Below are 71,361 nucleotides of genomic sequence, written 5' to 3' on the forward strand. Positions count from 1 at the left end.
TTGGAGCACATCCAAACATTTTCATACTTACACCCAGGCGCGGCGCGTCCCATTGGGCAAGTCGGGCAGTTGCCCAGGGCCTCGGCCACCAGGGGGCCTCGTCGTATTTATGATTTTTTTCTTTATTTTTCAAATAAATCACTCCTCATGTCCTCCTTCATTCAATATGAACCCAATAGCAAGACAGGCTTCATCGTACTTTCTTTTCAACTTGGTTTTTGAACACTGTGTCTTGTTTGTCACTGACCGGCTGCTTAACAGGAACGAGCTCTGATCTCACTCTGTGTCTCTGAGCGAATGTGAGAGGGCGGAGCCCCGGGGCCTGTTTGTGTGTGATGTCTGGGGACACACACGCACACACTCGCCCGCACAACACTGTACAGCAGACCTGGGCATTGTACGGCCCCCGGGCCGCATCCGGCCCTTTGGCTGTGACCGGCCCACGTGAGGTCAACGGAATATTAGGAATCACATGTAAATAAGTGCTTTAATTATGTTTTTCTTTATTGCTGTAACAAGTGAATTTCCCCATTGTGTGGATAAATAAAGAAATCTAAATCTAAATTCATGCAGACAATACAACAACATTTCTTTTATTTTGAAGGTGCCTTTTTTTAACATTTACCTGACGTACATCCTGAATGCCGCGAGCGGATGACGTGTTGGCGAACGGAGTTAAGAAGAGATTTGAGTTACTAAAGTCCGCAAAAATGTCAGCCCACGTTAAGAGAAGAAAGATAGAGTTTTTAACGAGACACGGACTGCTAAGTATTTATCTACTGAAGTCAATGGGAAAGCCGTGTGCTTAGTTTGTGGAGAAAAGATCGCTGTTTTTAAGGATTGCAATTTGAACCGCCACTACGAGACAAAGCACGGAGAGACTCTTACGGACGAAACGTAACGAGAAGGATCGAGGACATCGGTCATGAAAAACCTGGAAAAGTCATGGAATTGTTAAATGTTTATTTTCCAGTCCTGGAAAAGTGCTTGAAAAAAATCCCAAAAGTTTTGGAGAAGTCATGGAGATTTGTTATATTCATATTTTCATGTCGTTCATTTACGCTGAGTTTTAATTAATTCAAATGCTTTTAAAAGAAATACGCTCAAAATATAAGTAGGCATACTATCTCATACTAATTGAAATGTTCGGTGGGGAAGCAGGTGAGATAATGCACTACGCCAGGGAAGTGTAGATTTAACCATGCTTGGCTACAAATGGAAAAGTACATGCCATGTGTTACAACAGACGTCAATCAAACTATTGTCTCACTCATTTGTGTAATTCAAGGTTTACTGTATGCTTTGAAATTCTCATTGTTAGCTTAAATACTAAATTTAGTCTCTTTTGCATGTATACACTGAGATCTCACAAAATGTTTGGTCATGGAAAGTTGGTTTAAAGATATGGAAAGTCATGGAAAAGTCATGGAAATCCATGGGTTAAAAATGTGTATGAACCCTGTGTATTATACATCAGGAGGTGTTGTGTAAGTCAGTGCTAAAAATGAATCATGTTACTGATGTTGTAACTAAATTAGTTAACTTTATCAGGGCAGGAGCTGAATCACAGACAGTTTGTTGCACTTTTGGAGGAGCATGAGACTGAACATGGGGACATAGGCTACCACACAGCTGTCAGATGGCTCAGTCTGGACAAAGTGCTTAAAACAGTATGGGACCTGAGAGCAAAGATTCAAGAGTTTTGTGAAAAGAAAGTCAAGGACAGCCCAGAGCTCTCAGATGCAGACTGGATGGAAGATGAGGTAAATAGAAAGTTTAATTCTGCGTGGACAGATTAATTTGCTTTCACTGCCAACGATGCAACGATGCAGGTGTATGACAATTCACCATACATTGTCATACACCTGTATGCTTGATATGTGGCGAGGAATTAGCAAACAATATGAAATGTCATGTTGAAAGACATTTCCAGAGCGAGCACACAGCATCTGCTGAAAAGTACCAAGCTGGAGATGAGCAAAAAAAGCAGAGTTCTGTGTTTCATTTAATTCAAAGTAGGCCTACACATGTATTATGTTCTCCTTTTCATAAGAGTTTGGTGTTTTCCTTTTTTGTAACAGGTTAAAATAGCAGTTAAACAGTTTTTTTATTGTCGTTCTATAATTTAATAAATGCAACAAACTATAGTTTTTATATATATTGTATAACTATATATATAACTTTATAACCTGTGTTATCAAATATTTGTTTGGCTCCAGGCAGATTTAATTTGGGGGAAGAGGGGGCAAAATGTCTCTTTCGATAGTAAAGGTTGACTACCCCTGGGTTAGTATGACACAAACACTAACTCACTCACTCACGTCTCCCTTTCTCACACACTTATTTAATCACTTTCTCTCTCTTTCTCTTTCTCTCTCTCTCTCTCACACACATACACACACACATAGTCAAAATAGATTTTTTTTTGGGGGGGGGGGGGCCTCAAAATTGTTCTTTGCCCAGGGCCTCCAATTAGCCAGAACCGCCCCTGCTTACACCTGTCTTCACAACGGTAAGGAGAGCAAATTGATGAGTTCAGTAATCCGGCCCGTCTACTCATGCATGCCGCATGTTCCGACAACACCAATGAAGAACACACCCCTCCGTTTTCGATTTTTGGCTCATTTTACCTTACTGTTAGATTTATTTTTTAATGTCAAAATATTGGTTGGAGATATAGAACGGGTGCCAAAATACGCGCCCGGGAAAAAAATAAAAAATTATAATTGTGTTGTTTTTTTGGGGGGCGCATTATTTGGCGCTCCCCCTCTAGATGGCGCTCCAGGCGGCCGCCTATGCCGCCTGTAGGAAAGGCCGCCACTGCTATCAAAGCAGCAGTCACTTTGCTTTCGGTTTTGGCAGCATGGACGCCCTTCTACTGAAGGAAAGCACTGATGTGTCGGAAATCGATAAAACGGTAAAAAATAAGTGGAGATGGGCTTGGCTATGCGAAGTAGGTGATAATGGCAAGCCATTTAGCTCTTGGTGCAAAAACATGAAAATGCCAGGAGTTTGCTTTTGTGTGGTGTGCCATAAAAAAATAGTGTATGGGAGCAATGGCAAGAAAGTCCTTTCACGCCATCAGTCTGAAGCTAGCCATAAGGCTAATGTTAGAGCTCTTCGGCACACATCATCATTGCTTTTTTTAGAGGTTGACTTAACTGTATAAATGTCAGGTCAAAATAGCTGGGCACGAATAACGTGGCAGCAGTTCTGCAGATCCCGTTACACATTCAGACACTTAAATCAAAGTGCGATAAAAAAAAACCCATCTTTTAGCACAGGACTCAATTCGATTGAGGCAGGCAGTTTGGGATTTTTCCAGATTTTAAGAATTTATCTTGGGCAAAACAAATGAAAATGATAAGAAATCTTGTAAAATTACCTTTCCAGACCACGCTTTGGTCGAAGTGTACCTTTGACTTACCAGCTTGGCAAAGTGTCTCTTATAACCACCATTCTCAAAACAGAAATTATGACGGGCATTAGTATAAATGACAAAATTCAACACATTGAGGGCAAATATTTAAGTCATACAGTGATTCAGACAGTAACATCTAGGAAAATTCAATGCCAGTCAATTTTTTTTTCCTCATCTGCCATCTGACGTAATGAATGGCAATTCCTTCCTCTTGTTTTAGCATCATCATTCTTCTCATTGCAGGTCTGAAAAAGGACAAATTGGACACGAGTCATTACAGAAGAGATTACTTTGCAAATATTACCATTTTTCGCTCCGGTTTCTAGAGAATAACATCACATGGCAGAGATGTTCTTTCACTCCCTGGAACATCTTGAATGGCCAAACTTGAACTGCAGGTTTGAAATAAATCCTCTGTCTAAAGCACCATTACTGTTGGCAAAGGCTACCTGTAAAATTTCTTTCTTCAACTTTCCAATCAATAAAGAAGCTACTTAGTGAATTAGACTGAAAAAACTCATTAGGAAGGCAGAGTCTGTGGTTGGCTCTAAGCTTGTCACCCTGGAGGAGGTGGTGGAGGACAGGATGCTGGCAAAACTGCTGGCAATCATGGACAATCCCTCTCACCCCCTCCACAAAACACTGGACAAGCTAAGGAGCAGCTTCAGCCACAGACTCATTCAACTCCCACTGCTCTAAGGAACGATACAGGAAATGGTTCCTCCCAACCGCAATAAGACTGTACAACTCATCTACCTCTGTCAGAGCCACCATCACAGAACTGCACTAAACATACCTGTCTCCTTGCATTGTGTACCCTGTACAACACTCCGCTCCATATACTGGAACACTTACTTCACATCATATGTGATATGTGTTAATATAAACCATATTGATACTATATATCATTTCATACAATAATATTGTCTTTTGCACACTCTGTCTACATATTCTCACACTCATAGTATATTATATTATCTATTGTATATTCAAATACTTATATTTATACCTCTACTATATATCATATCATATTATATCATACTCTTTGTATATTATTTGTATATAAAAGTCTATATACACATATTTATACATGTGTACATGTTATTATTATTATTATTATTATATTTACTATTATTATTATATATACTGTTGCTGACAATATTATTATTACTATATACTGCTATTATATTGGTATAATTACTATCATATATAAATATATATTATGTTATATTTATATACTATATATACTGTACTATTTTTATATACTGTCTAACAATAACATTACCAGCATATCATCAGTACTATTACCATCATCTTGCCACTGCACCTTATCTACCTATTTATCTTGTGTTTCTGTTTTTATTCTTTCTACCTCAATATTTTTATTTTTATTCTAATGCTATGACGACTTAATTTCCCTTCGGGGATGAATAAAGTAATCTATCTATCTATCTATCTATCTATCTATCTATCTATCTATCTATCTAATACAAACACCAACCTGGATTTCTGTCACAAATGGGTATGGGCTACTTCCAGCAATGATGCAGCACTTCTGGCCCTCTTGTGGCCAAATTGGATATGAGCCAAAAGTGTCTCACTTGTAAAACAGCAAATGTGTACCAAAACACATTTTTGGCCTTTTATGGAAAACATATGATGCTCTTGGCAAAGTGTAAACTGGATGACAACCTAAATTGGCTCATGTGGTAAATGTTGTGTAGGGCCCATATAGCACATAAACAAATGTTGATGACCTTTGGCACTTTTGGTTGACATGCAATATTGCTGTTTACTTGTGGCACAGATCTGGCAAACAGGAGCGGACCGCAAGTGCCATCATTCCATGCAGACCCTGTCCAGATGTGGGTTGTGTGTGATGTGGGCCAAACACGTAAGTTATGTGATTCGCGACTTGTTGGGGCAAACAGAACATTTATCTCTATAAATATAGGCCTGTATGGGGGTAGAAGCCATGACCTTGGCGTTATTACCACCATGCATCTGAGCTAACTGGCCACATGGCTAATGTTCCTAATTTATCTTTCTATCATTCATTTTAGGCAGGATGAAAATAGCTGCAATTAGTGACTGTACCAATAGTTTAAAAACAATATAACAATAATAGTTAGTAATTAGAAATACTTTATCTTACAGTTATAAGCTATCAACATGAGCAAACATTCTATAGTAAACTTTATAAATTATTGAGTAACATTTAGAGTGAGTAATGGATTATTTCAATTAGTGAAACCCTCTTCCCCTTTAGTAATGGCTTACTATAACTATAAGTACGTACAAGATAACGTATATGTATGTGTCTTGAAGTTAAATTAAAAAAAAAAGTGTGACCTGAGATAAGATTTAGAACTAGGGCTTGGTGATATCACCAAAATTATACCAAGACAAAAAAAAATCATAACAATCGATATTGATAACCAAAAGGATAATTGTCAAATTACAATCCATTCTTTTTTCTAAACGATTGTGGTTAAAAACTCTTCTTCATGAGCAGACAATCACAAACACATTACAGCTCCTCACTTTGGTTGCGAAAACTGTTGATATTTTTTTATTGCCTAACTGCGCGCTATGTTCACGGGGCTTTTATTTTGAAAATCTCCCGGCATCCTGGATCTGGGGTCGAGTATTTCAAGGATCGGACACATTTCCGGGAGTGAGAATGCTATTAACTTGGAGTTTTTCGATGTTCATGTGTCTCTTAAAAAGCATAATTTTAGTTTCATATATTAATTATAATATCTTGTTTAAAGAATACAGTCAAATGAATAAATCAAGAACAGCAGTTAGTCCATTGGAGTGACGTAGTGGTCCGCTCCTCCTCTCTGCTGTTTACGTTGAGAAGTTAGTGAAACTCCGAGAAGCTAACGTCACCTAGCCGCGTGCGGTTTCTACTGAACTTACTTCGATCGGACGGTTTTTAAGCGACATTTTGAGCGTGGGGGGTAAAAACTTTGTGCAGAAACAATGCAGCTGTGTTAGTGTCAGGATGAGATGGACGAGGCGAGAAGAAGACCCCCCTCAGATGGGAGAGCCTGTGGAGAAGCATCCGTCTGTTTCCCCTGTTCTCCTACACATGGTAAACACGCACACACATACTCTCACACTCAACACAACACACACACGGCTGATGGCTCCCACCCTCATTGTGTGTAACCACCCCTGTTTTAACTGTGTGACTGTGTTTCAGACTCCTCAGCTGAGCTCTGGCACAGCACCCCCGTCAAGAAGGTCAGTGTCACGTTGATGGAAACATGTCTGTTCTCTTACATTTTCTGTTCTTTGAGTGTTTCTCTTTTGCTCCAGCACCTTTGTCCAGATCTGGGGTCAGATTCAAAACAACGCACACAAGAGAACAGAAGCACACAGTCCACCATGTCTGTTTGTGAAATGCTCAAACCTTAAACACATGATATACTAAAGCAAACCTTTCTCTAAATCATCACAACTTGTGGTCAAACGCTTATATATTCATATTTGTCATTACCACTACACAATTGACAACAAAATACGTATCTGCATGAACCAGTTCAACATTACTGTGATTTGTACCTGTTTCATTTGTTAAATTGTTACTGTTTGTTCCAAAAAGACAAGTAATCACATCACATCACATCACAGCATGAACTGAATTCTATTCTAAGTTGATATAACTAGAGTCATATTCCTGCGTCCATCTGCAGCTGCACTGTTGGAATACAGTCAAAAAGATACCAAGAACTTAAGTGCCCACGAACTGTGTTTGACATGTGAGACCCACAGTCAGCATCTACACATGTGGACAGTAAATATGGTCATTAGGTCATTCTGTGCTTTTTGTACCACTCGCATGCCTCGGACCTCTTTGGTCCGTGTAGGCAAGGAGCACCACAGAGGTCGCACCTTTATAGATTGATTGGAGATTTGTGCAAATGAGCTTCACATTGGTTCATTAGAGATTCAAACAATGTTGAGGAACGCCATATCGCCATATGATGATCCAAAACTGCACCAAAATTGAATGGGTTTTTCCCTGACTCATACATCCCTTAAAGTGTTGGGGTAACCGGCCCAGTAGTTTTTTTGTAACCGACAGACAGACAAATAAGCAAACGCAGACAAAAACTTAACGTCCTTGGCAGAGATAACAACAGAAACTGAACTTTAATGCAGTGCTTAGACGAGATTCAGCTGTGTACCTAATAAACTGGCAATTGAATGTAAATAATTGTATTTTCAGAAAAATGGTGGTGCTCCATTGGATGTCGGGAAAAACTCTGTCCTAACCAGCCTCCAGATGGACGGCACAACAAAACGCTGGACAGAGAGGACCCCTCCTCTCCCAGCAGATGCCCCATGTCCCCGCAACTCTCTGGACTCTGAGGTGAGATTGATCTGGATTGTAAATTGTAAAATTCCGTGTGCACTGGATTATTCAGAGGCAGGATTTCAATGTTTTATAATAATAATATGTTTGCAGTCACCATACAAAACTTACCATTTGGATGGTCACCCAACCATGGCTTGTTTTTCAGTTGACCCTCTGGCGTCAGATATTTGGAAGCTGAATCAGTACATTTTTGCTTAGAAACAATAAAACAAAAAATGTCCAATTATTTCATCAATTATCTTTAGTTCAGTTTCTGTCAATCAACCAATCATCTAACTGACGAATCGGATATATGTAATGACGCTGGCTTTTGGTGTCCCTCTGTGTCTTTTGAAAAAGTCTCCTGTGAACGACCTGAGTGGCTCCACCATCCAGAGGCAGAGGAGGGAGCTGCAGCTGCTGATGGCTGAGCTGAGGGACCGGGACAGGGAGCTGAACACAATGGCTGCCTCCCATCATCAGCAACTTCATGTCTGGGAACAAGACCGCCAGAGGGTGCTGACCTTGGAGCAGAGGTGTTCCCATACGGATGGTGAGGAGGCAGAAGACACAAGGATATGTCTTGATTTTATATACTGTGTATATATATTAGTGATGTGTCCTCCCGTGTCGAGGCTTCGAAGCGTGTGTCGAGTAATCGAGGATGATTTTTATGAAGCGCGTATCGAGGCTTGTGTTGATGACGTATGTGATGACGTTCGAAGCCTCGCGAGCCGGCGGAGCACGTCACTGATTCATGAAAGGGTTCGCGGGTTTGGTGTGCGATTCAAAATAAAAGGGGCCGCGAAACGCAATGGATTCCCCCCCACACTACTTGTCTTGGGACTTTATTGTGCATATATTCTGAGTATTGCAGGGAGAAAAGGAATTTATTTCCTAAGTTGTACAAACTTTCGGTATCTTTTCTTTGTACCCCAGCATCATCTGTGCGCTGTGAAATGATAGTTTCTAAAGCAGGCGAAATTATTTCAAAAAAATTAATCCGCCTGAAACCCAGCACTGTTGAGAAGCTGTTGTTTTTAAATAAAAATAAATTAACTGTTATCCATTTTGTACGTGTACGTGTATTGGCATCACAAACATCATTAATTCGTTTATTCAATTCAAAGCTTCACACACCAAAGCCATGGTTTCATTATAATTACATTACATTTAATGTCCACTTGATGGCGCAGTAGAGCAAATGAAGCACCATGAAGCTTCGGCCCATGAGCGAACCAATTGGATGGAAAGCTTCAAAGCTTCATGAAGCTTCATCTCGCCATCACTAATATATATATATATATATATATATATTTCTAATTTTTTTAAATACAGTTTCTAAATTCTATGTTTTGGAACAAAAATTTTATCAAATGATATTTGATTATTTGTCGGCATCGGACCATCTCCTGTGGAGCTGCAGCTAATAATAATTGTTATAGTCGATTCATCTTTTGATTATTTTCTTGAATAATTGCTTTGTCAAAAATATGGAATATTGCTATTATAATTTAATTTCTTGTTTAATCATTCAAAAATGTACTATCATATAACAGAGAAAGGCTGTAAATCCTCAGACTGGAAAATGTTTCATATTTTACTTAAAAAAAATACAATAATTATTAAGGTATTTTGTTTTCTCTTCTAACTTGTTTCTTTCATGTTAATAATATTATTCTTATCCTTTAACTTATTATAACAATTATTTTCATTATAACAATTATTAATTGCTGCTGTTGTAATGAATCATATTATTATTCTCCTTTCCACCCAACTTCTCGAGGCAGCTCCACAGAAAGGATTTAAGCTATAACTTAATTTAGTATGTCTGCTCCCACATATTCACATGACTGATTTATTTTGGTTTGTACAGATGAGTTGCACAAGCGTAATGAGGTGATCCGGGTCCTGACTAAGCGAGTGTGGGCGGTGGAAACCAGGGAGAGGGAGGTCCAGAAGGAGCTCAGTGCAGCCCAGCAGCAGCTCTGTGAGCTTGAACAGAAACAGCAGCACTCCAGCCTAAAATGCCAAGACTTTGAGGTACCAGTGCTACATCAATACACATTCATGTTGACATCAAGTGGGAATATAGAAGAATATAATGTACTGCTCATAGTCCTGGGATTTTTGATTAACCTTTATTTTATGTAGAATTGTACTTATATATCTTTAGAATTTCGCACCACCACTTCCAGTTTCAGTTTAACTATTGTCTGGTTTCTAGCAAGCGATCAGCAGTTGATGCTGCATTTGTTGGGACTACTTTCAGCGGTGGATCAATCCACATTTGACGTTTTAATCGGTGGGGGAAAGGCTGTGTCAAAATACAGTAAAGTGTGTAAAGTGTTTATTGTATTGAAAGAACACATCTACCCATGTCATAGTGTTTGATAACAGTGACACTCAGTGGTAGAGAAGAATTAGACACGTTGGGTTGGGGATACATACAACACACTGCTCTTATCGCTGGTTTCTGCTTTAAATACATTATTGTTCTGGGAATGTTTGCTTGTGATCACTCTTCATGTACACAGGATAAGAGTTGATGATTAATTGCTTTGTGTTTAAGTGTATTCATTTAATACATTTCATACCGAGAAGTGGTGTCTTTTCACACAGGACGTGTTTATTTTGCCTTTATGTTTAAGTGTCTCTGGTGTCTTTAAGGAGAAGAACCAAAGTCTCAACTCTACGCTCATGGCTCTGTCCACTCAAGTCGGCTCTCTGCAGGTCAGGGAGGAAGAACTGAGTTCCATGCTCAAACTCAAGGTACACCAGCAGCAACATATTATAGATGTAGTTATAAGTATTTTTGAAGGTAAGGATTATAATTGATTTAATTTGTTTCTTGCGTAACATTTTTGTCGTCCATCAGGATAAAGATGTGACTCAGTCCTCGAGTCAAATACTTGATCTCACAGGGCGCCTACGAGACCTGGAGACGTCCCTAACGGAGAGTCGCTCCAGGGAAACCAGGTTCCTGAGAGACTCTGAGGAAAACAAACGGCGTTACAGAGAAGCAAGACATGAGGTCACACACCTTAAAGGTACATGAGTAAACAATCAAAGCCAGATATGTAATTTCAGTGTTTCCTTTTTGTCCACAGAAATGAGACGACCAAACAAACTAAACAAAGTTCTTGTCCAATCAGCAAACAGTGATTGGCCAGAGGTCAAAATAGGCAAAGCAAATTAAAAACCTGGACACCTTGATACATAGCAGATAAATAAGTGTTCTTCTCAAGAAAACCGGTTTCTCTTATCCTCTATCCAGATTAAAGGAACCAGGTCTCCCCACAACTTTGTGCTGGTTGGACAAATCCCAAATGGTTTAGTTTTCTAGCATTGTCTTGTCTATTAATTACAAATGATCATTAGTTCTCAGAGCTCAGGTCTTCAAATGTCTTGTTTTCTGAACAGTTGCCTGTTAATATTCTGTTGATTGACTCGTCTCTTAGTGACTTAGCATTTCATCTCTGCATGTCATCTCCTCTGTGACTTGTCTCTGTTGTAGAGGAGCTACAGCAGCAGATATCACAGAGCAGCACTCAGAGGGAGGAGATCATTCGTCTCAAACAGGAGCTCCAGCTGCTCCACAGAGATCTGGCTTTGTCAGGTACATTAAACTGTGCAAAATCCATTCTCAAAACTGTTCATCTCAGTATATTCTTTTATCATCAGTGTCGTTTTAGGATTTCTTTAAATCCAGTTAATGTATTTCCTTAGAGGTATCTCTACATTCTATAGGCCTGAAGACATGGCCTAAAGGTTATAGATCGAAAAATAATTCATCACCATACGGTAGGAATGATGTCACCATGACATCATTATAAAATCAGATAACTATATATACACGTTATACTGTAGTAATATGTGTAAAGCAGCTGTCATGTAGTAATTAACTTTTGCAACCAATGACATTAGAGACACAGTCTGCATCCTATTTGGATCAACCAGACATTTCTTATCATATGCTATGATGAAGACATGATGACATCATCTTGAAATTACATTGTAACTATGTTCCAAAGTTAGCAATTTCTGATTCTGTATATACAGCACATGTAAAGGCTCGAGATCAGGCCCCCCCTCTTTGAGAGGTCAAGGAAAATGTTATTGAAAGTGGAAAAAAAAGATCGTGCCCCTGAACCGGATCCGCTCCTAATTTATTGGGATCCTCCCTGACTCTTCCAACAAGTTCTGTGTTAATCCATCCAGTTATTTTTGCCTAGTCCTGCTAAATAACAGATAGATCAGACAAACACAGGTGAACAAAATGACCCCCTTGGCGGGTGTAATAGTACTGGGACTGTAATTCCTTATTGATTATGTGACATTATTTTTGTAAAATGCCATAAAGTGATGAAAAATTCCCTTCACCAGTTCTCATGGTGCAAGAAGGGCATCTTCAGATTGTCTGTTTTGACCAATCAACAGAAAACACCCCAAACTGTTACGCACAGAAAAGCAAAACGGTTTCATATTTGAGAAGGTGAAAACAGATAATGCCTGATTATATTTCCAAAGGTGGAAACCGATATTATTTGGCATTATATTCCTGACGGGTGGGGCTCAGATGATTAATTGATTCCCTCACTCGTCATTTCAGCATTAAACTATATCATTTGATTGATAGAGGGAAAAGGCAGTCAGTCGATATAAACTTCCCTTTATATCTCTGCAGTCCACTTTTATTGATTCCAATCTGTGTTGTAACTTGTGACTGATGCCTCCCAACCTGTGGATCATTCACGCTGAGGTAACTGCCGCCTTTGATTTGTTACACCAGGAGAGGGCGACAACTGGAAAGACGAGCTGCTGGAGCTGTCTCGCTCCAAACAGGAACGCTCCATGTCCGAAGTCCGCTGCCTACGACAGGTATGGGGTCTCACAAATCAATGAAACAACAGCCAGCAGAGGTTCCACAATCCACACTATATAGTGTAATAATGCCCCTCCATGGTTGTTCAATCACAGCTGAGGAGATAAGCTCTTCCTCATTCCTCCACCTTGTCATCATCATTGTCGAGGGGTGTTTCTGGTTTGGCAGCATACCTCAGAGTGCAGCTGCAGTGTCTTCACCTGTATGGCTGTGGGTCACTGTCATGTCCAATACTTGTTAACACGGCACAATATACTGATAAAAATTATCACATTTGATTTTTAACGGTTCTACAATCAGTGTTTTATAAGACAAAGTGAACCTTAAAAAAGACAGACAATATTTAATTATATATTATTTATGTTTCCGTAGTTCTACGTTTGTTTCTGTTTTTAGAAATTGAAAATGCACACCGGCTTCAGCAGTGAGTTACTATAGGACAGGCAGAACAACAACTGCAGCCAGTAACTCTTTAAATCTATATATGGGCCTGTAAGCAATAGTATTAAGACGGCATTGAAAATGTAAAGATGGGTTTGTTTTTAATAATAAAACTATTACTTCTGTGTTCCAGGTGTGTGAGAATCAGAGGAATGACATGCAGCTGCTGCAGTTAAACCTTGAAAGTGCCCGTGAAACTCTGCGGGAGAAAACCAGTCAGCAAATACTTGGCAGGTGAACACTGCACACGAATACCGTAACTAGGAAAACTCAAATGTTTTCCTGATATTTTTGCCAGTGTTTTTTTTGTCAGATGTTACTGTGTTGGAGTCAGTGAACATTCAGGGACAAATAGAGAAGAACGACCTTAACGCAGCCATGACAAAAAAGCCAGAGCTTAAAATATAAGAGACCCCAGACCCTATCGAAACAACAAGGAAATGTGGACCAGCTAAATCAGACAGAGCTGACATTCCACTGAAACCAGTGATGAAACGATGACACTAAACCGACATTTAACTCCACAACAACAGAAAATCTCGTCACAGGGGCGGCTGTGGCTGAGGGGTAGAGTGGTCGTCCTCCAACCTGAAGGTCGGTGGTTTGATCCCCAGTCTGACCCATCTGCATGCCGAAGTGTCCTTGGGCAAGATGCTGAACCCCGAATGGCCCCCCACAGAATAACAAAGTGCTGCGGATAGATGCACTGTATGAATGTGTGTGTGAATGGGTGAATGTAGAACTGTACTGTAAAGCGCTTTGAGTGGTCATCAAGACTAGAAAAGCGATATTTTAAATAAAAAAACATTTACCTTTTACATGCAGCCTCTCAGCTCTCATGCATGTTAGTGACAGGTAATTTAAAACAAATACAGATGCATAGTCCAGGAGTTGCTCACCAAACAACAGCAGCTCTGCCTTAATCACACCAAACTGGGGCTGGGATCCGACTTTCACCAGACACAAGGAAGGAAACATCTATATTTGAAAATCTACTTGAATAAAGTTTTGAGTTTATGCTCCTTCAAGACCCCTCCATTCCTCCAAGAAAGGTTGTCTAGATCTGCCACAAAGAAATCAGAGTCCAGACTGTTCTTATTTTGGATTCCAAAAGGAGGCTGCAGCATATCATCCGTTCAGCTGAGAAGGTGATCGGCTGCAATCTGCCATCTCTACAGGACCTGTTTGCCTCGAAGACCCTGAGGCATGCAGGTAACATTGTGGCCGATCCTTCCCACCCGGGACACAAACTCTTTGAGGTTCTTCCCACGGGCAGGAGGCTGCGGTCCATCAGGACCAAAACCGCCCGCCACAAGACCAGCTTCTTCCCGGCTGCAGTTGGCCTTATCAACAAGGCCCGGGACCCCCACCTGACTCTGACTTTTATTCCGCCCCCATACCTCAAGGATGTCTTAAATTAACACATTATATTATATTATATTATACTGCATTACATTGCATATTGCAATTTGACACTGTTCACTGTTTTGCATTTTGCATTTCACTTTTTACTTCACTTTTTATATCTTTTATCTTTTATATATTTTTATTTAGATATGTTTATGTCTAAATAAATGTTACTTTTTATAAATATTAGAAAAAGTGAGTAAATAAGAAGTAAATAGTGAGTAAATATATTTAAAAAAAAAATTGTATTGCTTTTCTTATGTGTATTGTATTTATTGGGTTTTTATGTTTCTATGTTCATTGTATGCACCAATAACCAGAGCAAATTCCTTGTAGGTGTAAGCCTACTTGGAAATAAATACTCTCTGATTCTGATTCTGAAAAGTGAACTAAAAGAGCAGGGGCATTCCTCTCTGGCTTCAAGAACCTCATCTTAACCGTGAGCACCTCCTCCCCCAAAACCAACTCTAACATGACTAACCAGCCCTTATCTCGATGCACTACTTTATCTCCCCTACACCTTGTCTTACTGAGCAGATTTAGAACATAGTCCTATCTTCAAGTTCTTCTTCTGTACTGAAGCAATAGTGTTTTTCTTACCACTTGGAAGACAACCCTTAAAAAGAAAAAAAAAGCCCAGTTAGTAAAAGTAAATCTTAAACACCAGAAATTATTCATGAGCTGTTGTCTGTCTTTGTGTCCCAGCCAGGAGGAGTTGACGTGTAACTGCCTGCTCGGCCAATCACCTTCATCGATCAGAGTGAAGAACTCAGGATACGTACATGATACGTCCACTTTACCAGGAGCCTGTGTTACGACGAGCAACGAGCTGGGAGTCCTCTCAGCACACGGGACAGATGTAAGATGAAAGCACAGCTCCGACAAGTTCTTCTATTGTGTTTAAGATGTTAAAGCACTGATAATCCCAATGTTTCTATCAATTAGTTTTGTTCTTGCCAAGAGTTAAGTTCAGTACCACTCCCATATCTGTATTGTAACTACACATACAGGGGCCACTTTATATGCCACACAAATACAACAGGTCAGCCTTACAAATTCTCACTTTCTAAAAGGATCAAAATGTTTAGTTTTTATCGAGCCGGTCAGAGGATTGTTAATTTCCAATATATGTTTATTATTGGGGTTGGAGTTTGCTCTGCTTTTAATCTGAGTCACATTATGTTGAGAGGTGTTCCTCATGTGTTTACCATGAGGGGACAGAAGAATATTAGAAGCACGTGTTAATATGTCATCGCTAACTACAGACGCAGTAATAAACATTAAGTTAAATTTTAAGTCGACAATTTGAACAGAAACTGAAAATATGAAGATTCGTTATATGGAAGAAAATGTGACAGAGTAGATGTGCCAGATTGCCTTAGATTCTATAGATGAAATAAAATAGCTCAGTGTAAATACTGAAAAGAGGGAAACCTGACTCTGCCTGAATGTTGAACCAGAACCTTTAAAATAGTATAAACTAGTTAAAAGCTAAAGTGTAAAAAACACATTTTCTAATTTTACTGGCGGTTATTTGCCGAACTATTTCTTGACTGGGACTCCTTGAATTCTCTGCTGGCTACTTTTTAACACTATTCTTATAGATTTATGATTGTACAAATAACATATAAATGAATGGTTACATCAAATCAAATCACTGACAAGCTTCTTTTACCAGGCGGGCGATCCTCTGTCCAGCAGTTATCTGCAGCAGCTGGTCGACGAAGCCATGCACAGCAGCTTTAGAACCCACAGCTCAGCACACAACACTGGCCCTGCCTTGAGCTGCAGGACCACTGAACCCTCTCACACCCAGAGGTGCCCGTCACCCCAACATCACCACCACCACCCCCCTACAACCTCGCTACACAAGGTAGAGGAGTTTCATCAGCATCATTGAGCCGCTCGGCCTCTTTTGTATTCACAGGGTGTGGAGTCACAAGTGTAAAAAAGTGTTCAACTGTTCCACCTCTCTGGGCGTGTTAAGAAGACATAACAGCTTTATTTTTCTGTCTTCTCCCAGGCCAGTGAAACTCCACCCAAAGCCTGCCCTCGACACAGCACCAGCCAGCCGTGTGGATGGCTCGACACCGACTGAAGAACTGATTCTGTTTAGTGGAAACCTCACTATTTACCGAAGTGACACCATTGACTAGACATTAAAGCACTGGAGTCAGATACAAAAAAATCAGTATTACTACATTAAAAAGACTCAATCTGAAACAGTGTGTACACAGCCAAAGGTTGAACTGTTATGCCTCTCAGGAAAATTATGAAGTGATTGAAAAATATAGTTTGTCATGACTTTGCAAAACATTTTAAAAATATACTCATTTTTATTGTATTATTTAGTGTTTGTGTTTCACAGTTTATATTTTATACAAATGTGTTGTTTCTTACATGCAGGTATTGTGTATTTTTTAAATCCAGTTAAAGGTTTTTAAGAGCTACAAGGTGAGAAGTAGGTGAGATGTGAAACCAGTCCTACAGGGCTGTTGAGTGGTGTGTCCTTGTATTGTCTTTCCAGTTTCACTGCCTCCAGATTAGTCGGGTGAGTCAGTGGAGAGGTCTGTAGCTGTTCATTGTAACTCAGCCATCGTGTCACTACCTTTTGATAAATTATTTTAACGCAAATTTCCTGCCTGTGGTTATTTTACAGCCTGACATTCTATCAAACGCATCATTTTTGTCTTCATCGCGCGTTTTTACGCATTTGGTGAGACCGTGGTGCGCTTTTACGCACAAGAGAAGCGACTTTATCCGATCTCAGGTTCACTTTGAGAGGAGGGACGTTTTAGATAATATCTGCCGCGCGCATGCGACGCACCTTTTGTTTAAAGTCGGTAATGAGCTGAAACCTGGACGGGGACCATCGGACTTGTAGTGTTTGTGGAGCACAGTGAGCAGGATGAGCAAAACAAAGAATAAAAGCGACAATAAGACGGAGAAGGCTTTGGCTGCGGAGAAGGAGCAGTTTGGTAAACAACAGGTGAGTGATTGATTATCTTTTGGCAGCGCTAAATATGTTGTTTTTTTTACCCGAGGATCAATAGGTTTTGTTTATCCAGATTCCATTTAAGGCTTTTCTAGTGTGTTACCTGTTGACAACAAACATGTGATGACTATTTTAACCATGGACGGCGCACGACAAGATCATTTTTATTGGAAAGTTAAAAACAACAAAAAACAACATTGTCCTAATCTCATGTACTTGAGAAGAAAAGATTTGTCCTCTGGGTCAATGCAACTCTGTCGCTTCTTTCTCATATATTTCCTCGAGCCTGACATTGGCTCGTGGAGGTTGATCTTTGTCTTGTGTCCTGATTTCATTTCTTTCAGCTCCACAACATCAGCAAAACCGTCACCTCAGCCGAAACACCGCCCAAAGAGAAATATGTGCGCAGTATCCTTTAAAAACTAACAAACACCCAGACTGCTACTGTTTCAGACAGGTTGAAATAGAAAATGTAAATGTATTTACTGAGAAAATGTATTGAAACTGAACTTGTCTACAGCCATCCCTGCTGTTTTAAAGGTACCTGCACAATACGTCCTCGGTCAAATGTTGGTGTACAATCTCCACTTGGTTTTGTGAGTTAGCTTCATGTTAATAATTAGATAAGTATGTTACAGATGAGGCTGCTCATTAGGTCATTAGTTTTACGGGTAATTAATTGCACTGGCAAATATTTCCCATGCTAATAGAAGCAGAGGAAAAGTTGAGGTATACAAAGATCTGAAGAATTTTATGGTGGTCCTTCAACTAGTTCAGACAATTGTCTCTGAAATATAAACTTAATCCATATGGTGGACCTATGGAGCGTGTTAGGGGAACATCAAAGTTATAAGGATTTATCCTTTGGGGATCATATAAAGACATGATTTCTACTATGTCGATTTTAAGATATCTCCCCTTTCTTTATATCTGACATTTATGGTTCGTAAACAAAGTGTTTGGATGTTCCTTCCCGTTCTTTGAGCATTCATACAGTGCTGTTAATGGATTCATACTAGCTGCCTCCTGATTTCTCCATTTTTATTATTTTATTATATACCGATTGTGTTCTTATAGTCTGTTAACATTTCAAATTCAAGCACTTTATATTATTATATAATATAAATAGTTTTTCTTGTAAAACCCATCAACAGAATTTCCCAAACAAATCATGAAACATTCACACTGTCCAACAAGCTTGAGGAAACTTGAGAGGGATTCATCCTCTGGGGATCATGAATATCTCAGAATTTCATGGCTATCCATGTATTGGTTGTTGAGATATTTCAGTCTTGGTTACACCAGTGGAATCACCAGCTGACATTGCCATCACACCAAACAATGCAAGCATGGCTCATAGTCAAAAATATTTCTCTAGACATGAGTCTGAGGTTGAATTGGACATATTACACATATGACCTTTTCACTACAGTTCACCATGTGCTTTGGTTCCTTGGAGTTTCCTTAACTGCTGTGAAGACATCATCATGGGGAGTCACAAGGAGGGCGGAGCCGCCACCTTCTGGTCCTACGCCCTGAACTTGCCTCTGTCAAGTAACTCCATTGTCAGCTGGAAGTTCTGCTACCTGCTGCACAAACTGCTCAGGGGCGGCCACAGAAACGCAAGTTCCAATTCTATATCTCCTTTTCCCTGACCAGCTTTTCAACGTATCACTTTCACACTGCTGATGTTTCATCTCATGTCTGTCTGTCTGGTCCCATACAGGCAGTCAGAGATTCTCACCGATACTGTCGCAACGTGAAAGATATGGGCATCCTCTGGGTGAGTGGACACCGTGAAAAAGCGTTTATTCAAAGTAGAAATTTCAAACCATACTTCAGTATTGTTATAGTTGTTATTAAAGTTGTTGAAATCAGTTGTATAGGAAATTCTCTACTGGGGTAAAAGTAAGTAAGTACTTGCTTTTATATATACTTGAATTATTTAAAGTAAACGTACTTGTTGATTATATTTTATTATCTACATCATCAAATCAGCATTGTTGATGATAAAAATGTAGAGAAGTAGAAAGTACGGACATATGTAGTGGAGTAAAAGGGAAAAGTACCCCAAAGTAAATCTACTTAATTTAAGTAAAGATACATGGAAAATTCACTAAAGTACAGTCATGAAGTAAATGTACTTTGTTACATCTCACCACTGGTTGCAATATGTCTTTCATATGCTCTCTCCCATGAGCTCTCTTACTTGTGTTTATTTTTTAAATGATCTTATCTATTTCAACCTAATATATCTTTATTCATTCCAGGGAAACTTGCATGATCGATACGGCCACATCGTCGCCCTGTCAGCCAAATTCCTCTGCCTCAAAATGGAATTCCATGCAAAGGTAATACTTTTCTATTGGTTAATCTAATGACACTAGACAAACTCAAAATGGCAACATGTTGGTTTGACGACAAAAACCTCCTCCACAGCACAAGGTGATTCCAGCCAACCTGGAGGCCAGTGATGAGACTTTGGAGAGGGAAGCAGGAACTGACATGAACAAAGTGTAAGTTTACTTCTCTCACCCACCTGAATTTGACCAGCTGCCACATCATTTTACTGTTTCCTGTTAAATATGTGGTTTCTTATACTGTAGGCTGGATATGACACAGGAGCTGTTGGACTACATGGACGCTGGACTGAAGATGTCTGAGACAGGTTAGTCCATAGTGTAATCCTGTGTAAAGCATCAGTGATCAGTTCCTTCTGAATTCCCTGAACTGTCTGTGGTTCTTTTCTCAAGCACCTTAGTTCTTGCTTAACATAAACATATTTTAAAATATATCATAAATATAGCCTATATATTTTATTAATAGTTAAAAATATATAAATGTAAACAACAGATTACAATATTATTTGACCTAGCTTGCTATGTGCATCACAAATACATAAAAGTATGAAAAAAACAGTTTTTGCATCAATATATAATTGAACAACACTAATAAAACCAATGGGGATAATAGAAGAAATAAGAGGTCACGTTATTGGAAAACAAAATAAAGAATACTACCAGACTCATCCTTTAATTTGGCTTTCATGGTTCTTCATCCAAAGTTCTGCGTCAGCTCGACACCAACGGGGCCAAATCTGACACTCCAGCTGGCCGGTGCAGGCTGACTCCTCTGATCCCGCTCATACTGGACTGCAGCTTCCTCTACCACTTCTCTGTGAGGCTGATGTTTAAACTCCACAGCTGTGAGTGACACACACACACACACACACACACACACACACACACACACACACACACACACACACACACACACACACACACACACACACAGACACACACACAGACACAAACAGTATGTTTTGATCCACTCAGACCTTACTGGTCATGTCCTCTGCTTAACAGGCATCACCCCAGATGCTCTTCTTGGACACCGAGAGCGGTTCCGTGATCTCTTCATGAGGTAGGTTGTAAGTGAATAAATGAGTTAACGAGACTTTCATTACTGTGCCATGAATCCATACAAGCCAGGACCAGAGGGCTGCATGTACATTTCCAAAAAACGGAAAAGGTAAAGACAGATCCTTCACAGAGAGCATACGGACGTGGGCCACTTCAGGCAATGATGTGACACTTCTGGCCCTCTTGTGGATTTGACTAAATGGATTTGAGCAATAAGTTGCCCACTTGTACAATTGCAAATATGGCCCAAATATCCCAAAAGAAACGTGGGTCACTTTTGGCAAACATGCATTACTCTGGGCAAAGTGTAATTCTGGATGTGAACTTAAAACGACAGGTGGGATACATATTTAATTTGGCCCAAATAGAATAAAACAAATCCAGGCCACCTTTGGCACTTTTGGGTGACCCGAGTGCCACCATTTAATGTGGCATGCGGGCTGGATTTGGGATGTGTAGGTCTTTGGACCATCATTGCCTGTAACAAAATTCACCAATAACGGAAACATAAATCTGTCAAATCTTTTTAAATCACCCATCTTAAACTCACTTCCAGGATTTTGATAGAAGGTTGAACCAACCGCTCCAGTTGTTCATTATCTGTATGAGTATTTTAGCCCATTTGTGAAAATGTAATGATCTTGCTTCAAAAGAAAATGCAACTCAAGATTTCACCTGTGCAGCTAAACCTCTTTGTTTTCTAGATAAACAACATACAAATTCATGCATCAAATTTTAAGAAAATCCCTCTTGCCCTTGTAGCGCAACTGTGTGATCATTATTCTGCATCAGAACCGTTTAGTATTTCTAACAAGATCGGGATTTTCTTCCACAGCCTATCACAGTTCTTTGACAGAGCCAGGGAAATGGAGTTCTTCAAAAGAATCATCCAGATCCCGGATCTCCCAGACGTAAGTGAAAGGTTTGGAAATTTCTGTGTGTACATGAATCAGTTTTCTATGATTTTCAGTCACGCCCGTGTGTTTTTTTTATTATGACCCTGCAGTCTCCACCAAACTTCCTGCGAGCTGCTGCCCTGGCCGAGTATAAGAAGCCAGTGGTGGTGATGCCCGACGAGGAGCGGCAGGAGGAGGAGGAGGTGGAGCCACAGCCGGAGTTTAGAGAAGCAACCCAGGTGATAAGGTTTACATGCAAGTGAAAATTCAGATTATGTTCACCTTTTGTTGTACGGCTAACACTGAGGCTTTTTCTCATGGCAGTACTATTCGCTGAGCCAACTGGCAGCACCCGACGCTTCCCTGGGGCAGAGAGACACAGAGACTGAGAGCATGAGGAGGGAGCTGGAGGTGCTGAAACCAGAGCTGTATCTCATCAGGAACGAGGTATGTCCTGCATCCTGCTGTTGGAGCGGCTGGATGAAGAAGTAAATACAACGGCAAAATATAACATTGCTGAGAAATTAGCTGAGGAACTTTTTTTCTTTAGCTTGTATGTGTTTACATTTTGTAAAATTGGCACCACAAAAGTGCCAAATTAGTATTTACCTGTTGGCAATATACCTACGAATATACAGACAACTGGATTACCAGGCTATTGATGAAAACATGAGGATTCTTTTGCAAATTCTGCAGTTACAAGAGTTTTTCTGCCGGCTGTGGCTCAGAAGGGACAGTGGGTCCTCCACTAACCAGAAGGTCGGAGATTCGATCTCAGTCTCTGTATCAGTATCTGCATGCCGAAGTGTCCTTAAGCAAGATACCTAACCTTAAATCGCCCCTGACGGCTGTGCCTGCAGTGTGTGAGGGATGTGTGTTAGAGAATGTGCAGCTCATAGAGGCACTGTTTTACTGTGTGTGTAAATGGGTGGAAGGGAAAACTGATCTGTAAAATTGGTCAAGACGAGAAAAGTTATATTTATACAGAACATTTCCCATTTGAATAATTTCTGATCAGCCTTATGGACATCGATTTGCCGCAGATATCAGAGATCTTCGGAAAGCGTCAGATTTGACTTGTGACTCACAGAAGAGTTGTTAGGATAAAATAAAATTTCAGCATTTGGGCACAAAGGGTTCATGGACAAGTGTCACTGCCACGGCTTCTATTTCCAACTCCCATTTGTTTGCGATGCACCACCATGCACTTGTACATATCACCTCCCGCTGTGTCTGACCTCTTCTCAGGTCTAAGATTTGTCCCTGTAGCTGTGAGGACTTTCCTGTCACTTTCTACTTATACATACACCCTGTCCCTCCTGTCCGCAGGCTCAGAGGTGTGTGACAGAGTTAAAGTCTCAAGTGAATCATCTGGGAGCTGAGCTGGAGGAGCAGCGCACCCACAAGCAGATGGCCATGGTGGAAAACGAACACCTGCGGATGGAATTGGAGGCTTTGCGGTGCAATAACGTCGCCAATGTGGGGGCACAGATTGGACTGAAGGAGGCAGATAGTGAGTCTACGGTTTTGTGTGCAGGCCAATGAGAAACATGAATGTTGCTGAACGTTACTGACACATCCCGTCATGTCTGCACAGGCAGAGCTCAGGCCTCGGAGGTTCGTTACACTCAGCTCAAAGAGAGACATGCCGAACTGGTTACCAGTCATGCCGACTTAATGAAGAAGGTAAACCGCACCATCACTGGTGTGTTTGTCACACCCTTAAAGGAACTGGTGGACATTTTACGAACATGCTTCTCCACTGTCTGATAGTTAGAGGAGAAGATCCACATTGCTTTCACTAATATTTGGTACTTATTTTTCCATGTGCAGAACGCAGAGACAGTGAAGGCGCTGTCCGGTACAAAACAAGACCAAGGCGATTTACTGAGAGCGAAGACACAGCTAGAAAGTGAGGTGGAAATCCTACGGCAGGAGAAAAGAAACACGGTGAGACCACTTCAGCCATTGATATCATCTGTTTCTGCCTTGGTTTACAAAGACTCATGAATGAATACTGAATCAGTGACTCCTCTGCCACTCAGATGAGTCAGCAACAGCAGGAGGCCGACCGCCTCAACAAGGAACTGCTGGAGCAGCGAGCAGAGCTGGCCCTCCTCCGCGGCGCCCTGCAGAATAAAGAGATGGTGAGACTTGGAAAATGTACTCACTCAAACTTTTAGCGTCAAGATGTCCTGAGTGGGTACTGCACATCTTTTTCCAACGTACTTCTTATTTGTTTATTTATTTGACAGAGCTCAATACTCAACAGACAAAATACTGTAAATGAGCTGCGAAGCCAATTTTCAGGTGTCCCAATAGCAAGTTCTTACAAGGTGATCGGAAATAAAAACCTCTATTTTATATAATCCAAAATATCAATGGATAATTCACGCATTGCATAACACCCAAACTGACAGTACAACAAACCCATAATCAAAACACTACGGACAAACTAATAAACAACCCCTAATTACAGAGGGGTCACAATACACTAACACATTCAAATTCAATACAATATGCATGTGAACTGGAACACACAAAATAAAGGGGAATAATTACTTATGACAACAAGTTTAGTTTTCTTTAAGCCATATTTTAAGTTTGTATTTAAAGGTAAGGTTATTTAACTTTTTGGCCTTTGTGTTTCAAGCTCTCGAGCTACTGAATGATACATTTAAGCTGGTCTGGTAAATTTATGAACAGATAATTCTCTTAACTACAAAGTTAATTCAGTCTTTTCAAAAACTTATTACGTTATCAAATTAAAAGTTGTCATCCATTTGTAAAAGTTATCAAGTAATAAAAGTGAGCATACTTTCTTATTGACATATTTACAATAATATTTCCGATCATGATTATTTAGGAAACCTTGCGTTTTGTGTCACTGGGGTCCTTAGATATTTAATATACCCAAAAATTCACTTTGAGAGGCCTTTATTTGGACCAATTATGAATCTGTTCATTCCTTAATGTAACTTAATGGTAAATTGTCTGTGTTTGTTTAGTGCTTTTCTAGTCTTGATGACCCCACTTTAAAGTGAATCTCCATTCACCCATTCACACAGTGCATCTATGCACCGCACTTTGTCTATGAGTGGCAACTCGGAGGTTCAGTATCTTGCCCAAGGCATACAGATTAGGAAGACTGGGATCAAACCTTCAACCTTCTGGTTGGAAAATGACTGCTTATTAACCCACAATAAGTCACTTATTGATGATAAGTCACAACAGGACATATAAATGGACATCTCTTACATTCTCACTCATGCAAGTTACTGCTTGTTTGCTCTGTTATGAAATCGTCTCGTTCTCAGGCCTGACTTTCATTCACACACCGTACTTAACGTGTCACTTTGTGCAGGAGGGATCTCATGTGAGCAGCAGCCTGGTCGCTCTGCAGGCGGAGCGGGAAGTGCTGCTGCGTTCGGCCAGAGAGAGGGACGCCGAGCTCTCCTCGCTGAGACAGCAGGCGCAGCAGCAGCAGGGGTCTCTGGACCTGGAGAGAGACCGCACCAACAGAGAGATGGAGGCGCTGAGAGCTCAGCTGCAGCAACAGGTAAAAACTACAGAGTGCTGGTTCAAAAGCTTCTAACGTGCCAGTGTCTGCACTGAACAGAACTGCTTAGAAATGATTTGGTTTTACCAAAGAGAAAGCTATGCAGCCTTTTAGCAATACCAGCACCTACCATTATAATCCATTTGATTATCTACCTGTTTGAGCTGTAGCTCATCTTTTGATTTTGCAGAACTCTCTTGCATCAAGCCGCTCTTCTTACATCCCCTCACATTCTGTTTCCAGTACTGCACATGTCCAGCTTTTGGTTAATATTTACTCTTATTCCTCTTGATTGTTTTTACTGTGTGGATGACTTAATATGTAACTGTTTTCCACAGCTGGCCATCAATGCAGAGCAGAAGCTGGAGATCGACAGGCTGAGGCGAGAGCTGGACTTAACACGAGCAGAGCTGACACGTGCGAACAACGCCCTGATGAGCAAAGAAATGGTAGCAATAACTTTCCCTGTACATCATCACGCCAAATCCTCTTCAAGCAAAACATTGGCAGTAATACACCTTTTTATGTTTTGTTCCACAGAGTGGTACCCAGCTGAACAGTACACTAGTAGGGCTGCAGGCGGAGCGGGAAGGGTTGCTCCGGTCGGTGAGGGATCATGAGTCTGAGCTGAACTCCCTCAGGCAGCAAGCTCAGCTCCAGCAGAGCTCCATGGAGCAGGAGAGGCAGCGCAGCAGCATGGAGCTGGGAAGCTTGCACGCCCAGATACAGCAGCAGGTGCTGAGCTGTGTTTATGACTGTGCAGAGACGCTGTCGTGAATGTTTTAGCAGTTTGTCATTGATGAGCTCCTGTGTGTGTTTGAGCACAGGCCTGTCGTGAAGGTGAGCTGACCCAGAAGCTGCAGGACGAGCAGTTCTGTCTGCTGCAGTGTGCTGTGGTGGAGGCCGAGGGCATCATACTGGACGCTGTGGCCAAACTGGACGACCCCATTCACGTCCGCTGCATAAGCTCACCTGGTACAAAACCTTTTAATTTCTCCCCTCAAATAATCCCAATGAACAACAATCACATCGTTTATTTTATAAACCTAACAAACATATAAAAGTAATAATTACCAGCCATCAAACATCTTTTTAGGAGGTAAAACAAGATCCACACCCTGGATTTCTAAGAGCTGACCTGAGTTACCAGAGTTACTTCTGGAAAACACACAATATCTAAGGAGACCATTGATTCGGATTCTAGAAATGATGACAAAGTGATTAATAACTGAGTAAACATATATAACACAAAGAAACAAGAACACGTAAAAGAAAAATCGGTCCAACAGATAAAGGTTTTCAGTTTAATTCAGGCCTTTCATTTGAGAAACTTGGTAAATAGTTTTTAAGTATAAGCAGTACAATGTTCTTATTAACACATAATTGTAATTTATATATAATATATTTTCAATGATTATAACTTATACCACATTGTCAGTTTGTAAAGCAGCATCTAGTAATGGGCGGCCACAGGAGCAGAGAGTTGTGGACGATTAGAGTAATAAAGATTCACAGCATATCTGCTTACAGCTATATTAGAGTTTATTAAAGAATGTGTATTAAGAGATTTTTCTCTACGTATGTGGGCTCATTAAGGAAGGTGAAAGTAAACCAGTACCATTAATTTCCTTGTACTTAGATCTACTTAGTCCTTAGCTTGTAACTTTGCTCTTCAACTCTAACCAGTTTTCGCTCTGGTCTTTCAGATTACTTGGTGAACCGTGCTGAAATCACTCTGGCTTCCATAGACAAGATGCAGCAGAGCCACGCGGCCTACGTGGGAAACATGAGCGGTGAGTGTTCAGGTTCGGGGACGCGTTGTGTTTACCTCAGACGATCGGTGCATCTCATGCTCCTCTGTTGTGTTCAGATGCCAGCGGCTTGTTGAGAGCGGTCACCCAGTTCTCCCACCTCTCTGCCGACACCATCGTCAACGGAGCAGCCACATCGCACTCGGCCCCAACCGACCAAGCTGACCGTGAGAGAAACCCACTCCCACTGGTTATGGATACACACTCCTCTAAATACTGTATGCACAAACAGTTAACTCTGTGTCCTGCGTCTTTGTCTCATGCAGGTTTGACTGACAGCTGCCGGGACTGTGCCAACAACTGCCTGCAGTTCTTGAAGGATCTGAAGTTCCAGGCCAGTTTACCGAGAGCAGATCCTTCTGCCGTACGCTACACTGTTCAACGCATCCTCGCCTTAGGACAGGTGGGTCAGAACGGATATTTCAAGAGACTATAGCCATTGTTAGTGGCTCTGTGAGCAATGCTTTGAGCCGGGCCCTAATGACAAAGACTGATATATCTAATTACTGGACAAAGTCAGAGCCTCATTGGAGTTATGGTCATTTCATCCTCAGAGGAACATGAACGTTTGTGCCTAAATTACATGGCAATCCGCATAAACCAGTAGTGAGATCCTCAAAGGGGTGCTTCAGGAAAAGTCATGTTCTCAATTAGGTCACAAGGATCCATCATCTTGGGACCATGAATACTTGTCCGAATAAAATTTCTTGTCATTTGATGTAGTAAATGCAGAAACGACTCAGCCACGTGGTAGCAGCATGGAACTGTAGGCGTCCATAAAATATGAGCTGATTTGTATTATCCCTGGTGACATGTATTTTCAGTTCTCCTGTGCATTTTGTGTTTCAAATTAAAGAAAGACAAAAAATTCTCATTGGATACTATACGGTCTAATATTACAGTCTTTTCCGCACACGGCTTTGTTTCTTTTTTTATTGATTGTTATTGTTATGGAAGTTTTCTGGAAGCTGTTGAAAGGAGAACTCAGGCAGCAGCTGATGTCTTATGCAGAAGATGTTATTGTAGACTTGATGCATCAAGGAGACCAGAGGGTGGAAGAATATTTCTGATAGGAAAGTCCCTCAACTTAGACACTACAATGCACTGTTGGTTTGCCTATTCTCTATGACCTGAATGAGGGTTTTGCTAAGAGAGAAGGGAGAAGCTACGGAAGTTATACATTAATGTGTGCGGATGGTCAAACATTCCTCAACAGTTATCTGGACTTGATGTGTCAGAATTTCAATATATAAGACACAAAGTGTATAGAAACTACTAAGGACAGGTTGAATCTTGGGCTGAAAGCGTACTGTTGCGAAACACAATGACCCTTTTAGATTAAAAAAGTTTCATCACAGTCATGCATGCAGATCTAGCAGGCCAATGTTAAAGCCCCTGAAAACTTGGTTTCAAATCCCGTATTCATAAACTAATTCATTCCAACCTTTATTTATACAAGGAGGGCGATTGAGGGTAACCTCTGTGTCAGAGGAATATACAATATAAGAAATAGTAATCCACAAATGACCAGATAATTAATAAGCAATACAAAGTACAAAAGTGAATACAAACAATATATAAAAACAATAAAACACAAAATATAGAACATATTACCAAAGTTGAAAATAATTTCACAACCACACTGCCCCCGAAATCTTTTATCTAATTCATCCTTTTTTCTGAATGTTGTTCCTTTTGTGTGGAGCATCAAATTCAAAAGCCAAATTCTCCATCTCCGTGTTAACAAGTTGATTCTGTAGGACCTCATACTGCTGCGAAATGTATTTGATACAAATCAGTAGTTAGTAAATTTCCTAGAGCAAATGACTTTCCTGAATGTATTTATAAAGTTAAACAGTCCAAAACGTATCTCAGGTTCTGATTTAAATGGAAGATGATGCAGATGATTCTCATCCATTTTTTTAAATGAGAAGCTGTCGTGTCAAAAAACGAATTGCTCTAACTATGGTAGAAAATGTTGTGTTAATGTTATATTTTAGCCTCCTGTCAATCAAAGAGTACAACCAGACCAGATTCCCTCTCTTTATTTCACCCACAGCTTGCCCATATATAATGAATGTTCACCTCTATTGTACCCATAAATAAGAATAAGAATAAGAATTTCCTTAATTAGTCTCGTAATGGGGAAATTTGCAATATTACAGCACCAAAAAGACATCAGCAGTAATAACTAGAAAAGTGAAAATAAATATATTATGTGAGAGAATATGTACAGTGATTGGTTTGCACATGAACCGTTTATATTGCCCAGATGAATATGGCCCAATGAATATTGCACAGTTGAACATTTTTAAAGTGCAACCCATAATGGTTGTGCATGTAGTTTTACTGGGATATATATGTTTTGTACCTCTTACAAACTGTTTCTTGTGTAGGATTTGCGTCCAAAGGGGCGGGATGTGCTGAAAGAAGAGCTGGGAAGCATGGTGGACAGAGAGATGATCGCTACCTCCACTGCCATCGAGGAGGCCGTGCTGCGAATGGACGTAAGGACGGATACAAACGTGAAAATCTCCTGGACAGCGTTAGATACTTAACGTTTCTGTTTGCGTTTCGTCTTCACAGGAGATCATGAACCAGGCAAGGAGAGACACTACTGGTGTTAAGCTGGAGGTCAACCAGGGGTACGATGAAAACTCTAGATCTGTTCTGTTTATAGTAAGTCTCCTTATGTCATATTACGTCTGATTACTTTTATTTATTTCCCCCTCAGTATCCTGGGATCCTGCTCAGACCTGATGAAAGTAAGAAACCAGTTTCTAGTTTCAAATAATTTTCTATGAACTTGTGATTCATATTCCACTTCATGTTCATTTCTACTGCTGTGCTCTCTCTCCTCTCCAGGCTGTTCATATGCTGGTGACGGCTTCTGCTGATTTACAGAAAGACATAGTGGAAGGAGGCAGGGTAAGTTCCAGACTTTTTTCCCTGTCCTCTAAAAAGCTAAAGCTTTATTTTGTTAAAAATAAGTCATATTTATAAACAGATTCATTCCTTCTTTTTTATTTATTATTCCTATACAGTGAAATGTTGGATTTACCTTTAAGAGCAGCTCGCAAGTTACTAATCAGAAACAAGGATTTAACCTAAATCTCTACTTTTACTTATTGATTCTATCCTTCATATTACCTTTACAATTAACAGTCTGATATGTCTAAATTATATTGTATACATACACATTCTCTTTTGTACCGTGGAAACTAATGAATAACTCAAAATCAATAACATGGAAAAACCCTGGAACCCAGGGTATGGAGTTTGGTAACATTGTCTCAAAAGCCAGTGGCAAAAGGCAAGATTTATTATATTCTCTAATTTCTATGGTTAGAAGTAAATGTTTTTGTCAACAATTAAGGAAACATTTATCACCACAGTGGATAATCAAGGAAAGTGCCTAGTTTCATTCTTTTTGTTTGCACCACAGACTAATGTGATAAAACAAAAAAATAAATAAAGGGAAATTAGACCTGTGTGTAATGATAAAGGTAAACAGTACATTAAAATAGTGTGATATAAATGTCGATAAATTCTCATAGATAATAAATAATAGACCTTATTGTCCACACTGTTTTTTATTCGTATTAATTGTATTAGTCCTTGGCTGGTGTGACCATTTAAAGTGTTATTCTGGTTATTTTAAGAAACCCTACTTTAACAATAACAGAAACCACAGAAGTGTTTCACATACATATTCATGCGTCTGTAATCACTCTTCCCACAGGGAGCAGCGTCTGTTACAGACTTTTATGCCAAAAACTCTCGCTGGACCGAGGGACTCATCTCTGCGTCTAAGGCCGTGGGCTGGGGCGCCACACAGCTGCTGTAAGAACAGAACACCATCAATGCAAACACATTCTGCTTAGTACGAGTTATGTAAGACTTGTTTGCTGAATGACACACTGTGCACGTGTTCACCTCTTTGCCTTCAGAGACTCAGCTGACCGGGTCGTGGGGGAAAATGGTGCGTACGAGGAGCTCATCGTCTGTTCACATGAGATCGCCGCCAGCACCGCCCAGCTGGTCGCTGCCTCAAAGGTACAGTGTGAAGGTTGTCGAGCAGTGTCACCACCTCAAATGCTCCGGATGGAGGTTTCCAATTCAGTTCAGTTTATTTGTATGGCGCCAAATCACAACATACATTATGAAAAGGAAACTTAACCAACCTATATGGAAACCAAGCATTTCCCACAACGAGCAACACTTGGGTGGCTGTAGGGAGAGAAAACTCCCTTAACAGGAATAAAAAGAGAGAGGAGAGATGAGAGGTAGGTGGAAAAGAGGGGAGAGAAGAGAGAAGAAGGGGGAGAGAGAGAAGTGAGAGAAACTAGGAACGGTTGTGTTACTGTCCACCACAAACTGATTGGGATGCTGTGGAACAAGGTTTGTACAGGTGGATCCTGGTGGTGTGGGAGTGATATGATGCACATTAAACCATTGATGGAAAGTGATTACTGCGGAACTCTGAGGGTCTCAACTAAAATTCTGATTCAGATTCTACTTAACAATATATGAGATGGTGAGACGAGCTAGAGACCCCTGTCACATTTCAGATGTCTGTGTTCAGACCCGATCTCTCTTCCGAGCTCTTCTTTATGGAAATGGAGACGTACAGTACGTATTTTTTTCTGATTGTGCTGATCAAGTTGTAATGTTTCTACCCCCAGTCAGAGTCATCGCTTTTCATTGGACCTGTCTCCTGTGTGGGAAGGAGTTTCATGTAAAAAATGTTCCCATGAAGTTCTGTGGATTATTTACTGTAATTGATTATTAAGCGTTGTGAATTTTTGAGTGCTGTGACGTCCATGTGTGAAATTCACCTCCCGATGAGCCTCCAATGTGTTCTTAGAGTGAGACATGTTAAGCTGGGAAAAGAAAACCAAATCAGCCCAGACTGCACAGCGTTCGGTTAAAAAGAATGCATGTCTTGTTGAGAAATCACATAAAAGACAGTGTCATCTCCCCAAGTTATATACAATTATACTTGAATAGTACTAAATTCTTACATGTGTCGATGTGATTTCCTATCATTTCAGGTGAAGGCTGACCGCAGCAACAAGAAGCTGAACACGCTGCAGCAGGCCTCGCGACACGTAAACGACATGGCCGCCGTGGTCGTCACCTCCACCAAGCACGGGCAGCTGCAGATCTCCGACCAGGGTGAGAGAAGTAGACTTTACAGTTCTACTAACAATTCATCCTGAGGGGAGCATGGATGATGTCTTGACCAAATTTCATAGCAATCCACTAAATATATATAAAAAATATGTATCTACATATGAATTCCACATCTGTTTTTCTGTATCTGGAACGCATATCCCTCGAACCATTCACCTTATAGTGCGATTTGGAACATTGCACTGTAGCAGTCAGGGGGTGTGTGGCAGTGATACCTCAGTCAGTGAACGCGTCTTCTTCTTCATCCTCAGATAAACTACAGCAGCGGTTAGAAACTGGGTCAAACTGTTGGTTAAAACTGCTGACAGTTCTTTTTAGTATTATTATTTATTTTTTTACCATACAAGACGAACACCAACACAAATGGACTGATACTGAATCCATCATGGCATCAACATTCATAGAAACACTTCTTGTTTGGCAATTAATCTTAAAAGTAAAAGCAGCTGAATTACAGAGCTTTTATTTTGAAAAGTTCTGTCGCCATGATTTGTATAGAAAAAATAACAGTAGTTAAGTAAATCATTTAAACTTGTATATAAACCCCACATGTGAATGGTGATAAAGAACATTTGGTTTCATTTTATGATAAACACTGTGTTCTAAGTTCACTCTGCACCGTAGACTGTTTGTAAAAAGCTCTGCACACAACGTCCAGCACACAAACAATAAAAAGTGACAGTAGGCTATATTTTGGAACTATTTGAGGTGGACACACTGATGATAAGGAATAATTCTGAAGTAGATATGGAACTTTAACACAGAACAAGAGAAAATGTAAATGTCAAACTCATGATGCGGCTAAAGGAAAAGTAAGAGGACCACCAACATCAGCTGTGTTTATCCGTGAAAGTCAGTACAAAATTCCAGAGACAAACATCGAGCATATTGATGATATCAGCTTTAACACTGATGTGTTTGCAGGTATGATGGACTTCTCTGGCCTGTCTCTGATCAAGCTGAAGAAAGAAGAAATGGAGGCTCAGGTGAGGCTCATTTCGTCCTGTCTCGTTTTACGATCGCCTGTTGATTGGAGCTCTGAAGCTAATGAGGGCGTTCTGCTCCCTGTATCTCTCAGGTGAAGGTGCTGCAGCTGGAGAGCGAGCTGGAGCGTGAGCGGGTCCGCCTGGGGGAGCTGAGGAAGAGCCACTACGTGCTCAGCCCCTCTGGGAGCATTGATGACGAACAGGAGGCGTCTGATCACTTCCCCCCGCCGCCGCCACCCACTCTGCTCGACTCAACGCCGGTGCCATCGTCCTTTTCGCAGACGCAGCCTTACCTGAACACTCAGAGCTTTGCTCAAAGCAACCCGTTCGCCCCGACTCAAACGCAGCCCTTCACGCTGCCACAGTCTTACACGCCAACAAACACTTACACACAGGCCCAGACATACACACCATCTCAAACATACACACCGGCACAAACCTTGACACCATCCCAGACTCACACACCGTCTCAAACATACACACCATCTCAAACAAACACACCATCTCAAACATACACACCGGCACAAACCTTGACACCATCCCAGACTCACACACCATCTCAAACAAACACACCATCTCAAACAAACACACCATCTCAAACATACACACCATCTCAAACAAACACACCATCTCAAACATACACACCATCTCAAACATACACACCATCTCAAACAAACACACCATCTCAAACATACACACAGGCACAAACCTTTACACCATCCCATACTCGTACACCGTCTCAAACCTTTACACCGTCTCAAACCTTCACACCATCCCATACTCAAACACCGTCTCAAACCTTTACACCGTCTCAGCCTTACATCCCAGCTCAGCCTTTCACGCCGAACCCAACCCAAAGTTACTCAAAACCTCAGTCCTACTCGCCGGCCCTGTCCTCGTTGCCTGTTCCGCCTGCTCAGCCTCAGGCGACCCCGCAGAACAACACAGAGGCCCCCAAGCCGTCCTCCAGGAGGCAAAACATCTTCAGCAAATCTGGAAACTTGATCAAGAACGCAGTAAGTGCTGGCTCTCCTCCTCCTGAAGTTCATATGTGGTAATAAGTGGATAATATGAGTAGATGATTCGCTGTGTTGACATGAGTCTGTTTCTTTTTCGATCACAGTTTAAACGCAGTGAAACTGGAACGGGGGAATCCTGAGGAAGTGTGACCGAAAAGGAAGACGCCCTGATTTAATTTCCACATAAAATGTTCTTTATATGTCGACAACAATGACTTTGTTTATTAACTTCATTCTCTCTCTGGCTTTGACTTTGTGGTTTACACGAGTTACAGAAAATGTGAAAATGAAACTCACATCATGCTGTATCCTCTTTTTGCTCCACAGTAACACTTATATTCTCTTACTAATCGATGTCGCACATAAAGGTAAAAGAGGAATTCCTGCCCAATACATCGTTTACAGTCATGCACAACTATATACTGTTTTGAGATATACTTTTTCTTCAGCTCCTGTGTAATAGGTGTCATAGAACAGAAAGAATATTAAAGATCATAAAATCTGTATCAGCCTGAGTTTGGCAGCTGTCTCTTTTTTTGGTACGAGAAATAATTTGTGTCCTTTTGCAGGGTGGTGTCTCACTACCCCATGATATCCCTGTGATACACATTCCACGAAACAAGATGAAGTGCATTCCTAAGTGCGTGTTTCAAGTACACATGAGCAACAAGCCCGAGATAGAGAGAGACGTCTGCTGTAGTCTTATCTACACGTCTGTGATGGAGACAGATAAGTCAGTGTTTCGCTTTCCATGGATTAAAAGTTTTAAAGAGCTAAAGCATGTTGCACATTCTCAAAGATTTAAGTACTTAAAGTAAAGCGAGGCTTTAAAAACAAGGATCACTTAACTTCATACAAAGTGAAATAAACATAAGAAATGGAAATCATTCAAAATCCCTACGGAGAACCTGTCTCAGTATCTTCTGTCTCTTCATGCGATACCAGATTGAAGCTGCAGATCTCCTGATTTTCTCTTTAGATAATTCTGGTTGTGTGTCACCGATCAGACGCCTCCATGATAAAATCTAACTATTTAAAGAGCCTAAATTGTTGCACAGTACTGAATGAATGTAGGTAAAGATTTCTTGAATAAGGTGGAAAATGATTTATTTCACACTTCAAATATAAATGCAGCTCTTCCTTCTTTTCTTTTATCCATTCAACATAACATACGCAGTAGGTATGGACAGTCAACGCTTTACAAATTCCATAACGTAGTTTTAGATTAGATGTAACATAGTACATTACTGAAATATATCACACAATACATTGTGTAAAACATTTTTATAACCTACCACATTTGTAATCATAAATCTTTAATATTCCCATAAATATAAAATCCAAAATACACTCCTTTTTCTAATTGAGGAATTTGACATTTTTTGGGGGGTATTTTAGACAAGAAAGAAAACAAGAACACTAAGTGAATATTTGATGTTCGAAAGCTGTAAAAATATATAATGTGAACTTATCGAGTCCTATCCCTTCCTTATATTTTGTCTTCAAATGTTATGTCTTACTTACTCCTTCAAGCTTTCCACTGCGGATACCAAGCACCACATGAAACTATCAAGCTACAAATATGAGGAACGAATAGAGCATTCCAAGCAAAATTAAAAATATTACAAGTAGGTGATGAAAATCAGCCGAAAGCAGTTGTAAACTGTCCTGTGAAGGATTCTTATACACATGATAGCTAATTAAAAGTATTATTTTAAACAAAGTATGAATCTCATTAAATATTATTACGATCCTCGGTATAAGTTGTTGACAAATACATTAATTTTAAACAACACCTGAAATGACATTATATTGTTTTGTGAATGTTGTTAATATTATATAGAATTGTTTCTCTCTCTCTCTCTCTCTCTCTCTCTCTCTCTCTCTCTCTCTCTCTCTGTCTCTCTCTCTCTCTCCCTCTCATGCGGATGGAATAGATTCTCACAGCGACCTCATCTGTCTGTTATTTATTTCTGTCATGCGCACAACAAACTGCAGCCTCACCACCATGGAAGTGACCACTGGCTCCCAAAGGCACAGAGAAAGAGCATGTGTCAAGTTAGAAAAGGTAAGGATATGAAAACACACCGGAAACACACATCTCTACCTTCAAAATAAAAGCGCAAAACAGCTTCCCAAGTTGACAGGTGAATGATGCTAGTCTTAAATAAAATCATAAACAATAATGCAACCTTAATGAGATTAATCACTGTTTTAAACACTACTTTCCCCTAAGTAAAAGGTAGAGGTTTAAAGTAGCACAAACAAGACATAAGAACAACGCATGCAAATACAGAAACTGAGTTTGCATGTGTTGTCACTTTTTGCAGCACGTGTTGTCAAATGTATGAAGTTGTTTCCTTAACTTGCAGCGCATCTATCTCTCTCAGCCACAGTATTTTTCAGATACATGCTTATTTATTATTGGCAAAAGGTGCATTCTTATGAATTCAGGCCCCTACCTCTCTGACATCCTCTGAACGTCCCTGGCTTTGACAGTTTTTGATTCAAAAATTGTTTTGCAGCACATCCCCTTAAAGGTTCAGTGTGTATGATTTAATGCCATCTAGAAGTGAAGTTGCATGTTGCAGCTGAATACCCCTCACCTCAACCGTGGTCGTCATAAAACTCAAGTTGTGTTTAGTTTGTCCAGTCTGTGCTTCTGTACAAAACATGGAACACTGTAGAGAGGACCAGCTCCGTATGTAAATGTAAAGTATTTAAATAGAAAAGGCCTATCTGGGGTTAAACAAACAACTATTTGTACAATTAAGATGCAACACACTAGTGAAAACATCACTAGGATTATTTTATATAAAATGTCTGCCATTAAATCCGTTTAAACAAAATTTTACAAACTGGAACTTTAATCCTGCTCTTTTATTGTGAAAGATGAAACCGGACGTGACTGGCTTTATTTTGGAGGAGTTTTGGCAGCGCAGGGAGGACAGCGATGGGACGCAGACGATATTTTCTCCCAATAAATGACACTGGAGCCCGGACACAGGCGTCAGTAATGGCCGGGCGTTAGTGGGGGAGTATTGTGGTTCTTCACGGTGTGTTGGTTCTTGAAGGACAGAGACCCAGAGGAACTTAGCGGCTTGTTCTTCCAGAGGGAGGAAGTTTGCCGCGGCGGGGGAACCACAAGAGGAAGCCGGGGAGGGCCGAAGTGCCCCGTCATGGAGGAGTCCGGGTCGGCCCTGGAGAAGAATGTGGCTGACCTCACGGTGATGGACGTGTACGACATCGCCGCGGTGGTGGGCCAGGAGTTCGAGCGCATCATCGACCAGTACGGCTGCGAGGCTCTGTCTAGGCTCATGCCCAAAGTGGTGCGTGTGCTGGAGATCCTGGAGGTGATGGTGAGCCGGAGCAGCATCAGCCCGGAGACCGAGGAGCTGCGGCTGGAGCTGGACCGGCTGCGGCTGGAGAGGCTGGAGCGGCAGGAGAAGGAGCGGAGGCACAAGAAGGTGCGAGCAGGGCGCCGATAATCACTTAATCACTAAGCTGCTGAATGAGCTCAGATCAGTGTGTTAGCAAACAAGTAAACAAACCCACAAGTCAAAGTTTTCCTCTCTGACTGTGATTCAACCACAACTGGAGGGAGTACACAGATTGTTATTGATGTAAGAGTACTAATCACACACTGTAGTGTACATACTGTAAACAAAAGTTATACATTACTGATAAGAATACTAATAACATACTCCATCAAAAATAAAAACACCAATAACACCCTGTGTCATACCCCATTACTAATATAGATACCAATAACACACTATAGAAGACTCCATTCATTGTGAAAGTAACAATTATTCTCTGTAAATATACTGTAAACAAAAGTTATACATTACTAATAAAAATACTAATAACACACTGTATCATACCCCATTACAATATAGATACCAATAACACACTGTAAAATACTCCATTGCTTGTAAAAATACCAATACAACATTACAATATAACCCATTACTAATAGATGTACCAAAAACACACTATCAAATACTCAATTTCAAAGTAAAACACTGTAAAAATACCCCATTACAAGTAGAAATAGTCAGTGCTTCATGTAAAAATACTCCATTACAAGCAAACTAACCAGTCCAACAACTAGAAATACTCCATTGCAAGTCAAAGTCCTGAGTTGAATAGTTTTTTCAGTAAAACTTTTGTAAACGTTGTGTTTATGTGTGTAAAATCTCGACTGTATGTGTCAGATAACTTTCGTGGAGTATTTACTACAGATTCTCCTCCTGGCATGTGGTGGGGCAGTACTCTAACGTAGCAGAAAATGTACATTTTCACGTGCACTATCTCAGAGTTGTATCTAAGCACGGTACTTACGTTTGGTGGTTTTATATAATCCAGTCAGCTCGCTGCTATAAAAAAGTCCATGACAGATTCTCGTGACGGTGACTGAGCCCCAGTGACTGAGCCATGGTGAACACAGTCACCAGTTCACTCATTAACTGTGTCTCATGACTGGGATGTAGTGGTTGCTTCTGTCGGTGATGGCTGTTTCTAATCTGAGTGAAATAATATTATCAGTCTTCACAATTTTTTCATTGAAAATGTCACGTCTGCTGAGAGAATCAACTGTAGAACTGTTGGTAGTGTCAGCCCTCTCTCTCTCTCTCTCTCTCTCTCTCTCTCTCTTCCCCCCGCCCCCCCATTTATGCATTTATTGAATCGGGATTCAGAGCTCTAATGTGAGGAGGCAGCATCCAATGGAGAATTTTGCATACAGTTAATCTGCGTATTATTTTCTACATGAAATGTCAGTAAATTTTCATATTTGTGATTAGTGATTCAAAGTAAAACCTCAAAACGAAAGTAAAACCTCAAATCTCGTATTTTCACATTTGAGAGATTGAGTCATTATAACAACAGAAAGGTTTTCCTCAGTGTCAAATAAATCGACTGATAGTCGTCTATACATCCATAGATACAATGCAAACAGAACACTTACAATAGATGTACAGCTGAGGCTGATGGGAATGTCATTAGTTCTTGCAGGTGTTTTTGAACAGATGATGGCGCTCTATCAAAAGTGAGAGGATCAAGTTCTCTATATCAAATTTATTGGAAATCCACCTGTTGTTGTTGGGGATTAAAAAAAAATAAACCTCATGGTGGCACTTGAGGAAAAGTCACAAGATCAACAAAGTCGGTATGGTTCATCCTCTTGGGAACACGAATGTCCTGAATGTTCCAAAGTTTTATTGCAATCTAACAAAATAGTTGTTGAGACATTTCAGCTTGGTTCATAGTCGTGGACTGACAGACACAGTTGTCATTGGATCCATGTTTCTATAGTAACAGGCTGCAGTATTAATATGGCTACAACCACATCAAGTGTATAAACATGAGCTAACACAAGGAATCAAAAATTATAATTATTGGCGGTTAGAACTTGGTGACACCCTGAAGGCTGTTATGAGAATTTGCTCGTTCAAATGTCCTTGCGTGAAAGTATGGGTCAATGATGTATATTAATATTTGATTTTGACGATTTTGACACATTCACTGTGTGTGTACAGGAGCTGGAGCTGGTGGAGGATGTGTGGAGAGGAGAAGCTCAGGATCTGCTCACCCAGATCGCTCAGCTGCAGGAGGAGAACCAATCCCTGCTCACCAACATGTCCATCAAAGACCCCATGAGTGAGGAGGACCTGCAGCGGCATGAGGGTGAGGACGTGTGCTCAGAACACAGACAAACAGACACACACTGGTGGAAAGAAAAGCTATAGTGTATAATTGATAAGCTACTGGATGACCTAAATTTCCCACAGGATTAATAAAGTATCCATCTATCTATCTATCTATCTATCTAATGCAATTCAATAGTAATAAGGAGAGGTAAATTATTCTATGGTGAAGGAAATTAAATGAAAAGAAATGTAAATCTGTATTTGTATTGTAACACAAATGTATATTGTAATAAATCTCTGCAGTAAAATTATAGAATCTTCCTTTCAACATGCTAAATGTCATGTTCTGTTGCTTTTTGTCAACACAATAACAAAAGACAGTGTTTGGTGATGCAAAGCCTCACGGGATCATGGGAGGTGGTGTTTTCATTGCAGTCAGCTTCTCCCGGTTAGGATTCCTTGGTTCAGAAGTTGAATTCTCCTCAGAGGTCTCCTCCTCTCCAAAACAAACATGATTTAATCCAGTGATGGGCTGTGAGCTGAGCTGCTGCTAACGTTTAATTAGCTTGTTTCTCCTAATAACTTCAGATCCAGACGTTTCATGACTAACAGTAAACTTTTATTTAACATTTATTTTAATTGGCTCTTAAAAAAAGAGAAGAAAGTCTCAATGATAAAAATTGAGTAAATGGAAATATTTGGTGTAAAAAAACAAATGCAAAGTGCAATTGAAATGTAGTTAGAGAATAAATGCTGACGTTCATGAAGGACATGTTTTAAATATCACTCCAGCTTCCAGTGAAAAATTCATTCATCAGTTTTTTCCTTTGGCCCACACATGAATGAACAACAAAGAAATCATTCACACAAAGACACTTCAAAACAATCATTCGCTTCCCAAACATCAAACCATATGTGCATGTACGAAAGTAAACTACTGTATTAAAAATCATATGTTTTCATCAAATTTGTATATTTACTCATATAATTACTGTGCAGAGAGGTCACCCTCCTCCTCATCATCTATCAAGTCCATTCACTTGAAAGGGACTGGAGCTCTCTCATTACGTCATCCCCTTGTGTCTTCTTCTGCAGTGTTTAAAAGGCACAGACTGGAGAATTAGTGCCACCAGCTGTTTGTCTAGAGGAATCGTTAAAAAGATGGACACACACACTTTCATTTAGCAGATTTCCTTTAAAATGATTGTTACTTTTTATCTTTATTGGGATGTCGATGCATAAAATACATTGTTTATTAGAAACTGTGACAAATTTGAATATGCAAGGTAAGGAATCAGTGAATGTGTTATATTGTGCTTTACGGCCACGCACACCATGGTTTTTACATTTTGATGGAAATCTGACGAGACCCTGGCTATGTCTCACATTCCCATCACACACACACACACACATACACATGCACACGCACACACAAAGGAAGCCTTCTCTGTGTCTGACTGTGAGCCAGTCTCTTTCGTGGTTTCACACAGAGGCCACAGTCACCCAGTCACCCTGACACGCTGAGGAAAGAACAGCCTCAGTGTATAAGCACACCTGCTAGACTCTCTCACTCTCATACACACACACACACACACACACACACACACACACACACACACACACACACACACACACACACACACACACACCAGAGTTTCCTCTATACATCTCCTTTCAGTTCCTCTAACAATTAAGACAAATTAGAAAGAATAAAATCATGTTCTGATTTACTGAAATCATTTTGCAGTACACACTCCCTCACTGTCCTCTCCTCTGTCTGTGGTGTCCAGGTATGACGGAGAGAGAGAGGCAGGTGATGAAGAAGCTTAAAGAAGTGGTGGACAAGCAAAGAGACGAGATTCGAGCCAAGGACCGGGAGCTCACGCTGAAAAACGAGGACATAGAAGCAGTAAGATGAATGGAACGGGCTCTTCTTTCTTTTACTTAAAGCAGCACGAGGAAACTTTGCCTGCACACTGTTTGATTTCATTCCATTACTTGATTGATACAACATTTGTACCATGTTGGCTCCATGTAAAGCAGCAGAGGTTTGGATGAAGTCCGACCCAGCGTTGAGTCAGAGGAAGGAAACAACACACCGTGGGCTGCATCAACAGAAGAACACAACCGCTGCTATTATTAGCATTAGATCGGTAGAAAACAACGCAATAACAACAAAGTGTGACAAAGGGCTCGGCCCAGGGAACTGTAAACAGACAGCAACCATTACATTTTGCAAGGACTAGTAGAATGATGACATTTGAACGTGTCATAGCAGGAAAAACGTGGGTGTTACTGATAATGGTGCAATGGTCCTGGTGTCAGCAGAATGGGAAGAAGAGGAAAAATACTTGTTCTTTACATCTTGAGTGTTCAGGTATAATTCTGTGGTGGTTAGCCTTAGCGCTAACTTTGCTACACCAGATAAACAGCCTAAATTAGCTTATTAGACTGTGTTTCACATTTTTAGTGGCTCGTTATCAAGGGCAACCAGATATAATCTTAAAAAATGGATGATTTGGATTCTATTAATTTCAATTTTTTATTACATTTTTTTTTTTTGCAGCCATTTGTTGAAATGTTATTAGTTCCATTCACCATTTCGCCAGCTGAAAATGAAAAAATCCCAAGCTGATATGAATGTTTTTGTTTTGGGGAAATAGCTGTCATGGCTCATAGGTTCACTTAAATTAAGCTGAACACATTATCAGGAAGTGAAGTATTATTAATTCTGCCTGTGGTATTTCTTAGTCAGAAAAGTCCAGATTAATCATCATTGTCAGCACGTGACGGCACGTTCAGATGAAAACAGAAGCTGTGCTCGTGGTTGCCAGGGGCTGTCAGCAGATGAAAGAGTAGATATTTCGGCTTTAGAACCAGCTGTTGAGCCTCTTCACACTCACCCTCAGCTGTCGCCATTTTTGTGTCACTGTTGTTTATGCATGTACAGTAGCTCTCATTGGTCAGATGTTTCCCAGCTGACAGTAACAGTCGTCACAGGGCACAGCTCTGTCCAGCTCTGCCCAGTCCAGACGGTTGGCAGGTCCGAGATCTGGACCCAGGCTAAACTCTTAGCCGACAAGTCAAAATGAGTGATTTGAAATATTTTTGTAATGTCTTATAAGAATTAATAATCAATCCATCAATTAATCAATACAATTTTATTTGTATAGCCCATATTCAAAAATCCTAATTTGCCTCATTTGCCGCAACATCCTCTGTCGTAACTCTCAGCAAGAGTGAGAAACTACCAAGAAAAAAAAGTTTAAATAGGAAATAAAAAAAGTGGAAAGAGAAAGTCAAATGTGAGGGCTCCCTCTCCCAGGACGGACAGAGTAGAGGTTGTGTGTAACAGAGCGAATCCCCCCAAAAAACAATATTAAAACATTGATGAGAAAAGACAGTGTCTTACATAAATGGAGGGGTGTTTCAATGTTTAAAGTATTTATGCAAAAGAAAAAATCTGACAGAGATTATTAGAGCAACCATGACAGTTGTAATGATATAGTTATTGCCAATAAGGGTAGTTATTTGTTTCTATATTCCTTCACTCTGCGTGGATTCTCAACCCTTTTTGTCTAGTTCACCTCCTGTTCTGTCTCGTCCTCATTGTTTCTGCCTCCGCAGCTCCAGCAGCAGCAGTCTCGCCTCATGAAGATCAACCACGACCTGCGTCATAAAATCTCCGTGGTGGAAGCTCAGGGGAAGGCGCTCATCGAACAGAAGGTGGAGCTGGAGGCCGGCGCTCAGGCCCGGGGCCAGGAAGTCAGCGCCCTGCGGCAGGAAGTCTTGCGCTTAAGGGAGCGACTTCAAGGAGAGCTGCCTGAGCAGAATCCTGAGGAACCCACACCTCAGCCCCCTTCACCTGCAGAGGTAACACAGCACGCAAAATCACTAAAAAGTAGCTTGAAATTTTATTCAAAAATGTATGTAAAGTCGTAACTTTTGCAAGACATCCTGGAAAAATCGAAGATTTATTAGATTGTGCTAACTTATATATATTTTAAACCATATGGCAAAATAGATAGAGAATATACCTTGTATGTTTGAAGGTCTAATGGGGGATATCCTCCATCTTCTCCTATGTTCCAAAATATATGAGTAGACACAATCTTATAAACTGTAGCTATGGTTTGCCTTTGGCAGTCGTCCCTTTCAGAACTCATGAATTTAACTAAAGTGATGGACAAAAATAGCAGATTTTCTTCATGGTGAAGGTCTTCCTGATAGCTCAATGGTTTTGTGTAAGTTCAATGCATCGTGGGTTAAAAACTGACCCAGGATCCTTGTCTATTGTTCTCACTTTTTCCCTCTGTCTGTCATCCTAAACCTTTTCTCACAGCCTACATTTTATCTTGTCACAGCAGGAAAAAGCAGAGGTAGTAGTGCCACACATAAACAATCTGCTCTTTATATTCAAGTCATCCAGTAAAGGCCAGTGTATCCTTCTGTGTGAGGTGTAGGGTGTGCATCTATGCAAGTATCCAGACATGCCCCTACCTAGAAATAAACATGTTTAGGTGAAGAAACTGTGATTAGTCCCCTTGTTAGCTTTTCTCGTCCATGTCTCCCAGTGGCTGGACCAGCACACAAAACTCATCCTCCGTCATACTCAATAAGTTCAATGGTCGTATACATCATCTCCTCTGACGTCTTCTCTCTTTACTGCGTCACATTAAAAGTGACTGTTGATCAAAATGTATTATCGTCAAATCCAACCCAATTTGCTCAGTGTCAGTCACATTGTTTGAAGTAGACACACATTGGCACAAACACCGCACTGCTAACTAGGATTTTGGCAGTGCAACTGTGGAGCAAACACACACACACACACACACACACAAATAGAAATTAATTATTTCTCTATAAATCTATAACCAATAGTTCAGTTCGTGGCTGAAAACTCAAAGTGCCTTTCCAAACTCTTTATTAAGGTAATAAGGATTTAAAATATAATTATTAATTCACTGCCCAGTCATATTAAATTAAAATTCAAAGAACCTCTATGTTCCCATTTTAAAAGAGGTCAACCAATATGAGAACCAATAATTGTAATCTCCTTCATTGAGCTTATCAGTGCATGAATCCCAGATGCATCTTGCATAGATGCCCAAACATCACATTAAACACACACACACACAAAACAGCAGTAAACAGGTAGTAAACTGTCTTTTACTCCACCAGCGTGGCAAAGCTGCTACAGTGGGGGCGGCTGGGGGCTGGTCACAGAGACCTGACCTCTCTGAGCTGATGTGTGGTGGGGTTGACCCTGCCCCGCTGTCCCTGCCCGGTTCCCTCAGCCCAGAGGGACACGAGGACGGGGATGAGGAGTCGGAGGAAGAGGCAGTGTTGCTTTGGGTAATGCAGAAGTGCCGGTTTGCAAACCAGAGCACGTGTGATTGCCCTGACTCTAACTCCAGGCCTGCACTGCTCCCTGCAGAAAAGTAAACTTATAGATTGTATTTTTGTTAAAGGGAGTGGACTAACATTTTTGCAACCCATGTAGTGCATGGGTGTTTTGGTTGTGTGAGCTAACAGAGGGTGTCCGTGGGATTTTTAGTTCCTCAGCCGACTGAGTGAGAATCTGCGACCGATGACCCTTCTAAATATAGATCACTCTGAGAGCTCGGCCTGTGACAGCACATGGAGTTTCCCCCTCATGTGACACTGACAGTATGAATGGTAGATCAAAGTCCAACTGAAATGAAGATGGTTTCTCTCATCTGCTGCATGTTTTGCTTCAGATTGTTTTTTCTGACTTTAGTCTTTGCATGAACACGTCACAATCCCAGAGAACTGGAACTGGTTTCCATGCAGCCAATCAATATTTTTTTTTTAAAGCAGTCACATCATAGCAAGTGGACAGCAGACATCCATTGCTACACAACACATCTCTTATCTCACCTCCTGTAACTTGCACACCAAAAAAAAAAATCCTGTCCTGCGCCTTTGCTTCCTGTTCAAATATTACTACTAATGCCATTTTCAGGATAGGTAGCTACTTGGCTGCAGCACATTATAATATTAATGACATTAACTTGATTTATGTAGCACTTTTCAAGATTAAATGATAAATTCAATTAAAATACTCAAAAAATGTAGCTATCATTAATCAAAAGAGGAAAAATAAAGTAAATAATAAATAATGTAAATTCACCTGCAAATGTGCTGCTTTATAGAGAGAAATATCTGTTTCATTACAGTTTACAAATCCCTTTTAGCAGCATTGAAACTGTGTCAGGTTGCAATCGAACAGACACAGACATGTTGTGCTATTTGATCAGGTTTTGGCTGCAGGTCTGAATAGTACAGACAGAAAAGCTGTGGCTGTGGTTTGTGACTAACACAGATCCAACCAGTTTTCCATCCTTTACCTCTCCAGAGCTCTGAGCCTGTTAATCCAACACAGACAGACAGGGACGCTCTCGACAATTCAGCTGCTGCAAAGAGGAACAGGAACTTTTCTGGTGTTTCCCTAAAGACCCTTTTCCTTCTTTTTTAAGGAGAAATGTGTTCGCAGCAAATAAGAAAGCCCTGACATTACGTATGACAAAGAGAATCTAAATGTGGTTTCAGTTGGACTTAGTTTGCAGAATACAGATTAATAAGAATAATTGTGTTTTTGCGCTCAGTGCATGAGAGATTTCAGTGAGCTGCATGTGGTGTGAAAAGGTTTCAGGTGGTTGTTCAACAGTGAGTGTTTTGGTTCTGCTGAGTTTAAAAGAAACAGTAGAGGCTGGAGGGAAGTTCGAACTAAACTTTATTGGAACAAAGGCTCGAGGTCTGACTTAGAGTTCAACTTTTGCCACCAGGAGGCGATGTGCGATGAGGACATGCCTGCTGTGTTCCAATATTTTACCAAGGTATCCTCACTTCCTTCCTGCCCTCCTTCCTTCCCTTTGTCAGGTTTTGTTTCCTCCGTGTGATGCATTTCTGTCTTGGCAGGAGGCGCTGTGCGAGGAGGAGATGGGAGGCCTGGACCCACAGGACCCCAACCGGCCCCGGTTCACGCTGCAGGAGCTGAGGGACGTCCTGCACGAGAGGAATGAGCTCAAGGCCAAAGTTTTTCTGCTGCAGGAGGAGCTGACTTATTACAGAAGGTAAAAGGACAAGTGTATCAGCCTGGAAGAATAATATCTCATAGTAGTTAACAAAAGAGCAGAGAAGTCTTTATGTTCTTTGATAACTGCATCCGGTAACTCAAATGTCAACAACCATTTTCCACATCTTTTATGACATAATTTATGATGGGTGTCACCATCTACGATCCTGTTTACCTTGTGTGGTTTAAAATAAAACGATAGATATATTATAGAGATATTATTTCTTGAAAAGGTAGCGGAGCAGGAAATATTATGAAATTAAGCTTTGGGCCTGTATTTATCATTTTGGGTAATAGTGAAATTTAAGACTTAAGAGAATGATCAAAATAAAAATCCCTCACTTTTACTCCTTCCTCCTCAGACACAAATTGTGTACATTGACATGTGTACAAACATGTCAATGCATTGTACATAGATAGTTATCAATATTGATCTCACAGTCCATGACTTTATTGTTTTTTACTATAACAGTTCTGCGATGTGGGTTTTAATATATATGCTAGCATGTCGTTCATGGACCAAACCAGTCTTAACATGTGGATGATGGTTGTGCCGCTTTGTCTTTGCAGTGATGAAACAGTAGACGAGACTGTGACTCCTTCTTCGTCTCCCTCGCCTGAACTGAGGACTCGCTCCAGATCTTCTCCCCAGCCAGAGTCCGGAATCAAACGCTTGTATGTTGTGCTCACAAGCGTACACACACTCACACACTCACACACACACACTCGCGCGCACACACACACACACACCCACACAGACCCGTTGTCAGACTCACTCACTCACTCACTCACTCACTCACTCACTCACTCACTCAGATACACGTGCCTGTGAAAACACTTACCTGCTTAAAACACACACTCTCCGATCATGAACTTTGAGATGCAGGGTTTCTGCAGGATCTTAAATCATCTAAGTCAGTCTAAATTTCAATCATCTGAATTTGAGCGTTAGAAAATCGTACATATTTAAAAATATTACGTATTAGGTCTAAAATACATGTAGGCTGCGCTTATAGCGTGGCAAAAAGGTTTTAGCGGCATACATGCTTTGTGCTTACATTTCCACGTAACTGAAGGTGGAAGGTTTATATGTTTTCAAGAAAAGTATAAATGAAACTTTCAGCAGCTCTACCAAACATATGGCTCTGTTTGATGGCTGCCATCATTTACATTTTTTAACTTAAATGATCAAATACTGTGGGTGGTGTTATACAGGATCACTTGATACTGAGGTTAGTGGTGACAGCAGCTGAACATAATGTCATCACACATTAACTCCACATGTACAATGTGACCACAAGAGTAATTGTGTTTCAACTGAAAAGTCACTTTCAGCCATTTCTACTGGAAACTGTTATCATTCATAAACCACAGACCCACATCCTGTGTTTGTCTGACCTCTAAAAACAACCCAGATATAAACAAAGCAGCTGAGTGGATCTGAGTGAAACTCCCACTAAAGTATCCCAGTATGTCCTCTGGGCCAACATGCTGCTCAAATCACAACTCTTCACTAAGGAAAAAAAGCAGTTAAAATAAATGAAATATCTTCATTTGTATAGTACTCTTTCAAAAGGAAGTTACAAAGTGCTTCACGAATAAAAGACACAAGTAAAAAAACATACAATTAATATAAGAACAAGTAAAAACACTGTCATAAAATAGTAGAAACACATTATAATAACAACAATTTAATTAGGTAAAATCAGGGAATGCTGTATGATATAAGAACGTTTTAAGCTTTGATTTAAAGGAAGCTAATGACTTAGCCTGTCGTCTTTCTTCAGGCAGGAGCCTCTGAGCTCCCATTTCCAAAGCTTCCTCCTCCAATGACACTCCATCATAAGTAAAAGTTCTGTATTTAAATTCCTGCTTCAGAAAAAGAAAATCATTATTACCAGCTAAATAGTAAACAATAAATAAAAATTGATGAAGTGGAGTAAAAGGTACATTATGAAGTGTAGTTGAAAGTTTTATAAAATGGGATTACAGTATCTCATAACTTTATCTAACGACAGTACTTGTGTAGATGTAAGAAGTTCATTTTCCACTGCTGTTTGCGGGTGAGAGATACCGTGCTTGACTTTTCCTTTCAGCTCGCTCTGACACTCACACATACACACACACACGTACATCCCCCTCTCTGTGCATGGTGGATGTTAGCCTGGTATATTGGCTCGTTGGTCGTGTTTAGCACGTAACTTACACTACACACCATTAGCATGTTTCAAAAGGCTCATGTCTACACTATACTAAACTCAATAGCTTGACTTTCTCTATTGGTTTGAGTTTGGTTGGGAACTTGACATGAACTCACACAGAGGTCAAAGGTTGATGTGGTCTCCCTCTGTTTGCCCCCCCCACCCCACCCCCTCTCTGTGTATCTCTTCCTGTTTGTGTGTGCGTGTGTGTCTTTACATGTGTGTGTAACAGGATCTTCACAGCCATTATGCCGATGGTGGCGGCTGGTTTGATCCCAGATGACCCCACTTTACAGCCAATCAGACGTCTCGTATCGCTTGTATGACTCTACGTTTGGTTGGCTTTCCGAGTCTCTCGCTTCTCTCTGCTAACGGCCTCGCTCATCTGCATGTGCCGGCTGTATAAGCCCTCTTTCCCACCTTTGCCGCATTCTGATTGGCTGATCGTGGGGCTGTCTTATTATCACCGTCCACTGGGATGATTGCGGATCATAAACATCAGCCAGTCAGAATAAATTTGTAGACGACTTGTCTTTTCCTCCACTGACCCCAGTAACTGCGTGTTCACCTCTGCACCTGCGCTTAAACTGACAAAAAGAATAACAATTTTAATATTTAATAATAATAAGCAACGACAGGACCACACAGGACAAGGTCAGACTTCAAATGAAATTAATATCTGTTGCACATATCTCTAATGCATTTAACTTAAAAAAACTAAAACTAATGCAACAAATATACTTTTTCAACTCAAAAGTGCTCTGTGAGGAAAATAAACAATAATTATACATTATTATAACTACTCTAAGAAGAGAATTAAGAAGGGCGGCTGTGGCTGAGGGGTAGAGTGGTCGTCCTCCAACCTGAAGGTCGGCGGTTCGATCCCCAGTCGGACCCATCTGCATGCCGAAGTGTCCTCGGGCAAGATGCTGAACCCCGAATGGCCCCCCATAGAATAACTAAGTGCTGCGATTAGATGCACTGTGTGAATGGGTGAATGTAAAACTGTAATGTAAAGCGCTTTGAGTGGTCATCAAGACTAGAAAAGCGCTTTATAAACACAAAACCATTTACCATTACATTATTATAACTACTCTAAGAAGGGAATTAAGAAAATTGTTTAACCATGGCGGGTTATTTTTAAATTTGTGCCTCAAAGAATGAGTGTGAAATGAGAAAACCTAGAAAAAGATTTGTTTGGCAGTAAATTTCATATAAACTGTGTGGCCCACAGGTGGTGTGTGTACAAAGTGGCTGTTTGTGATGACTCTGTGTTGACTGTGCGTTCCCTGTGAACACAGAGATAGATTTTTCCCTCCTGTCTCTTCTTTTTCCTTCTTGTTTCTGTACGTTTACAAATCAATAACTGAGTTAGATTGTTTTCAAAATTATTAACCTATACAGTCATTTCATCTTAATAATCAAAAAATCAATATCAATATTTGTCACAATATAACAAAGGATGATGATCTGAAACACACGACCAAAGCAGCGAAAGCTCTTTTCAGGATGAAGGGAGGAGGAATATCAGTAACAGATTTTTCTTTCGGAAACTATAAAAGTGAAGTGCAGTAATTGAGCCATGTTAAGACTCGTCACAGCTACAGAGTGCTGGTCACCTGTTGATTCAAATCGCACCATACTTGACACTGTACTTCCTTTGACCCTTAACAATGCACATGGCAAGTATGTTGGTGAAGGGGTGAACGGTTTTCGAGCTAGTGAGCCACAGACGACAGAGAAGAAATTAGCTGAGATATACATATACTGTATGTGTGTGTGTTTGTGTGTGTGTGTGTATATGAACTCACCTAAACTACAGTTGATAATCTACACTTAATTAAAAAGAATGAACAATGTGTAACTGTGGAAACACATATGGTCTGAACTGCATCATAATGTTAGTTTGCCATAACTCTAAAACTGCTTTACATGTAACTGACAGTCAGTGCAAACGCTCCGTACATCTTCCTGTCGCTGACACCATCACCTCTGTCTCCTCTCCTCTCTCCCGTCGCAGGTTTAGCTTCTTCTCACGTGACAAACTGCGGAATTCGCAGCGCAATGCACAGTTTGACGGCAGCTTTGGCTCGTGGGCGCGGAAGGACGAGGTGTACACAGAAGAAGCCCAGGAGGCGCTGCAGCACATGTAGGCACCGGACACAGGACTCGCTGAGGTCACTCCAACTCTGAAAAACTCTTAACACTCCATGTTCATCACTCAAGGGCCAGCTCGTGAACCAGCGACCGCACACCAAACCGCCACCAGGGACTGCAGCTAAAATCTGGTGTGCATGAGGTGAGAAGAACGACAGAAGAGTAAAAAAGAAATTCCTCTAAAAGATGTTTATTTAAATACACAAGAATTATATATTTCAATGATGGAAAATACAGAACGCCAGAAAGTACTTTGTTTTTTACAGAATGAGAATATTTATGTGATGGACGGAGGAGAAGTCAAACTCAAGTTGTGGGAAGGAAAGTGGAGAGTTGATTTAATTCAAGTGGTTAATGTTGTGTTGCTTAAAGTCCAGAGTAAACAGTGGGTGCATATTTCTCCACAGATGAAGGTTTGGGACTCAAAAGTGTGCAATAAATGTTCTGTCTAAAACTACACAACTCCAGATGTCGACTCACAGAAAATGGAGGCGATTTTCCAAGGATTTTTTTTATTCAATGAGGGAACCAATACCCACCAAAATAAAACATAAACCTGCTAAGAAAACACACAATCAATGTGGGGTTTTTACTTTTTAATCTCCTCTCGAGAAAATGAGAGCAACACTTTTGAGTCCCAGTAATTTATTTGAAATTCCTGTCCTTGTTCGTGCAGCTCTATCACCAGCGTTCTGTCAGGTCAAACTATGCAGCTCCGCTAATTTAAAACATACGGCGCCTGGTTTGAACATGTTGCAGAGAAATGTAAAAGCTGTCTTCAGAAAAACAAGAAACAACAAAAAAACATAATAATTGTATTTATAATGTACTGCTCTCCATGCAGTATATAGTAATAATGGAAGCCCATTCTGCCAATAAAATAAAAAAAATTTAAAGTATGATTCAAAATATATTTTTGACAACAATCTTTCATTATTCTGACTTTCTAGGTCATCGTAATTTAGATTTGAATAACAGCACTTATTATGCCATCATTGTTACTTAAAACGTGAACTTCATTTTTATAGTTTTGCCATAATATCTCATAATCTACCAATACAAAGTTCAAGCCTTTTGACTTTTGAGCATATCAGTAATTAGTTTCATTTAGTGAGTTGATACAGTTTGGACTCGTTTTATATATATATATAAAATAACTCATCACTATGACATGGGAGGAGGTAATAATTCTGAACAACCTAGTTCTGGCTGAAAAAGTGAAAATTGTGAAACACTAAGTCAGAACATATGGTAGATTCTAAAATACCCTAATATCAAACTAATGTGGCATCTTCATGTTTATTCCATCAGCTGTGTTTCAATAACTGAATGAACAGTTTGTATTTTGACAGGAATTTTCCACATTTAAAACAAATCCAAACATTGAAAACAGAGAGAAAAGGTCTGTTGTATTTCACTGTGATCCAACCAATGTAGTGCATTATTATATGTTTTCATTAAGCCTTTAAACAACATTTTATGATATGAATGAAATGAAAATATAACTTTACTTCTTATGTATTTTTCATTGAATTATGATACAGACACTTTCAATTAAATTCAATTTGAATTGTATGGAGCCAAATCATGATAAACATTATCTCAAGGCACCCCAAACATTTTTTAGACCAATATTTATTTTGTTTCTTGCACAATATTTCATAATTTAATTTCTTCTTTCTGGCATTAATGGGCTTCCATAAACGTAAAGTGTGCGCGTATCTGTAACTCACAACTATAATGACATGAACCCAAATGTCCATCCGGTGAGAGCAATAGATGTAATGTGTGAATTCTAATAATGAACCACGACTCATGGTGCCAAAAATGTCACTGCCCATCGTGCACATACACAAACCCACTCTATCACGGTGAGTTTCAGTGTCACTAGCTGAACCAGAGCAGGTTACCTTCCTTTTGGTGGTAAAACCAACAGATGCAGTATATTTACAAGAAGATGATATTCAGCAGCTTACTGACATTTGACATAAGACCGATCTGTGCAGATTCCTCATAGTGTTCCATCACTCCAGGACACAGTATAACTACATTTGTACATAAGCAGAACTGTCAGTATGAGACTTAACCTCTTTATCTCTGCACTTATTTATTTGAAGAAGATTGCTGAGAAGTAAAGGGCATCAGAAAAACTCAAAGGCAAAGATAATAAAACTGGAGCGCAAAGTCGGATTTACATTATTTTTTAAATGGTAATCGAGGTTTGATGCTTCTGTGAATAACTGTGGTGTGACCGGCTGTGTTTTAATACAAGTGGCACTTCATCTTCATTTATAATCACCCAGCGAGGGGGAATAAATGAATGTACAACAACGAGACTACAAAATGAGTGTGTCAATGAGTGTTAACTTATTTTACATTTTTACAAATGCAGTGAATTAATGATACTTGATGAAGGGGTATTATGTTTCGACAATATCTGGAAGTCAAAGGGATTTGGAAGAATTTAATGAGACATTTAAAGGGAAATATGGTCAAAAACAAACAAAAAGTCAAAGTTTTCTGAACAGCTGACCCTGGTTCTTCAGCTGCAGGTTAAAATGAATATTTAAATATATGAAGATTTGATTAATGGATGCGCTTTATTAAATAAACTTGCTTTTATTGAAACATGTCTATAATTAAGTGTTTGTCTGTTTTTAATTTGTTAGTTGCCTGAACTCATAATAAGATAGATGACATGTAGGAGATAAAGTCATATGTTCCGTGACTTGGAGGATATTATCCTTATATCATTTTCACTTCCTTAACAAGATGTCCTACACGATGCTAATTTGAACATAAAACTAACTTCCTTGCAATGTTTTAATCATCTAAGTTGTATTTTATGATTTGGGCAAATAACTAATTTTGTTGATTTTAGAAGTGAAATTTGGAAATTAACAATATAATTATTCAGTATTACAAAAATTACACTGGTACTGAATTTTACTTTTCATTATTGATCCACACGAGGCTACGACCCTGAACGTTTCACATCCAGCACAGCAGCTGTTTTTCTTTTCCTCTGGTCGCATTCAAAGTGAAGGAAGCACCTGCAGCAGTGACGAGGAAAGAATCCAAAAGGTAAAACCAGACCAACAGAGGTTAAGATCACCTGTCAGCTGTTATTTTTTCACCTTCCCCTTCACTTTATTACAAGCAGCATACTAACACTGGCTAGTTCCTCCCTTTTCTCTCACAGCGGAATCAGTTCTTTTGTCACAGATTCAACAAGATGTTGGAAACTTTCCTCTGAGATTCAGCTCCATGTTGACATGACTGCATCACATCCTCTTTGTCGAGTCATTGAAGATAATAAACTGTGACCAGACAGGGATGAACATGGTCAACAACGGTACTCGGACTGTAACATTCACTATGTGGGTGATGTTAAAACGTTCCTCACACCACCACTAGCAGTAGTCTGGACTGTTGACATAAGGCAAGTTCTCTCCATGGATTCATGCTGGTGACTCCAGATAGAATCTGTTAAATACAACAGAGGCGGTGGACTAGTGGCAGAAAGTTGGACTATGGGCAGAAAATCCGACAGTGGTCTCTGGTTCGACTCCACGGAGTTAAAACAAAAAACCCACCTGGATGACAACACCTGGATCTGTTCCCCACTGTCAAAGTGCCTACCCCACCCCACTGTCTAAAGGCCGAATTATACTCGTGTTGCACGGACGCACGCATGCACGCAAGACACGCAACACGCCCCTTTCGTGCCCTCTGCGGGCTTGCGTGCGTCCGCCAATTTTTCTAACTACACGACAAAACGACGCGAGCCTCACGCAGCCCGCAAGGCTTGTGATTGGTCTGCTTACTACATCCCGTCCGGAGTCTAGTTTCCGGTTTCATGCCCCACAATACGCGGAAATCACGGAAGATTTAGAAGAACGAATATGGAACAAATAGAAGAGCACTTGGCAGAAGAGATCTGAAAGTATGACCACTTGTATAACCCGTCACTGACTGGCCGATTTGTCCGCCAGAAATAGGCTATTAGGAGCCGGAGTGGCGATGTAAATAAAGATTCGACGAAGAAGAAGACGTCTCTTCTTTGTGTGTTTTGTTTTCGAAACAAAACGTTACTCCGCCTAGTGTTCTGGCGGTGAATTGCGTTACAACATGCGCAACACGTGAGTGAAGCATAAACCAAAACGAGTCGGTCGATGCAGCTGCGTGGCCTTCCGCGGTTGCAGTCGCAGGAGTATAATTAGGCCTTTAGTGCCCCTGAGCAAGGCACCTTACTCCCCCAACACCTGCGCCCTGGGCGCCGTGCATGGCTGCCCACTGCTCTGTGTGTCCTCCTGGGTTCACCAGATGGGTCATAGCGGAGAACAAATTTCCCCCCCTTGCATGTCGTGTGTGCATATGTGTGGGACCAATAAATGTATCTTATCTTATCTGCCGCCTCAGCAGAAATCCACATTCATCAGACCAGGCTACATTATCCAGTGTTCCCCTGTCCATTGGTTGTGAGTCTGTGTCAGTGCAGCCTCAGGTTTGTGTTCAGGAGAGGAGCCTGATGTGGTGTCTGCTGCTGTAGAACCAGCTCAGACGTGTATCTGATGCTTTTCTGTTCACCACAGCCTCTGTCAGCTCCAACCAGTCCGACCATTCTCCATCAAAGTCACTGAGAGGATTTGATGTGAACATTAACTGAAGCTCCTGACCTGTATCCTTGTGGTTTAATCAACTGCTCTGCTGTCAGAGTTATCTATAACAATGAGACTTTAACAATTTAGCATGTTCTCTGCCACTCACTTTTCTTTTGGGTACCAGAATAACACAACAAATGATGCTCGAGTTAAATTTGACCTTTAAATGTTTATTAATGCGATTTTAAACTTGTAATCATTTATTTGAATTCAAGAACAAATCAGATGTCCACTCGCGTTACTTGCATAACACATCTTTATTCATCGATGCCTTCACCCCAGCATTATGATTTATTCAAAGCTACAACAGCAAAGATTTATTATGTCCTAAAATGGCCAACAGGTCAGTTCTTTCCCTCAGATATTATTGCATTAGTTCTACATAGAAAAACATGAAATAACCCGGAAGATATTTGTTTAAGAAAGGCTCATATGAAAACATTTCACACTTTCAACACAATGCTACTGTAAGAGGTGACAGGGAACATGTACGGGAAGAAGGAAATGGATTTTTATGTTTTACACACAGTGTATTTCCTAAACCTCTCTTTCTCACATGGGCTCCTCGATTTAACACTGATGATACTTTTAGTGTTTGAATGATATTGAAATATGGAATCAAAAGAATCCTGGAATTCAATAATATACTGAATATTTGGAAAACTTTAAGAACCGCAGTTGTCCTCTCTTGATTAAGGGATGTACGAAAAGAGGATGGATATCATTTGGTCAAGTCCCACGTTAGCTGCAATGAAAATTATAAATAATGAAATGAAATAATATTCTCCTCTACTCTCTGGCAAAAATGCAAATAAGTGAGCTTCCCAAACCGTGAAACTATTCCTATTAAGACGGAGCCCCAGGATCCCGCGAAACAATTACATTAAACTACTCAAATTTACATCATACTAAAGACACCACAAGTGAATGAATTCATGTGTTACCCTGCTAGAAGAAGTGAAGATGCATAAGTCCATGTCTGCCGAGACATTTCACTGGGAGACAGAAAAAATATGTAAATGCCAACACAAATCCACTTAAATTCATCGTACTTGTGCTGAACCAATATATTCAAATAATGACTTATGGCGAACAAATGTTGAAAGGAGACGGGTGATATTCAAATGTATTTCTGACTGAGTAACTCCCATGAAAAGACATCAACCAGCAATAAACCGTTAAAAACACACCAGTGAGTCACTGGTGCACTGGCTGACAAGTTCTTTCATCATGAACACACACACGCTGTGGTTTATTTAGACTCAGTCCCACACACCCTGCCATATACATATACTCACTACAGCACCAAATGTGGATTAATCCGCTAATGAAAATAGTCCCCAACAAATGCACAATTTCATCTGTTTGTTGAAAAACTCATGTGAAATGAACTAACATATTGTTGTTTTGAGTCTTTTCAGTAGATTTTCTGACAGCTTCAGAAAACATAGAATCTCACCCGTCTTTTCCTTTAAAACAGATTGTTGTACTTTAAACCGTCCCCAGTGACCGGCAGAGGATTCTGCTGCTTCCTTTCCAATGGGTTATCCGGTAAGGATCAACGTCACAGTTGCTAAACAGCATGTGGCCATTTTTCTGTGGTAACATAATATATGACCAAAGAAGTGGGATTAATCAAAGTAAAATACTGATTCTAATTTATAAGGGGTTAAAACAATTAGTTGATTAGTTGATCAACGACAATAATTTTCAGATATAATGATATATGGTCAATTGCTTCAAGGAGATTTGAAGCCAAAGTATATAAAAAAAGTGGTTTTCTGGTTAATTGAAAAGAGAAACGGGATCAAAACTTTCCAGTAAGTGATTGTGTGTGTGACAGAACTCGTGGACCTTCTGGCTTCAGTAATACATTGGAAAAACTGATAAAATGTCAAGTAAAACAAAAAGGACCTGTTGGCAGTTCAGCTTTAAATAAACTAAATTATAAATAATTACTTTTCACATTGAATATCGGGTTGTGAAGAAGATGAGAGCTTTGTGGGTTCGAAACCCCCCCGATGTGTAGAAATGTTATATAGAGGGAGTGCACTAGTCCATCAGACCCTTGTCTTCTATTGAGTGAGCATTAAACTCATGTGTTTTCCCTCCAGATACTTTAGCCTACTTACTTTTAAATGAATAATTTGACATTTTGGGAAGCATGTTTCTTTGCTTTCTTGGAGAGAGTTAAATTAAAACACTGATAGCAGTCTTGCTAAATATGAAGCTACAGTTAGCTTAGCTGAGCCGAAAGGCTGGAAGCAGCTGAGGACTCAGATTTGATGCTTTTATTTGTCGACCAAGTTTCCTTCTAAACAAAACATTAAACTATATTCCAATGAATCTACTGCTCCTCTGATCATAATAACCATTAATTCTACATTTAGATAATAGCTTTATGATAGACACCGTCTGAAAGGTGGTAATTCAACTATTTATTCTTTATAAAGGTTGTAGTTTGCAGTGGTGTTCAACTGGACTGCAATGTTTTGTAATGTTCATCTATCCTCTTGTTTGTAAATGAGGGGAACACAACTTGGGAGTCTCAAGACTGCTCTAAAACTTCAACCTCAATAAAAATACAGTGATATTAACACAAAAAGAGTTATTACCTTTGTAAAGGGAGAAGTTATGGATGAGCTGGTGTATAAGATTGCATTAGAGATCACTGATGTACCTAATAACGTAGACACTGAGTATAGTTTTCCTTTTTGAAATGTTTGTTGGTTCATAGCTCAGTGATAAATGTGATAAAACTTTCTTTAGCTTGCATATATTTTGTTGGTCAGTGGTTTTGCGAACATCAACTATGACTGAAAGCTTCGCTGTTCCTCTTTACCTTCGTCTCAACTAATTCAGCCACAGAACATAACCGATTATTGTGACAGGCTAAATGCCTTCCCAGCATCACTGTCATGAAGTGAATTTTAGGTTAAAAAGTTTAACAGAAAATGAACTTCAAATTGAACTCAAACATATTTCCCAAAAGGTCAAACCTTTTCTTGAAATCGCCCCCGACTTTGCAACCGTAAGCCAATAAATATATTTACACAGCGCAGTAATAAAGATGTCACCAGGTAAAGAATTCCTTGGAAGAGAAATTAAAAAGGAGACCTCACTTCTGAAAACACTGACTACATAATACCCAAACTTTCATTTATTTGCCTTTAAGGAAACAAATATAAAACTGTCTGCACTCCCCTGGATATTTGAACACTGAATTCAAATATGCACCTAAAATATTAAAAGATTATTCGTGCTAAAGAATAGAAAAGGGCATGAAAACAGGAGGAAAGTGTTTGTTGAACACTGTTATTACCAACTTTGAAAATATAATACTTGAATCAACTGTTTTCTGTGCTCAGTAGCCACAATTCCTCCTGAACCATGGGTGTGGTGAACTATTACACTCCCTCTAAACAATGGAAGGTTGTGTGATTTTAATGGCTGAAATAAAAATTCCACAGAATGTCTTTAAAAAGGCTTTGTCATTTGCATCCCATAGTTCTCGCTGATTTAAAGGAGTTCTGGGGCCATAAATAGAAGTATTGCTGAGTATCTAACCACTAATTAAGAAAAAGCTGTATAAAAATGCAGAGCGTCAACTACCACCTGCATGCTGTAGAAGCATTGGTCTATAGGAAATACAAAAATGTACAAAATAAATGTGCTGCAAAACAACTAGAATGCCTCATATACACATATAAATAAAACTACACGTCATCTGACTTGGCAGATGGACCAATCGAAAACATGATAAGTACCCGATCAACCCTCCAGCCCCATGAACAGCTACTCAACCCAACCAGCTTCCCTGGTATTGGAACAAAAAGGGGACACATTCTGTTTCTAAGGCAATTTGTACACTAGCAAATGAGAAACACAAGTGTTTCTGTATGTTTCCCTTTTTTTTGGAGGCCCCCTCAATCAGAACTTGAGCCATGGGTGAGCTGCGATAGAGGCTTTACTGCGGTCTCCGTAGTCATAGAGCAGCTCCTCGCCTTCGTCGACGTCTCGGGAGGCGACGAGGATGAGGTGAGGGACACCGTTGATGTCGTGGAGTTTGGTTTGGCAGTTTCCATTTTTACTGTGATTTATCAACCTACCCATTCGATCAGACTCTTTAGTGGCATCTACACTGTTGAAACAAAACAAACACGACGTTCACCTCAGTGTGTATAACACTGTCATACTTGTAACAGACAGAAATGTGTTAATGGGACTCTTTAGAAAAAAAGTGTTGTTAATAAATTATACAAGAAGCTATAAACAAGAACAGGGGCAGAAACATTTGTTTCACTCGTCATATCCATGTTGCTGGTCACTTTTGTTAGGTTACTGGTAACGTCCGGCCATACTGGATGCATCAGTGGCACGTGTGCATGACAGAATGTCGTGGATTTCATTTCAGCGGCCATTTTATCAGGTTGTCACGTGCATTTCTGTTGACTAAATCCATTTGTTTTAACCGGGTTTTTACTGTTACTGCAGGATTGGAAGATACATGGCTACATAGTTCAGAGTCCGGCCATTTAGTTAAGTACATGGGTTACTTTTATTTGAGGACAGTGGTCATCCAGAGGCTGACACGCCCCCTGTGTGCAACAGCTCAGTGACGCAGCCATCACACGTTGCACACACAGCGAACATGCCCCAGGTGTAAGATTACTTAAAATAAAACAACATTTGAATTTCAGGTTATTTTATCAAGACTTTCAGAGGATCTTTTTTTCCATCTGACAAACATTGGCCACAATATTTAAAAAGGTGTTTCTAAACAATTATGAACAAATAAAATTCTCCTATTATAAAAACTGGTTTTGTAACCGTCGGACTGACTGATTTTGATATGAACTGTCAACATTGAACACTTACCAGTGGAAGCCAGGTGATCATTTCAGAACAAAATATTTAACTGTATTTAAATTTGGTAACGGTGGAAATGCTTCGGTCTGCATACCAGTATGTTTTGCAGAGGTACTGGAAGTAGTACATGTAGCAGCCAGTGGCAGGGTTCTGAGCGTATTCGGCCTCCCTCTTCTTGGCATCGGTGATCTGCAGCAGGTCTCCGTGGTACTCTACCACGTACTCGCCTTTCTCGAAACACCGAGTGGCAAACACTCCTCTCCCCTTTCCTTCTATATGTTGCACCTTTAAAGAAGTGGGAGAGGTTTTCTGTGAGGACAGACACACGGCTGCCTTTGCTGTGGCACACCTAGAATCCTGCTAGACTACACAGCTCATCTCTGATTCATTTATCATGAAAAGCAGGGATTATTATTATTATAAAAGCCTGGATTGACTGAGCCTTACTAAATAAATCGGGATTAAAGCTAATATTATCAGACTGATGCGGTTTTCATGACAGGAACTCTGAAAAAATTTCAGAAAATCGGTTTCTGACATTTTCCAGAGTTTGCCTTTCGCATTGGGACAAAAAGCTTCAGACTCAGCTGGATTGTTTATTTTTGCATTGAAAGCAATGCAACAAACATTTCGATGTATCCACAAACTCAATCCTAGAGTTGAATCAAAATATAAATCTATTCGTCCAGTTTCACGTCCAGCATGTGTCCTCTTTTAGCTCACTTCTCTGCTCTGCCTGAAATTGTCTCATACCATTGTAGGGTTAAGCAATCAATGGTACTTGAGCTGTATCATTACCTGTTAACCTGAGATACATTTAGGCTGCAGCATGGCTTGACTTAGGTATCAAGTTATTCTGAAGAGAAACAGTCAGACTCATTTCAACCTGCATCATCAAGCTTAGTGGTAAACGTTTAAGAAACACCAGCTGCTGTTAGCGATGGAAGCAGAAAAGTCAGTGTACCTCCATTCCTTCCTCTATTCCATTTGTGATGAGATCGTCTATGAGCTGCTTCTGTTCACACTGGCAAAATGAACATGGAGATGGCATTACTGAAAAACAGCCACACGCTGAGACTGACACACACACACACACACACACACACACACACACACACACACACACACACACACACACACACACACACACACACACACACACACACACACACACACACACACACACACACACACACACACACACACACACACACACACACACACACACACACACACACGGGGCTATCTACTTTTTTAAGCTGCACGGGCCTGAATCAAATCGTGCTCAGAATGCCTGTCAGGCTTGGGTCAGGGGTTCATTTGTAAGGTTTGGCCAGAACATTGCTACCAGAGTCACACTCCAGTTCTGAGAGAGTCTTAAGTAAAGCTACCAGTTGAGGTAAGGTTGGGTTAGACATCAATAAGCTTAATGATTGTGGCTTCAGATTACGGTAGGGTGAAAAAATACTTTGACATTAACTGGTCTATTTAGGTCAGGAGGCATATTTTACTTTTTCTACATTTCAGGAATGTTATTTCCTTCATGGTAAAAAATTATGATAAAATATATGATAGAATCTGTCACATACGCAGCTGGTCATTTGCAACATGAGCATCCAATCACTGGTTAAGGAGTAGAAGGAATGATCTGAACTTATGTAAAGGCCAATACACCAATATCTGTTCCAACTATCTATACTAGCTCAAAATGTTGAGGTATAGAACAAAAATGATTGTATCTTACCTTTAAAGCCATTTTACTTTTTCTCGAGCTTCGTCTTATAGGATAGTAGTCAGTAACCTTTCGGTTTTGGGAGTTCATCCCAGCTGCACTGTAGTAGAAAAGGGAACATGACAGCGAATGGGTCAAAAGCTTTCACACTATAAAGTTTGGGGAAATCCTCAGCAGCACTCCAGTCTTCATTTAACAAAGGGGTCATTTCATCATCTCCATGGCAAAACACCAAGTATGGATGAGTGAGTTTTGTCAAGAAGTTTAAACGAGACGCATGATGCTTTTTCAGACTCTCTCTTTCCTTTAATGTGTTGAATAGGAGTTTTGTGAATGTGACAGGTCTGTAAAGTTAACAGGCCCAAAGTCTGTGGTAAAACACTGCTCCTGAAGCAGCTGGAACCCCTCGGCAGCAGTCCAGCTGATACTTCTGGGCTGTTGTCATGTCATGTGACATCAGCAATGGACAGTATGAGGAAGTGGATGTTTTCTGAAAATTTGGGCATGCAAAGCCTTCTAAGTTATAACCCCAAGATAAACCATGCACCCGTATATGAACAGACTGTCTCCTCAAATTATGCAAATGTATGTGGAAAGTCACCAAAATCGACTCCGACCACCTCCACCATATGGATGTACCTACATTGGAAATATGATGTTTCTACTGTCCCTCTTTTTTTAAGTTATCATGTCTAAATATCATGCCATGCCATACTAGGACCTGCGTACATTCGTCGAGATGGTTTCTTTCCCCCGACCTTGGGGCGGATTTCTCTCCTCTTGTGACCACGGAGTGCACCACCATTGCCAGTGAGGAGGAGAGTGTGGCATAGGCTGTTGCCGAGCGGCAGGGAGGTTTCGGTGGGGGAACGAAGGCAGGTCTGAGGGCAGTAGAGCTGCGGAGGTGACGGTTGTTCATCTGTCCAGAAGGGTGAACACTGGCTCTTTGCGTCTTTTGGTGTAGCGATGGTATGCGTTCTCCAGCCTGGGAGGAATGAGGAAAGAGTGGATAAGAACAAGATGTTTGTCCATCATGTGTTTCTAGTTCTTCTTACTCCCTACTCTTACATAATCTGTTCGAATATAAAAATAAACAGTTGACCTGTTTGCTCTGCTGTGGAGAGATTTCCAAATAAAGTCTCTCTCCTTAGCTTGAGACTGGGCTGATAGAGCTGTGGCAAAGACACTTACCCTCTCCCTGCCACTGAGCTTCATTTTGCTGTGAGATTATTGGAGGGCATCTCCCTTCCTGTGTCAGCTTGATCCTCTTTTCATCCTGACCTGGTGATGTGGACTTGGTGTGGCTTAAGACAGTAAGTGAATTGCAAACAATATCCTGTGAATGCATAGAGAGACAAAAAAAAAAACACTTACACTCCACATGTACAGACATTTGTACAACTTGGATATGCACTCAGCACTTGTTGGGGGATGTGTTTGTTCACTTTCTTGCTGAGAGTTAGAAGATTGAAAAAGTCCCAACATTCACAGGTTTGCTGTCACCATTTCTGACCACTGGTTTCTGGTTATTTAAAAAAAAAAATCTGTGTTTCAGACCGACTATTGTACAAGCCTCCGCTTTTCTATCACGACGAAGACCTCAAGGCTGTTCCAAGAAATATAACTTTTTAAAAACCACCTACTGGCTCTAGACTCTGAGAGAGATATTGTCTCCTTATCGTCTACACCTCTGTGTGTATCGATGTTATGTTTCCAGTATTACTCAAGATATCGATACGTACAGTATATCCGCAAATTCGCAATATTACAATATTAAGTGTGATTTGAGGGCGAAAGCTAAAGCAATTATTTGAGAGTCAGACTCATTGACAGCCGATGGTAATATCACTCATATAGCAGTTAATGTATTGGGGGGAAAAAGCAATTAAAAAAAGCCAATTAACCACAATATGACTTTCTGATTCGGTTATATATTCGTTTATTATATTTGGTTCGTTAAAAAATAAATAAAGCTTAACCAATAAGTTACCTTAAAAAAAATTAACAGACTTAAGTAATGTGCAAGTACTTGGAGTATTCTCCACCAGGGGGTGTGGGAGGGGCCCTGAGGAGGGGACCATGCAGGCTTCACACCCACTCTCCTATTAGTCCCTTTAAAGGTTCCCTTTGTAGACTTTAGAGACATCTAGTGTCAGTCTGGACAGTCTGGACTACTGTGAAAAACATGGCGGCCTCTGTATTGAGGACCCGCCCCTGATATAAAAACAAAGTATTTAAATATAAAGGGCCCAATCTAGGGTAAAGAAAACAACAGTTCATACAATTTAGATGAAACACACTCGTGAAAACATCACTCGGATTATTTTATATTCAGTTTCTGCCAATAGATCCATTTTCACCTAAACGCTACACACTGGACCTTTAAATCCCAGTCAGGGCACAGGCAGACAGGCCTGTGGGCTCTGCCTCTACTGGCCGAATCAAACCACACATAAACACATGCCTGTAAACCTCAGCCCCTCCGACAGAGAGCGACCAGGGTGTTGGTCTGAGCCATCTGCTGCTAGAACGTACTGTTTTCACGATGTCCTCCGGCGGCACATGTAACAGTCACCACAGGCTAATGTTAGCAAGGCACTGCCCAACAGTAAGGCTCGTCAGTAAATACACCAACTTACAGTCAGACCTGTGACTGTAGAAACCTATGTGTCTGTGCCGGAGTCCAGCAGATGAACACGCGAGTCTCGCTCCGAATAAAGAGCTTGCTCACTGGCTCTGGTTCGAGCTCCCTCACCGATGTCTGTCACGGCGGTGATGCCCCGACGAGCAAACTTACCCCGTTCATGACTTGTTTTCGTGGCTCCTCACTCGGCTCCAGCGCCTCCCCTTCGAGGGAAAACAATAAATGAAAACCTCCGCCGGATGGGAGATGGACTCGCCCCGCTCCTGTGGCAGTGTCCTCGCGACACGGTGGCCCCCGTCCGTGACGACTGAGTGCCCGTGAATGGTGTTTGAAGCAGCTCAGCCGATGCAGCCTCCGCAGCTCCGCTTCGCCATTTTTCTACATGGAAATGAAGGGGAAGAGGCGGGGCAATGTCGCCCTCTGAAGGCCGACCTAGGTATTGCATCGACTACCACCCCCCATTTTGATGGTTTTACATATTCAGATGTGACACAGACAACAAGGCAAGAACCTATATAAAAATAAATGTTTGAATGAAAAATATAGGAAAACAATACAATAGTATGACACAATATAAAGATTCCTACTTTGTTGATCCCAAAATGGGAAAATCCAGTTTGAAAGCAGATATGTATTAGGAACAAAACACACTTAAGAGAATCTAAAATATATAGGGTCACAAAAATTCACAAATATTCGACTATAAAATGTACAAAAAAAGATTAAGGAATAATAAATAAAAACCAATATATAGCGAGTGCAATGTGGTAACATGAAGGTAAATGGGTGCAGAGATTTGGGAAACAAGATATTAAAGTGTTTTTCCGTAAAACACAGGTAAGTGCAGAATGAAGTTCTTTATCTTTTTTAAGTTAAATTTGTTATCAATGTATTGACTTCATAAGTTTTTGTATTTTATGTTATATTTATAGGTCTGTCTTAAGATTTTACATTTGATGCATGCAACACCTTTTTGAAAAATATAGTGATTTACAAAGAGTTCAAGCAACATAATTAAATTCAAATCTCTAGAAATTCACTTAATCTCATGGACCTTAAAAAACTTTTTAACAATTAATTAATAATTATTTTCTTTTTTTAAGACATTTATAACCCTACATTTTACACCTGTCCTAACATTAATTAAATACTATCTCAGGTGCTAACACCAAGCTACACGAGTGAGTCAAAGTAATTCCAGAGTCAACTTTGTTACAGATAATACTAGACTCTAGTCATCATACATGTGCCAACTTGGAGGACAGAGGAAGAAGAAATTAAACAATTTAAACTCTGAACTCTTCCCACTGTCCAATGGTAATTATTCTCTAGTTAATGGTTACATTTTTCCGATTTGAAATAAAAAAATCCAACATGAACCCACTCAATCATCTCCGTGCAAATAATTCAAAGCTATTAAACTAGGTTGTGTAGTGGAGAAGGTAAACTGTGCACAAGGTAACTATTTCTTCAGTGCTTGAGAAAACTTAGATTAATTAATGGACTAGTATTTGCTAGAAGGTATGTAGTTGACCTGGAAGCAAAGGGGATATTAAACACCATCCCGCTGCACACCAGCATGGTGGTATCGGTTTGTTTTTGCAGTATAGTAGATAATAGTAGCTTGTGAATGAAAAAGGTCATATGAATGCAGCAAACGGACCACTCTACAAGATAACTGCAACTTTTTATAATGTCAAATGTATTTATGAAACCATGTAACTCACAGTCGTTTCACAACTTCACAGAATGTGCTCAGCTTTGCTATAAATAATACAAGTCTGAACTGAGAAAGATATGGTGACTGAAGAGAATATGAACTGAATTTTGAATGAATTAGTGCAGGAATCTGAATGTTTTTTCCAGAACTGGTTTTAATGTAAAGAAACAATAATTCTGCACAGATGTCTGTAACAGCTGGTGTGTTGAACCTCCAGTTTACAGTATGCAGAATGTATTGCAATATGTCTTGTGTATTGGTGTAATATTCTCCATCATAATGATATTACACCTACAACTCTAAGTAAACTGTTTGTTGATACATGCGTAAACACTATTACTCATGTCATAAGAGCCCTATTACTGCGATAGATAGATAGATAGATAGATAGATAGATAGATAGATAGACTTTTGGTCACAAGATAGATAGATAGATAGATAGATAGATAGATAGATAGATGGATAGATATATACTTTATTGATCTTTACTAAACTCACAAAGACACAGCTCTGTTCAAAGTTATCTGTAAATATATTATTACAGCAGTTTTATCATTTTTACCCTAACTTGTGCACATCCAATACTTATTACTGTGTAAAAGTCCATGGAACAATAAACTAACAGAGCATCAACATTTTAAGAAAAGATAATTTACACTTTAAATCTGTTTGTTGCACTGGTTTTGTTAATTTCTTCTCACTGCCAGAAAAAACAGTGAATACCACGTGTTCTCCTCGCTTTGCTCCAGTGTTCATGTTATTGATGAGGAGCAGCGGCAGAGGAAGAGGACGCAGAAGAAGAAGAAGAAGAATCTGCCAGCGTCACTTCCGACGCAGAGCTGTCATGGTCACGTGACGTCGCGTTAGCTCGGTGACTCTGCTATGTTTGTCGTTTGCGTTATCGTTTTTTAAAATGACACATTTCTTGCTTCTGAAGCTCCGGTGCGGTGGCAGGGCGCCCCGCGGCCGCTCCGGGGCCCGTTCTCATCGACGCCGGGAGCGGAGGCTGCGGGAGAAGACGGCCGCTGTGGAGCCGCGCGTCACGTGACCCGCATGCGGCCGAGCATTTGATAAAAAGATGGCGTGAGCGCGCCGGAGCGGAGAGGACAACAACCCACCGACCGACAGACTGTCCAACCGACCGCCAGGTAACCTCACCCTCGCGGCAGGACACCGTCTGTGTAACTCCAAGTGGATACTCCCGTCGCTTAACACGACAGCTCGCCGCCATGTTGTGACACCTGCGGGCCAATTTACACGCTGGTTGTTTTCGATTTGAGGCGCTAACTGCAGCGGTGCTAACGCGCCTGGTTGCTACCGTTGGCTAGCTACTGCGATGACACTGCGTGAGAGCAGCAGCAACCACAACAACAACAACCGTGTGAGCTGACCGACAGCTGCCGTGAGACGGACCCGAGAAGGACACAGTGAGTCCCGCCGTGGTGCTTTTATAACCGAAGCTGATCGCTAGAGTTGCTCGCTAACATGTATCATGGATTCCGATTCAGGCGGTGGCTGCAGTGGGTGGACTTGGCTAACCAAAACTTATCGATTAACCTGTTAACGTAAATACTACCGCCCAGCGATGCTAGGGAGAAAGTTGGAAACACCGGGTAGTGAAGGCGTTATGTCACAGTGTGTGAGCGGGCTAAAGCGGCTACAGGGGGCTGCTGACATCCGTGATATGTAAAGCGTCTTGTTTATTCTCTGTGGAGACAGTTAGCTGCTCCATGCTCGAGATGAAGAGCCGTCATGTTAGCATGTGCGTGTCTGACTTCACTGTCTCCTCACCGTAAATAAAGTGTCCTTTAGCTTACAGCGCTGCTAACCCTGCTAACCCGTGTCACCCTGAGCTAAACCAGGCCACTTATAAGCTGCGGAGACACAGTTGCCTCTCGGTTAGTTCGCTTCTGCACCCGAGTCGTAACCAGAGGGTTACATGTTTGATACGGTGACACTGCAGAGATAGATCCTGTTTGTTTGTAATTATTAACCGGCTGAGTTAACGCAGAGTCCGGGAGGAGGAGGGCTGTGTTGAGTCAGAGGGATCAGGAAGTCGAGGGCATTGCAAACACGTGTCTTGTTTTGGGTCACTTTGGATCGGGACGCGGAGCAGAGCTGGTGTGTAAACCCCTCAATGATACATGGATACATCTCATTCTTCCATCGTTAGTCTCGGAGTGACGTTAGGTGTCCCGGGTCAGTTTTCACTTTTCTTTAAGTTTCGTTTTCACTACTTGTGGCTGCAAGCGCTGTTTGGTTAACTTTTAAAGTAGACGCTTAATACCCTATTATATTGACTTGCCCTACGTATTATATATGACCAAAACACTTTGGTCGTTTTTTAATTTATGTAAAAAAGGATCGCTGGCTCTTTTTCTTTTGAAAGTGGCTGTTACTTTTACAGTTAATTGCCTGTTCGACCCCCACACGTGTGAGCTACATGTGGGTCTCTTAATATTTATCATGCCTTGGGGTGCGAATAACATTATTTTCATCATTGGTTGATTTACCAGTTATTTATCAATTTGTCAAGAAAATGTCAGAAAATGGTCAAATGTGAAGCTGTAATTTCACGGTCCAAGTTGATGTCCAACCATCAGTTTAAAAATAGTTTACAGTGATGCTAAAGGAAAGCATCAAATACTCATTTACAAAGCCATGTTCTGCAAAAAAAATTAAGAATTGTTGTGTTCAGGTGATTAATATGGCTATTTAGTTAACAAGCGACACAGCAGATAATTTACTATTTGTTGGAGTCCATTTAGGTTATTGGAATGTATTATAATAGCAACGCTTGTGTTTTGTAAGACATGTCTGGTTCATCCTGTAGCTCAGGGAGAGACTAGTCTTTTTGTCAATATTTAAAAGTGCCTATAAAAAGTTACTTCATGTGGAGAAGAACGTGCTGTGTAATAAGATCTTACACCCAAAACTCAAAGTCTGGTTTGAAAATACCAGTGGCATGAGATTGTTAACTTCTCATTTGATGGGTAAATCAAAATGTACAATGAACAGATAAGGTGTGTGAGCTTTTTTAACTCATGTCAGCAGTGGTTTATGTCATAATAAGCTTATTTAGTTCATGAGTTGACAGGACCTTTGCAAACGTCCCATTTTTTCAATAAAACTTTTCATATTTTTCAGTCCTTTTGTGCTGTGTTGCAATGATAACACCCAGTTTATAATCTTTAAATGGCTTGTTTTGAAAAATTACATTTTCTCTCAAGATCAACCAAAACTGAAATTGGAACATACAATTTTAAATATCATCACAGTTAGGATAGGATGACATTTCTTTTCAATTCATGAACAAATTGTTAGTAAGGTACATGAAAGACTTTAACTTAAAGTTATAAACATTTGTCTTGCAGATGGATCCTGGACAGGATTTACTTCTCGCTGCTCTAAGTGAGAGTGGCATTTGCCCAAATGATTTTGGCCTATTTGATGTTGATTCTCAGGATGTTGCGCAGCCCTCTACAACCCAGCAAGTAAGATTTTCTTTGTTGTAGGTTTTATGGAGGCAATTTTCTTACACTTTTATAACATAATGTTGTAATTTCTGGGTCTCCCTTTCAGTCTATCTCCATCAGTGCCCTAGATGTTGGAGTGGGGACAGAGGCTGTGGAATTTGTTCGAGCAGAGCCTCAAGCTCCAGTCCCTATAGTTACTATCAGGGTGAGATTACGGAACATGCTCTTTACTTAATTAATTAATTATTTAAAACATAATGTTGCTATTGTAGTGTATATTAAAATGAAACTTACCTCTGTTTAATATCTCCAACAGCACAAACCTCAGCCATCAACCACCACGTTTGTCTTAAATCAGCTGAATCAGTTGCCATCGCTAGGAGCTACTGTGACCAAGCAATCAGTTTCAAACCCAATCAAGCATACAATAACTGTCACCAAGGTGGTCCATGTTGCTAATTCAGCCCTGCGAGGTTCATCCACCCTTTCCCACACAACTGTTAATCCTTCAGTGTCCAGAGTAGTGCCTTCTAACAGAGATCAGGTAAGTTTACTGAACCATGTTTCAATATTGTTTAAAAAAAATAGAAGACAACGGAATATCACAGCAGAACATGCCTCTTGTTAATCAAGTTATCTTTTTTATCTTCTCAGCAAATTCAGTTGAAAGACCTGCTTAGGACCGGCCATGTGAAGAGCACTGGCCTGAAGGGAAACAGTCTGATGGAGCTGATGAAA

General features: G+C 40.4%; 5 protein-coding genes across 12 annotated transcripts in view; 4 read left to right on the forward strand and 1 right to left on the reverse strand.

Moving 5' to 3' along the window:
* Window positions 1–6,057: 6,057 nt before the first annotated feature.
* Window positions 6,058–17,157, forward strand: ccdc62 (coiled-coil domain containing 62). Its single transcript, XM_053410753.1, has 13 exons — window positions 6,058–6,521; window positions 6,633–6,673; window positions 7,662–7,805; window positions 8,151–8,343; window positions 9,667–9,833; window positions 10,461–10,562; window positions 10,669–10,840; window positions 11,308–11,409; window positions 12,583–12,671; window positions 13,250–13,350; window positions 15,229–15,382; window positions 16,202–16,396; window positions 16,547–17,157. The coding sequence occupies exons 1-13, from the start codon at window positions 6,437–6,439 to the stop codon at window positions 16,619–16,621; spliced, it is 1,620 nt and encodes a 539-aa protein (XP_053266728.1). The 5' UTR covers window positions 6,058–6,436; the 3' UTR covers window positions 16,622–17,157.
* Window positions 17,158–17,303: 146 nt separating this feature from the next.
* Window positions 17,304–34,911, forward strand: LOC128424537 (huntingtin-interacting protein 1-related protein). The gene is made up of 33 exons (XM_053410752.1): window positions 17,304–17,512; window positions 17,863–17,926; window positions 18,998–19,144; window positions 19,249–19,301; window positions 19,789–19,869; window positions 19,958–20,034; window positions 20,125–20,186; window positions 20,583–20,723; window positions 20,884–20,941; window positions 21,776–21,851; window positions 21,947–22,075; window positions 22,161–22,283; window positions 23,166–23,349; window positions 23,434–23,522; window positions 23,670–23,786; window positions 23,882–23,983; window positions 25,201–25,395; window positions 25,734–25,844; window positions 25,936–26,130; window positions 26,223–26,370; window positions 27,102–27,188; window positions 27,266–27,373; window positions 27,473–27,609; window positions 29,603–29,713; window positions 29,793–29,851; window positions 29,941–29,971; window positions 30,072–30,134; window positions 30,949–31,049; window positions 31,157–31,262; window positions 32,261–32,384; window positions 33,327–33,388; window positions 33,481–34,404; window positions 34,512–34,911. Exons 1-33 carry the CDS (start codon window positions 17,432–17,434, stop codon window positions 34,545–34,547), a joined length of 4,182 nt encoding a protein of 1,393 aa, XP_053266727.1. The 5' UTR covers window positions 17,304–17,431; the 3' UTR covers window positions 34,548–34,911.
* Window positions 34,912–37,326: 2,415 nt separating this feature from the next.
* Window positions 37,327–54,146, forward strand: rilpl1 (Rab interacting lysosomal protein-like 1). 5 transcript variants are annotated; one of them, XM_053410758.1, is made up of 9 exons: window positions 37,327–37,874; window positions 39,948–40,095; window positions 41,849–41,967; window positions 43,686–43,931; window positions 45,243–45,416; window positions 46,871–46,921; window positions 47,004–47,158; window positions 47,731–47,835; window positions 51,382–54,146. In XM_053410758.1, exons 1-9 carry the CDS (start codon window positions 37,587–37,589, stop codon window positions 51,512–51,514), a joined length of 1,419 nt encoding a protein of 472 aa, XP_053266733.1. In that variant the 5' UTR covers window positions 37,327–37,586; the 3' UTR covers window positions 51,515–54,146. The 5 variants fall into 5 exon arrangements, with proteins under 5 accessions (XP_053266733.1, XP_053266730.1, XP_053266729.1 ...); XM_053410755.1 differs by lacking the exon at window positions 45,243–45,416 and adding an exon at window positions 49,594–49,681 and having other exon boundaries at window positions 51,382–51,515; XM_053410754.1 differs by lacking the exon at window positions 45,243–45,416.
* Window positions 54,147–56,420: 2,274 nt separating this feature from the next.
* kmt5aa (lysine methyltransferase 5Aa) lies at window positions 56,421–65,809 on the reverse strand. The gene is made up of 7 exons (XM_053410854.1): window positions 65,581–65,809; window positions 63,975–64,119; window positions 63,513–63,768; window positions 62,796–62,883; window positions 62,016–62,075; window positions 61,146–61,336; window positions 56,421–60,323 (listed from the first exon to the last, which is right to left on the reverse strand). The coding sequence occupies exons 1-7, from the start codon at window positions 65,587–65,589 to the stop codon at window positions 60,113–60,115; spliced, it is 960 nt and encodes a 319-aa protein (XP_053266829.1). The 5' UTR covers window positions 65,590–65,809; the 3' UTR covers window positions 56,421–60,112.
* A 2,375-nt stretch (window positions 65,810–68,184) lies between these two features.
* Window positions 68,185–71,361, forward strand: part of sbno1 (strawberry notch homolog 1 (Drosophila)) — an 18,736-nt gene continuing 15,559 nt past the window's right edge. Inside the window, exons 1-5 of one of the 4 annotated variants that reach the window (XM_053410743.1) lie at window positions 68,185–68,295; window positions 70,522–70,641; window positions 70,730–70,828; window positions 70,940–71,167; window positions 71,278–71,361. The exon at window positions 71,278–71,361 is cut by the window's right edge and continues 52 nt beyond it. In XM_053410743.1, coding sequence (XP_053266718.1) covers window positions 70,522–70,641; window positions 70,730–70,828; window positions 70,940–71,167; window positions 71,278–71,361 — 531 coding nt within the window. In that variant the 5' untranslated portion in view covers window positions 68,185–68,295. Of the gene's footprint in view, window positions 68,575–69,199; window positions 69,347–70,521; window positions 70,642–70,729; window positions 70,829–70,939; window positions 71,168–71,277 lie in introns of those variants that run through there. The other 3 variants (XM_053410742.1, XM_053410744.1, XM_053410745.1) reach the window with 3 other exon arrangements.

This window comes from Pleuronectes platessa, chromosome 19 (assembly GCF_947347685.1).
Source record: "Pleuronectes platessa chromosome 19, fPlePla1.1, whole genome shotgun sequence".
NCBI lineage: Eukaryota > Metazoa > Chordata > Actinopteri > Pleuronectiformes > Pleuronectidae > Pleuronectes > Pleuronectes platessa.

Excerpts from the sequence above, each read along its gene's own strand:
- ccdc62 (XM_053410753.1), top strand. The coding sequence starts at position 6,437 with ATGGACGAGGCGAGAAGAAGACCCCCCTCAGATGGGAGAGCCTGTGGA. Across the intron at positions 9,834-10,460 it reads TAAAATGCCAAGACTTTGAG|GAGAAGAACCAAAGTCTCAA; the intron begins GTACCAGTGCTA and ends GGTGTCTTTAAG. Across the intron at positions 15,383-16,201 it reads TCTCAGCACACGGGACAGAT|GCGGGCGATCCTCTGTCCAG; the intron begins GTAAGATGAAAG and ends TTCTTTTACCAG.
- LOC128424537 (XM_053410752.1), top strand. The coding sequence starts at position 17,432 with ATGAGCAAAACAAAGAATAAAAGCGACAATAAGACGGAGAAGGCTTTG. Across the intron at positions 29,852-29,940 it reads AAGCTGGAGGTCAACCAGGG|TATCCTGGGATCCTGCTCAG; the intron begins GTACGATGAAAA and ends TTTCCCCCTCAG. Across the intron at positions 29,972-30,071 it reads CCTGCTCAGACCTGATGAAA|GCTGTTCATATGCTGGTGAC; the intron begins GTAAGAAACCAG and ends TCTCCTCTCCAG.
- rilpl1 (XM_053410758.1), top strand. The coding sequence starts at position 37,587 with ATGGAGGAGTCCGGGTCGGCCCTGGAGAAGAATGTGGCTGACCTCACG. Across the intron at positions 37,875-39,947 it reads AGGAGCGGAGGCACAAGAAG|GAGCTGGAGCTGGTGGAGGA; the intron begins GTGCGAGCAGGG and ends GTGTGTGTACAG. Across the intron at positions 45,417-46,870 it reads AAGAGGCAGTGTTGCTTTGG|GAGGCGATGTGCGATGAGGA; the intron begins GTAATGCAGAAG and ends TTTTGCCACCAG.
- kmt5aa (XM_053410854.1), bottom strand. Across the intron at positions 62,884-63,512 it reads AAGAAACCATCTCGACGAAT|TGCAGCTGGGATGAACTCCC; the intron begins GTACGCAGGTCC and ends TTTCTACTACAG. Across the intron at positions 60,324-61,145 it reads TACCTCTGCAAAACATACTG|TGTAGATGCCACTAAAGAGT; the intron begins GTATGCAGACCG and ends TTGTTTCAACAG.